Below are 72,089 nucleotides of genomic sequence, written 5' to 3'. Positions count from 1 at the left end.
GGATGCGGAAGCAGGAGAGTTTTGAACGAAAGGAAAGGTCAAATAAAAGGAAAGGTCGAACGAAAGGGGGAAAGAAGCAACGACCTAGTCTGAGAGAGGGAGAAAGAAGCAGCGGGAACCATGGACCAAGCAGTAGAACAAGCGAAACACAAACCATAAACATATTTCTTGTGTGGTCATCATTTGTTCTTTGTTTGTTGTTCAAATATTCAGCGTCACTGACTTTACTCATCAATCACAATCAGAACTAGTCTTATATTACACCGGTTACTTGAGTCAGCCGGTGTAATATATGACACAACTTCCTGCGAACCTATTGTCACAACCAAAATGGTTACGCCTATGTGTAAGTGGTCACATGTGTTATGTTTATGGCCACCAACTCTTAACAACATCAACTTTCTCAAATGAGCAAGTAATTACTTCTGCATCACCCGCACAATATTAAAAACTCACCTTTATTCCTCAATCACTTCCAATTTCGTCATTACAACACTTTGGGCTAACCACGTGGTTACCCATGGAAGAATTAGACACCCACCCTACCAGAACTAGTTACCCAACCACAGCTTCCTCCACATGTACTGGCACACGAAGAACTGGTTACTGGTGAGCATATATTTATTCACACTCAATAGCTTTAATCATGGATTATTGAACTATAATAATAAATAAATATATTGTTTTAATTCAAATTCATATAATTAGGTTTATTTGGGCCTTAACTATTATTTTTGTTAATTTTGTGTTTGGTAGTTTCTTCCTGCACCCCTACGTGTTTCTTCCTACACCCCACACTCTTATGCAAAGACTAAATCACCCTTATTAGTTTTTAAAATTCCAAACATATCCCTAACCTTAAAAACCCTAAATAAGACAGTGAGTGGTGTTCTTGCGCAGCGTGAATCCCTACCACCAGCGTGTTTCTTCATCTTCCACCAGCGACACCTCCAAATCATTCTCCTTTCAATCTCACACATTTCTTCTTGAAGATTTAGTGTGTAAGTAAATTATTTTGTTTTCGGATCTAGACATCTGTTTTTTGTATGAATTTTTGTTTTTGTAAGTGCTTTTTTACATTCCAGATTATAGAATCCGATAGAATTTCGCATCACAGAATACGGTAAAATCTTGGATATATGCTTTCACTAAAATTCCGGATCCAACAATCCATAATTAAAAAGACCATTCCGGATTCAGGAATCCATAACACAAAAAAAAAAAAAAATTCTGGATTCAGAAATCCATAATGCAATTTAGGCTTTTGGATCCACCAATGCGTATACAATTTAAGCTTTCGGATTCAGCAATCCGGAAAACAACAATTTATGATATTTTAACTTTCGGAACACCCCTTTATCCAGAAAACACAATTTAATCAATTTCGGATTCATGAATCTGGAATACATTACCGGATCCCGATATCTGGTAACCCGGAAATCTCCATAACCACCATGCTCCTAAAAAGACTTAACTCTTACCTCTACAACCCAAATAACATTTCGGCAACGTTGCATACTCCTCCACCTTGCTCCGAACAATTACCAAGACCCTCCACAGTAGTTGATTATTCAATGATGAAGATAAACAGTGACAATGAAAGTCCAACATGGTGCCCCTTTTCAAATTTTAGGTCATGGTTAATTTTGGGATATTTAAAATTATGAGGGTGCAGGAAGAAAAACATGGGGGTGTAGAAAGAATAAGCCTTTGTGTTTTTAGAGTAAATTATCCAGAGGAAGCATCTACATTTGTGAATGGGCCAAATATGCAGAAGTCCAAGTTGCTTATTGAACCAAAACAGAAAACAAATTCTAAGGAAAAGAAAGAGAAAATAAAATCTACAATATCTCAAAAACAGAATTGGAAGCAAATCTTCTGCAAAATACAAGAATTCTGGAAACTTGAAAACTGTTAACAAAATATAAAATAAAATAATTTTTTTTCAGGATCCTTGGAGCAGAAAAGCCTATAAAAGGACACAAGCATCAAGGAAAAGAGGGGGAACTTCATAGGATTTTCTTAGTTTCTTTTTTTTTCTTTATAATTCTTTTGTTTTGCCTCCGCATGGAAGACTAAACCTTTTGGGTTGATTTCTTTGTAATTTCCCATTGAGCTCTGAGGTTTCGGTCAATAAAAGTTTCTATTTTTAATTCTCTATAGTAGTTGTTTTAATAATCTAATCTCTTGGAAAACTGGTTTTTGTGAGAGGTTGTACTTGAACGCATGATTGAGAGTCTTCCTTATCTTAAACTTTGGTTTCTTAGTTAGTTCACATTGTTCTAATTAATTTTTTGGGCGCATGATTCAAGAGAGAGGAGATAAGCATTCCCATAGAATATACGCATGGAACAAAGTGGGTATTGATTAAACCAGTAGATGCATGCTTTACTGGTGAGTTTCAGTTGAATAAGATCGGCGCATGTTCAATCTGGTTTAGCTTTGTTGGAGGATTGATAAAGGATTAATCTTTAGAGAACCTATGAAGAATTCAATGGTGGAAGAACTTGGGGATCAACCGTTTTTTATTTTTACTTCAAATCTCTTTTATATTTCCTACATAACTATCTTAACCCCCTTTTTATCATTATTGTTATTACTAACTTTTCATTGCTTGCAGATAGGTTTTGAATTCGGTTAACTAATTTCACTATTGAATTCGTTGGAAGACGACTTGGGGTGATCTGACCACAATTATATTATCATCTCTCTAGCGTTAGACAGGTCTACGCTGGAATCATATTTAATTTGACTGCTAAACGATATTAAAAACTCACTCTTACTCCTCAATCACTTCCAATTTTGTCATTACAACACTCTGGGCTAACCACGTGGTTGCCCATGGCAGAACTGGACACCCAGCCACAAGTTCCTCCACATGTACTGCCACACAAAGAACTGGTTATTCGTGTGCCTGTAAGTGGTCACTTCTATGACGTTTATGGCCTTCATGAAAAAAATCAATTTTTTTTAATATAGACCATATATTACACCAGTTAGATGACTTAATCGTGTAATATGGGCCATATATTCCATCCATGGCAGAACTGGATACCCCCTACCAGAACTGGTTACCCAACCACAAGTTCCTCCACATGTACTGACATAGGCAAAACTGGTTATCCATGTGTCTGCCTGTAAATGATCACTTCTGTGATGTTTATGGCCACCCACTCTTCATGAAAAAAAAATCAAAAAGTTTTCAAATATGGGTCATATATTACACCAGTTAGATGGTTTAATCGATGTAATATGGGTCATATATTACACCCATGACAGAATTGGACACTCATCCTACCAGAACTGTATACCCAGCCACAGGTTCCTCCACATGTACCGACACATGCAAAAGTGGTTACCCGTGTGCCTATAAGTGGTCACTGATGTGACATTTATGGCCACCCCACTCTTCATGAAAAAAAAAAAATCAAAAAGTTTTTTAATATGAGCCATATATTACACTGGTTAGATGGCTTAACCAGTGTAATATAGGTCATTTTAAGGAAAAGTAATAATATATTACACCAGTTGTTACTAAGAACTGGTGTAATATATTATTTTTTACCCTATTTTGAACTTTGCGCCTCACTTCTCTTTCACACTATTATCCTATTTTGAATTTATCACGTTTGACGCAATATCACTTTATCACGTCATTGCCATGTCTGCAATGTCAAATTGATTATTGTGGAGACGGTGTCAATATACTACATCTATATTATTTAAGAGAAAGGCTTTATTGAGACTATAAACAGTAAATAATATATATTTGACATTATTCATAATAATATAATAATATTTTTAATTAAAAAATAAAATAAAATATTAATTTATTAAGGTGTGAAGTGTATATTTTATTGATAAAGATGTTAATATATCACCAGAGTATTTAAATCATACTTGTACCTTCCTCTCCTAAGATAAAAACCAAGAAAAAGTTCCCATTTTAATTATATTTGATCCCGCAGATACATTAAATATCAATTAATTAATATTGATTTTTTCTTTCTATTTTTAATCAATTAAAGTCATTCAAAATTAAAATTAAATTAAATTAAGTGACATGACAGTGCTATGTTTGGATTGTTTGGATTGACAGAAATTTGTGAGAGTTAGGATTAAAGATGATCTATAAGAATATATGGATGGATTTGTAAGAATAATTTATTAAAATTTGTTAATAATATGATATTTTAGAGATAATTTAGATATTATTTTTAAAATATAAAATGTAAATTTAAAAATTTATTTTTATTATTAAAAATATTTAAATAATAAATTATGATATATATATTTTTTTATATTATACTAGATTTCAGGAGACATTAATTTTTTTTTACCATGCGAATAGAAATTGACTAATTCATCTTTTCTTTAGATATTATCTTGCTACCATCTTATACCAACTATTTTTTCTATCTACACTTTTTTACTTGGTGAACACAGCGGATAAAATTTAACAGATGTTCCAATAATAACTTCTCTCAATTGATAAAACCGAGAAACTACAAATAAAAAAAAAAACAGAAACGACATTACATTAATTAAGATCTGTCCCTTTATGACCATTTTCGAAGACAGAAACTGCATTCATGAAGTCCTTGTCTGATTCCAAAGCACTCATCGTATGTGGCAAAAGGCAAACTTCCAAATCAATGCTTCCTCCTCCTTCACGCCCTGCGTATGATGTCAGTTTCCCATCAAATTTATTTGCACACCCACTTCTTACAGCCACCGCTTTCCCCATTCCAAATTCACTCCCATACATATTGAACCTCGGCGAGCTTGCCGTCAACACGCTGCACGAGTCAGAGAAACGACCCGTTTGAATTATCAAAGGAGACTCTAACCATCTTTCCAGAAATTCTAACACCACTTCGTTAAGGTTTGTAACAGCCACATGCAGCTTCCATGCTGCCCATCCTAGACCATTCTCAAGCAATTCTCCTGTTGTCGTTTCTGCTCTCAGTACATGAATGCAGTTTCCAAAGTATTCTTCAGCCAGTGGCGGCTCCATTCTTGATCGAATGTTTGCCATTAATCTGCAACTTGTTTTCTGCTCAGACGGTGGGGAGCGCGCACGGGTTATCGATCTCCAAACAAATGCTGATAATGACTGGAAAGAAGAGATTCTTGTGGTGTTAGCTTCTGAGTTGGCCTTGGCTTTCAGTTTCGCTATGGACTCTGCTGAAAAATGGAAGACTCTCTCTCTCAGCAAGGGCGCTTCAAATCTCTTGATAAACTCGTCGTGGTGTTTGAAAGGAAGAGAGATTGGTGGACCAGAATTATTTGGAAACAAACGAAGGGGTTGATGTGAGATGGGAGCATCGTGTTCATGGCTTTCAGCCTGAGACTGTGCTTGAAAGATCTGCGACCATGTATTGAAGAAGTTCCAAAACGAAGTGCCATCTGCTATAGAGTGATTCATGGAGCAACCTATGAAAACACCATCCAGTAGTTCGGTGACTTGGATGGACAACAAGGGCATGGTGTGACCGTCGTGGTTGAGTGCTTTGTGGTGGTCGAAGAACGAGTGAAAAATGGAAGGGGTGTCAAGTGGGGAGAGTAGGTCAGATATGGTGGCATCTAAGGCTGCATGGATGAATCGAGCTCCATCACTGTTGCTGCAATCAACAGAAACAGTGTAAGAGGGAGGGTGTTGGGTTTTGTGGGTGACAAGACGACCAGAGAGTGGATAGAAATGGGAGAGGGTGAGAGAAAGAGAGTGTTTGAGCTTCTCCAACAGATTCTCCATGAAATGTTGTTGATTCTCAAGAGTTGCAGGCTTGCTGAAGAGCAAACCCTTCTGGATATAGCTCACAGACAACATGGCAATATCCCATGGTGTTAGATTGTAGATTTGGTTGGGGAAGTTGTTGCAGGGGTGAGGCTTCACAAAACATTCTGAAATGTGTTCAACTGCAGGAGTACCCATTTGGGAAAATTGTGGTATATGAAATGGAATATGAACAACATAGAAGATAAAAAAGATGTTTGATGGAGTTATAAGAATTTTCAAATCTTAAAACTTTTCGAAACATTTTGAAATTTGAAATTTGAAACTTTGAAAGTTTCGAAATTTGAAAATTTAAAAAGACATTCGATGTATTTATAAAAAAATTCAAATTCTAAAGTCTTTTTTATTTTTAAATTTTTTTAAAATTTCAAAATTTAAAATTTGAAAATTTTTGAAATTTGAAAAATTGAAAAATAATAATAACATTAATATTTTTATTATTAATATTAATAAAAATATTAATATCAATACTATCATTAATATAAATATTATTATTATTATAATTATTAAAAATATTTTGTATGTAATACTTTATATACGCATACAATTCGTATGTAATTATTCTCATTTCATGACGTCAAAATTACATACTGATTAAGTCTATATGTAATCATTTTTTATCACTTTTGACTTACGTACTGGAAAATTCGTATGTAGCGTCTATTTACATATTGAATTAAATTTGTATCTAAATATCCGTATGTAATTACTTCTAGCTTACATATGAAAAAATTCGTTTGTAATCACTTTTATTCTTATATATGAAAAAATTCGTATGTAATTATTTTTTTTTACATATGGAAAAATCCATATATAACGTCTATTTACATACTAAATTAAATTCGTATGTAAATATTCATATGTATTGTTCATTTTACATATGGATTCAAGTCCGTATGTAATAATCGGTATATAAATGAACAATTTTTTTGTAGTGAAAATAAACTTAAGATTTTTGAAACATTTTGGAATTTGAAATTTTCAAAATTTCAAAATTTAAAAACAGGTTTGATCGATTTATAAAAAATTTCAAATACTAAAGTCTTTTTTGAAACTTATAATTTTTTTTTAAATTTCAAAATTTCAAAATTTTAAATTTTTAAATTTTGAAAATTTGAAAAATATTAATAATATTATTAGTAATAATAATATTAATATTGTTATTATTAATAAAAATATTAATATCAATATTATTATTATTACAACTATTAAAAATATTTTGTATGTAATACTTTATATACGGATACAATCCGTATGTAATTATTCTCACTTCATGGTGCCAAAATTACATACTGATTAAATCCGTATGTAATCACTTTTGGCTTACCTACGGAAAAATTCGTATGTAATGTCTATTTACATACTAAATTAAATTCGTATGTAAATATCTGTATGTAATCACTTTTTAGCTTACATACAAAAAAAATTGTATGTAATCCTTATATACGAAAAAATTTGTATGCAATCACTTTTATTCTTACATACGAAAAAATTCGTATGTAATGTCTGTTTACATACTAAATTAAATTCGTATGTAAATATTCATATGTAATAATCTGTATATAAACGGACAATTTCTTGTAGTGAAAATAAACTTAAGATTTTCATAGTGTGAGGTGTCTTTGTACGTGTTAAAACTGATGCAACTTGAACATTGTTGAACGCATACGTAGATGAATGGAAAGTAGATGGTTATTCTGTAGTGCTTACATGAACTTAAGGTTGAGTAGACACTAGTATAAGGAAGAAGACAATACTTGAACTCCAAAATTAAAAGGACGAGGTAAAACAATTGAGTTAGCGGTGTAAGAGTGATATGCTTATGTGAATATATGGCCATGCATTCAATAATCCACATAAATTTATTAAACTCCACATACAACTCTAACCAATACATGTACTTCTCCCACTTTTTCCAACACGTGTATGGAGCATTGAAGGTTGTGTGTGACATTGAAGCAACACGCCTATACTAAAGGTTGTGTGGCACTGAAGGCTGAATACCAAATTCGTCAGGAATCTCTCCAAGCTTTGGAGGTTGAATAAAAAATTCTTCAGGAACCTCTCTACCAAGCTTTAATAAAGGTCAAAGCAATGCATGAATACAAAGTTGAATAGCTAGCCAACAATGCACATGTTTGTATAAGCAAATGTGAACTTGCCAATGAGATGGACGAGTTTCCTTGGAACATGATTCGCGAGCATGTGAACTCGCTAACTACATATACAAGTTTGGAAAATCACAAATTGGAACATGTATTTAGCATGCACGAGTTTGTTACACGTGTGGGCTTGAAAGATGAACTCGTCCTTGAATAATACGAGTTTTACAAATGAAAAATTGTCCTTGGGGTGTACAAGATTCACATTGACTTAGGGCACAATGAATTGTCACATGCGAACCACATTGAACCATGAATGAAAGGGCAGGTTGTCAAGTTTGTGTTCAAAACAACATTGATTAACCATCCATCATTTTAATTGTGCGTCTTTTGTTTTGTATGAGCCAAATATAAGTGCAATATATGAAAAACATATTGGGTTTGGTTTGTATTAGTCAGAAAAACAAATGTCATCTTATTCAACTTGTAAGCAATACACTTCCAATTTGGTCAAGGGAACACTACAACAAGAGTGAATGACTACACTACATGTACATGCTTCACTATATTTTTTATGTAATTTGATAAACTTAAAAGTACCTATTATCTACAATGTATGACAACTTCACTAGTGCAAAAATGCCAATTTACGACAATACATTCACAACGCTTCTCCTGTCAAACATTGTCCATCAAAACGCGGTGACATTTTCAAAATTAAAACGACTCTAAAGCAACGACTATAAGTTAAAGCATCGTTTTAGACTAGACCAAAGCGTTTGCTCTACAAATACGACTATTAGTGGTAGCCACCGTCTTAGAGCAAGCGCTTGAAGGTTCAATCATCTGCAACAACCAAAATAGTGATACCTAACGTGAAAAATGAAATTTCCTTTTCAAGACCAAATAAGAAATAAGGTGTGTACCACAACACACTTCTACGGAGAATGTAAATGAAGATATGAATGTTTTACTTGTTCCTTACTCGGTCACATAAGTTGATCTTAGTTACATTATTTGATTTTCTCATCAAATAAAATAATACATATTTTCTTTTAATTTCTATTTATTTATTTATGTGATATCTGGCTTTATAGATATGTTTTATCTATATGTTTACAATTTTTTTCTATCACAAATCCTTTCAATTAATTTCTAAAACCCAAATTACGCCAAATATTTGTCGAAAAACGAGTCACAATTTTAAAAAAATTGTTAGTTTATGGTGCATTCAACTGACTTAACAAAATCGTCAATATTTTCATCAAGATGAATTTGAAAACAATACAGATAAAAAAGTTCCATTTTTTATTTATTTTTTAAATGGAATCTGAAATTATTTATGTTATCATATTAGTCTAATAAATTATTTATCCCATCATACACAAGTAAACCTTAAACGTTAAATTTATGCATAAATCGTATATTAAATTAAAAATGAAATTTTATATTGAAACTCGTACATCCTATCTACCCTTTCCAAAAAAATTGTTATAGTTAAAATCTTTTTATATATAGGTAAAGAATGCTCCAAAGGAAGCTTTTCATAGTAATACATAGTTAAAATATGTAAATATATTATAAAAATATTTTAAATATAAGTTTTTGTTTTTGTGATTTTTAGTTGTTATCTAAAAAATGCTTCGTCGCATATGAAACTTTCACATGATACCTTTTTCCATGTCAAACACTAGTACGCACCACAGATGCAGTCATTACAACACTAACAAAAAAAACAAATGAGAAACTATGTATTTTTATTTGGGCCTATTTTGGGCTTTTTATGTTTGGGCTTCTTTTCCTTTTTGGAACCGTTTGGGCTACCTCTTTCTTTTCTGCTTTTTATACCCGCATACCCTTTTTTGTACACTTCATTTTTTCAATTCAATAATATTCTTTTCACAGTTTCTTCTTTCTCTCTTACGTCTCTCGTCTTTCTCTTTTCTCTTTGCTGCTCTGGTTTTCTTGATTAGGGATTCTTCAGTTCTTCCTCTTCAATCATAGGGTGCTTTGTTCTCTTTTGTTTCTGTTTTTGCTTCCCCAGAATCAATCAACCACCACCAAGAATAGGTCTCATCTCCGTCAATAAGAGTTCCTCCGTGCCCATAGACTGATCGGAGTTGGAAAGATCACCAACATGATAAAGGCTCTCGACCCTCAACGGAAAAAGTAGTCATCGTCACCATCATCTACCAGTCTAATATGAGAGCCAAAGATCCCTGTTGGGTTGCCAACTCCAAGTACTCCGTGAAAATTTTGCGTTATTGCAGTCGAAGCGTTCTTGCAGTGTAAGGATAAGAGAATGAGTGCTCATAAAGAGAAGATTGAAGAAGATTATTATTGAATGAAAAAGATATTTACAAAGAGGAGATAAAACCTAATATATACAAGAGAGAAAGACCCACTAAAACAAACTAACAGCTCTATTAACAAATTAACAACTCTATTGCTTAATATCCCCCTTAAACTTATGGTGGAAATAGGTTCAACCATGAGTTTATTTCTGAATTTCAGAAACATAGCACCAGATACTGGTTTTGTCAGCAAATCAGCAATCTGATATTGCGAAGGAAGATGAACAACAGAGAGGCGTTGTTGTTGAACACGATCACGCACAAAAAAGAGATCAAGCTCAAAGTGCTTCGTTTTAGAATGGAGAACTGGATTAGAGGCAAGGAGAACAGCTCCAGCATTGTCACAATATATCTGTGGTGTGGAATCTGGAAGGCGAAGCTCAGTGAATAAGGACTGAAGCCAAGTGATATCAGCAAGAGCAGCTGCAACACTTCTGTATTCTGCTTCAGTGCTACTTCTAGAGACAACCTTTTGTTTTCGAGACAACCACGAAACCAGATTGTGACCAATATAAATACAGTAACCTGATGTTGACTTCCTGTCATCGAGATCAGAGCCCCAATCAGAGTCGCTAAAGGCGATGATGGAGAAGTCAGTGATGGGACGAAGAAGAAGACCATGATGTAAGGTGCCCGCAAGATAGCGAAGAATCCTCTTGACAGCTTTCCAATGGTGGAGGCGAGGAGAGTGCATAAATTGACAGACTTTGTTAACTGAAAAAGAAAGTTCAGGACGAGTTAGAGTGATATACTGAAGAGCTCCGACAATGGAACGATACAGAGTTGGATTTTCAACCGCTACAGAGCCATCAATGGTTAACCGTGAAGTGGACACCATTGGTGTAGGTTGTGGGTTGGCGTCCAGCATTGCAGCACGTTGGAGAAGATCTCGTATGTATTTTGTTTGAGACAAATGGAGAGATCCATCAGCAAGCCAAGCTACCTCAATACCCAGAAAATAGTGAAGTTTGCCTAGATCTTTCAAAGCAAAGTTGTCACTTAACTGTGCAATGAAACAGTCAATTAAATTAGATGAGGTGCCAGTAACTATGATATCATCAACATAAATAAGAATAATGAGAGTTCCATTAGGTGTAAAACGAAGAAAAAGAGAAGAATCACTTTTAGAGGAATGAAAACCCAAACTAATAAGAGTGTGTGAGAGTTTAAGAAACCAAGACCGTGGGGCTTGTTTTAAGCCATAAATCGCCTTATGAAGCTTGCAAACAAGAGTGGAGTCAGGGGAGGAGAAACCGGGAGGTTGTTGCATGTAGACATCTTCAACAAGATCTCCATTCAAGAAAGCATTATTTATATCAAGTTGGTGTATAGGCCAGCGTGCAGACAAAGCCATAGTGAGAACAACTCTTATAGTAGTTGGCTTGACAACAGGACTGAATGTTTCAGTGAAATCAAACCCTTCAGTTTGATGAAAACCCTTGGCAACCAGTCTTGCTTTATGCCTTTGTAGGGTACCATCAGCATTAAACTTACGTTTAAAAACCCACTTACAACCAATAAGATTTGCTCCAGCAGGTAAGGGAGTAAGCGTCCAGGTTTTGTTGTCAAGAAGGGCTGCATACTCTACTTTCATGGCATGTAACCATGGAGGTTGTTGCATTGCTTGTTTGTATGTGGTTGGTTCTAGATCCGATTGAGTAGTTGAGGTGGAAAGAACTTTGGGTTTGTAGATGCCAGCCTTAGCACGAGTTGTCATCGGATGCATATTAGTACTAGTAGGAGGTGGTGCAGATGAAGAAGGGACAATGCCTGCAGAAAAAGGTGAAGAACTAGCAGAAACAGGTGAAGTACTAGCAGAAACAGGTGAAGTACTAGCAGAAAGATTATCAAGAGTAGTACTAGTAACATTATCATGAGCAACAGATGAAATGTCAGTTACAGAAGGAGAAAGGGAAACAACAGTTAAAGGATTAGTGAAGGAAACATGAGGAGAAGAAGCAGGAGGAGAAATAGGAGGAAGAAACGGATTATCAGATAAAGAATAAGGAAACAAGTACTCATTAAAAAGCACATGACGAGATAAAATAAGTTTTCCAGAAGGTTGTAAACAAATATAGCCTTTGTTACGAGTACTATAACCTAAGAACAAACACAAAGAAGAGCGAAAATCAAACTTATGCTGATTATATGGTCTTAAAAGCGGATAGCAAGCACAACCAAAAACCTTTAAAAAAGTGTAATCTGGTTTCTGTAAAAATAGCGTTTCATAAGGGCTTTTATTGAGTAAAACAGGTGTAGGTAAATTGTTAATAATGTGAACAGCAGAAGAGAAAGATTCTCCCCAAAATTTGAGTGGCAAAGATGAACCAGCAAGTAAAGAAAGACCCATGTCAACAACATGTCTGTGTTTGCGCTCAATTGAGCCATTCTGTTCATGTGTGTGTGGACAAATGAGACGATGATGAATACCATGAGATGCAAGGTAAGTTTTAAGAGATAAGAATTCTTTTGCATTATCAGTCTGAATTGATTTTAAAATGTGACCAGTTTGAGTTTCAACATACAACTTAAATTGAATAAAGACATTCATAACTTGGGATTTTGAGTGCAAAAGATAAAGCCATGTATAACGTGAAAAAGCATCAAGAAAGGCAATATAATATTTGGAACCATTAGAAGAGGAAACAGGAGAAGGTCCCCAAATGTCAATAAAAACCAATTGAAGCGGTATAGTGTAAACAGTAAGAGAATCAGTAAAAGGAAGCTGATGAGATTTAGCTATAGCACATGTTTGACAAAAGAAATCACGTTTGTGGCCAGTAACATTACATAGTTTCATCACATTATGAACAATTCTAGAGGAAGCATGTCCTAGCCTAGAGTGCCACAACTGAAAAGTAGAAGATGCAGGATTGAAAGTGGTACTGGAAACAGAGGGTTTGAGAGAACATTGCATTGTGGGAAACACATATAAGCCATCTTTAACTTTTCCTTGGAGGATTATTTCCTTGGTGTCCTGATTTTTAACAAAACAGTGGTTAGGATAAAACTCAAAATAGACATTATTATCTTTTGCAAATTGAGAGACACTCATGATATTCTTATTTATAGAAGGTACATGCAGCAAATTATGTAAGCGTAATGTGGTCATAGTGGTAGGATTAGTAAATTTTGCAGAGCCAATGTGATTTATATGCATACCTGTGTCATTACCCAGTTGAACCATTTCAGATCCAGTGTAAGGAGTTTTGGAAGAGAAAATATTACTGTCATGGGTTATATGATGTGTAGCACCACTGTCCGGGTACCAAAGAGGGTCACTAAGGGTAGAGGGAGTACCCAACAAAGATGGCTCACCAGAGTCATTATCTGAAGAATAAAATTGAGAAGAATTAGCACTAATATGGGAAGAAAGATTAGTGTCAAACCGATGCCAACACTCCAGAGCCGTATGGCCAAACTTCTGACATAGTTGGCACTGAACGCGAGCAGAGGAAGACGAATTGGGCATGGAAGTAGCAGTCCAAGAATTCTTGAGAGGAGGACGAGGACCATTAAAACGTTTATTGTTGTTGTGTCTGAACGGTGGACGTGAACCACGATTCTGAGAAAAATGGAACCCATTCATGGGTCTAGAAATAGGGTTGGATGAAGACCGAGTAGTCGCAAGATGAGCTTGAGGCAAAATGTGATCTTGAGTTTTATACCGTTCAAGGCGTTCTTCATGAGCCATCAACAAAGCTTCAATATCTTCCACCGTGTAGGGATCAAGACGAGAAGTGACCGCGGTGATGAAGGAGTCATACTCCTCGGATAAACCGTAAAAAATGGCTTCAAGATGTTCTTCATTAGTGAAAGAGGAGCCAGTAGCAGCAAGGGTATCTACAATCTTCTTGATGTCAAGAAGATATGTAGAGATGGATCGGTCACGCTTGGGAGCCTTCAATTGCGTCTTTAATTTGACAATTTTAGCACGGGTCTGAGATGCATAATAAACCTGTAATTTCCCCCAAATTTCTGATGCGGAGCATAACCCTACCATTTTGGTCAGGATCGGTGTGGTCATGGAGCCAAGAAGCCACGCAACCAGAAGATGGTCTTGTTGTTGATGAACCAGAAACGCGGGATTAACCTTTTTGGCGGTAGCATCGTCGGTGGTGAGAAAACGCGGTGGAGGAGGAGCAGATTCGTCAAGAAAATGAAAAAGCTGAAGACCACTTACATGAGCAAGAATTTGTTGTTTCCATATGAGATAGTTATCATCGTCGAGTTTTAAGAAGAGAGGAACCGGAAAGGTATGCAATTGTGTGGAGGAAGAAGAAGAAGGAGACATGGTGGTTTGAGAAGAGGCAGCGGAAGGAGATGTTACGGACATGATGATGAGGACAAAAACAGAGGAAGAAAAAGAGAGGTAAAGGAAAAAAAAAATAAAAATCAATGCTCTTGATACCATGTAAGGATAAGAGAATGAGTGCTCATAAAGAGAAGATTGAAGAAGATTATTATTGAATGAAAAAGATATTTACAAAGAGGAGATAAAACCTAATATATACAAGAGAGAAAGACCCACTAAAACAAACTAACAGCTCTATTAACAAACTAACAACTCTATTGCTTAATATGCAGTTCTCCACCCACTGTCGAGCCGTTCTCAAATCACCCACAATATACAATTTCACGCACGAGTTGATAGTCTTGCCATGAGGAGAGTGTGTTCGATATCCCATATCGATTAGAGATAAAAATATTTCATAGTGTATAAGTGGGTGCAAACCTCACCTTATAAAACAATTTTATAAGGTTGAGTTAGGCTTAAAAGTCCATTTCTTAATAATAATCCAGATAAATGCATTGAACTTCACCAAAAATTCTAACCAATGCATATACTTCTCCCATTTTTTTCAACACGTGTATGGAGCATTGAAGGTTGTGTGTGACATTAAAGCAAGATGTCTGTACTAAAGGTTGTGTGACATTGAAGCAACATGCCTATACTAAAGGTTGGCAAGCTTTAATCAAGGTGAAGCAGTGCACACATTTGCATGAGTGAATGTGACCTCAGTAATGAGATGAACGAGTTTCCCTAACACATGATTCCTTAGCATGTGAACTCATTAACTACATGTACAAGTTTGGAAAATGACAAATTGGAACTCGTATTTGGCATGCCACTACAAGAAAAAAACCATTTTGCGTGGGCCAAAAACAGACGCAAAAGCTAAAAAACGATTCGCGTCCGTTACACATCCCACGAAAAAAGCCTGGAAGCAAATGAAAACTAGCGTGGGCCAGAAAGTTGGACGCATCTTGCAAAAGATAGGTAGACGCAAAATGGACGCATATGCGGTGGCTTTTGCGTGGGCAGATCCGACGCAGAATTTTTATTTCGCTTATGCGTCGGTCTGGCTGACAAAAATGATAAAAATATATATTTAAAAAATATCAGATTTTGCGTAGGCTTGGCCCACGCAAAAGCGAACGCATGTTTAAAAAAAACTTGCGTGGGCCTGTGGCCGACGCATGTGATGAAGAAAAAAAATACATTTTATTTTGCTTTCTAACCAGATTACCTGTAAAAATTAAATACCAACCAAATCACATTCAAACAAATTACTATCATTCACAATACATCTATAAACACCCAAATCCACAAACACATCCAAAGTATGAAATCAAAATCCACAAACACAGCCAAAATAGAAAAGCAATAGAAATAGTTAAACAAAAGATACGAATACTTGAAAAAATATTACAACTAAAATTGTACATTACAAATTTAACTAGAAGTAGCAAAATGAATCTCATAGTGATGTGATAAACCTGTAAAAAAATATAAACAATATAAATAAATAAATCAAATAATTAAAATATTTAGTATATAATAAAAATATCAAATAGTTAAACTTACATTATAGGATGCACTTTAAGGAACAGGTTGATCATCCTGTTCTGGATCATACTCATGATCGAATTGTGTTGTGCTATTGGAAGTAGTTTTGTCACGTTCCATGGAGATAAGTTTATCTTTTATAACCTTCAGCTCATCCTCCAGGTGTGCATACTTCTGACTCCACATACTAAGTTCAGCACGAAGCATTTGATTTTCAGTCACTTGTCCAGATTGTGAAGTGCCGGACGCAGAGGCTTGGGTGAGAGAAGAGACTCCTTGGCAGATGTTAGCAGCCAAGTCTGCCGTACCATATACCCGACCTCTACTCTTTCCTTCGGCAGCTTCCTTCCATGTTTTGAAGCTTAGTTGCAGGATCAAGTTGGTGGACATCAGTGTTAGAGTCCTGAGAACTATTTGCTTGAAGGGCCTTCAAGTGCTCATGATACTTTTCCTACACAGATCATTACAAAATGAAAATGTTAGAAAATTAAAATATAAATATAAAACAATTTAAAAGAATAACTTGCATAAGTTTCTCGAGCACGAGAATCAACCCATTCACCCTTCTTATTTGTGTGGGTGACCATAAATAGTTCATCAGGTTCTGGAGGACGGCCATATTGACGTTCCTAATAATGTTGTACAATTAAAAACATTATAGGTTGCAAATGTAAAATGATTTTCATGTAAGGCAGTGACAAGTACTTACCAAGGTAACTGCAATATCTGAATGTGATTTTCTACCTGTGGAGTGCAATGCTCCACCACGAGCTGAACTCCTATTGGCTTTATTTTGAGTTGATTTATCTTTGAATTTTTGTGAATCCCAATAGTTTAGAAGTTCAACCCATGCTTGCTGACCTATCCAAATAGGGCGAACAACCTTTCTCCTAGACTTAGTCAACATGTCACAAAGTCTTTTTTTGACTTTAGACTCGTAGACCTTTTTAATTTGGCATTCATCATGGGGTGCCCAAGTGACTCTAGTCTGTTAAAAAGAAGAAAATAGTTACTTTGAGTCCACAAGAAAACAAGTGACTGTAGTTTGTCAAAAATTAAAATTACCTGAAAGTCAGTCCACCATTTTAGTTTGTCCTCCTCAGGCATGACATCATAATGATGATATGGACCTCTAAATTGAGACCGAATGCAATGTCCAATGGCCTCACTAGCAAAATGATTTGGTGTCCAACTACAAATACAAACAAATAAAATTACAAACATAGTAATATAAAGATAAAATTAAATGTACATTTAGAATGACTTACCCTCTACCAAGAAGTCGGATGATGACCCTACCAATAGGGTCACGCTGGACCTCCTCAGGGGGGAGGTTATGCTGTGAAGCAGCAGTGGCACCATGGTCAACATGGTCAGAGAGGCCTTGCACAGAGCCAGTAGTAGTCGGGACAGATGAAGAAGATGTGGTGTGGACAATGGGATAAGGAGTAGTCTGCACAAATGTACCAGGGGTGGGCTGCACAAATGTACCAGAGGTAAGGTGGAGTGGAAAACTCTGAGTCTGGTGGAGTGGTTCAGGGACACTCTGATGGTAAGTCGGAGCAGAGGATGATGGTCCTGGTGGTACTGGAATACTAAGAGGACGAGGTGATATAGTGGGGTGTGGATAAGCATGCCGAAATTCTCCATGCCCAGAGGACGAGGGGATGGAGGAAGACGGGCTAGAAGATGGTGTCGAGGAATGGGATGAAATATATGGAGTACCAGGATCAGACGATGGTAAAATACCAGAATAAGGGAGGTTTCCCAAGTCTATAGCTAGCTCACCGTGCATCGATGTAGAAACTCCACGTCTCGGCTGCCCACGTCTAACAATCCTACCATCCCTCCCTCTAGTCCTAACCATTTTTCCTGAAAAATTATCCGTTCATAATATTAGTATAAATATGTAATGATCACATGTTTATAATTGATTACAAGTAGTATACATTAGTCTTCATTGTTATCAAAATCTGAATCGTCAATGTGTATGTGATGTTCTGAATAATCTTCATTTAAGAGGTCAACATCTTCATCATCGTCATCAAGTAGTTCGACATTAGATGTGTCAGCTAAACATTGTAAATGTTAAATTCTTGTAACTGGTAACACATTAGACGTCTCCTCAGCTTGATACGGCAATTCATCATTGATGTTGTCAACTTGCACATATCCTCGAGGTTTTGTTTTAATTGGAACACACCACTCACGAAGGTTTTTACATATGTTTGGATAAGTGAGATAATAAACTTGTTTGACCTTTTGCGGAAGAATGAATGGATCATAGGGTCCATATCTGCCACTTAACTTGATTTCAACTAAATTATATTGTGAATGAAATCTAGTCCCAACATTAATTGTAGGATCAAACCATTCACAATAGAAAAGTGGGACCTTCTTATTGAGAGCAACATACTCCAATTCATATATATGATGAATTGTACCATAAAAGTCATCTTCTCCTCCGCCAGTGGCACCTTTAACATACAACCCACTATTTGTTGTTTTCTTACCATCAGCCCATGCCTTTGTATGAAATTTATATCCATTAACGAAGTAGATGTTCCATGATGTTGTCTTTGAATTAGGTCCCCAAGAAAGTCCCTTCAAGTTTGGGTTTATTACATTCCTTTCATCGTGAACCTATGTTTTAGTCATAAGAAAACATGACATTTATTTATGAAAGTGTGATTTAATAAGAAACACATATGGGTTTAGGTTACACTTACGTAGCTCTTGAACCATTCGGGAAAATTAGCATGTATAACTGTCGAAGCATCTTCGTCATTGATTGAGTACACTTGTAAGAACAATCTTTAAATATTGATTACAATTAGTTAGCGAATTACACAACCTACAATAATTTAATTCAAATCATGTACAATTAAACTTACTCAAGAAATGGTTTGACCTCATCGCAATTGATGAGGACATGAACATGGGCAGAACGATGTTCTTTATCACTTAACCAATAGTTCTTGGTAGAACCACTAGGGCGTCCACATTTATTCAAAATCAACAATGTGTGCGGGTCTTCCTCATTTATAAATGTTCGAGGATCATTTCTCAAACTTCTATTTGACAAGCTGACACGTTTGAAATAATGAGAGCAAAAATATGTTATCTCACGATGTAGGTAGAATGCACATATTGATCCTTCTACTCGTGCCAAATTACCCACTGATTTCTTTGCATCTCCCATCATCCTAAAGCAAAGTAGTAATTATTATAAGTTGCACATGTTCTTAAACATTAAAATAATTAACATAATCTTTACCTTTCAAAGGGATACATCCAACGATACTGAACAGGACCACCAAGTATTGCTTCCATAGGAAGATGAACGACAAGGTGTTCCATTGAATCAAAGAAAGCTGGTGGAAATATTCGTTCTAACTTACATAAGATGATTGGTATGTTTTCTTTCATTCTGACAAGATCATTCATCCTCAATGTATTAGAACATAGATCTTTAAAGAATCGACTTAATTCAGCAAGGGCACTCCACACAAACTCTGGCAATGACCGAAAACATATTGGGAGTAAACACTCCATGAAAACGTGACAGTCATGACTTTTCATGCCATGCATACTTCCCTTCTCTTCGTTTGCACACCTTCCAATGTTGGAGGCATAACCATCTGGCATCTTCAACTCTGTGATCCATTTGTAAATTGACTTAGCATCTTTCTTTGAGAATGTGTAGTTGGCCTTTGGCTTTGCTAACTTTCCATTTTGTAATTGAACCAACTCCAAGTCTCCACGAACACACAATTCAGCAACATCCATTCTTGCCTTGTGATTATCTTTTGTTTTGTTCTTAACGTCCAATACAGTGTTGAAGACATTATCAAAAAAGTTTTTTTCTATGTGCATAACATCAAGGTTGTGCCTTAACAAATTGTCCTTCCAATATGGCAGATCCCAAAATATTGCCCTTTTGTTCCAATTATGATATTGTCCATTCCCAAACAAAGATTCAAATGGACTATCTGTCACTTTTGGAAACTCACGAAGAATCTCCCATAATTCATTTCCATTTAAGGCATAAGGTGGGCCATCTATTTCAACTCGATTTTTAAGAAATCTCCTTTGACTTCTCCTGAAAGGATGATTGGTTGGCAAAAACCGTCGATGACAATCAAACCAAGAACTTTTACCACCATGCTTAAGGGTGAAGGCTTTTGTGTCCTCCATACAATAAGGACATGCTAATTTCCCTTTAGTCCCCCACCCAGACAACATCGCATATGCTGGAAAATCATTAATTGTCCACATCAAACAAGCTCGCATGACAAAATTTTCTTTTGATGATATGTCATAAGTGAAAACACCCTCACTCCACAATTTTTGGAGGTCATCAATTAATGGTTGCAAGTATACATCTATTTTTTTTGTTGGGTTGGTAGGACCAGGTACAAGACAACTTAGAAACATGTACGGCTTCATCATACACATTTCAGGGGGTAGGTTATAAGGAGTCACAAATACCGGCCAACAAGAATATGGTGATGCTGAAGCTTGGATATAAGGAGTGAATCCCTCCGAACACAATCCCAACCTTACATTACGGGGTTCAGCTGCAAATTCAGGATATACACTATCAAAGTGTTTCCAACTTTTCCCATCAGATGGATGTCGCAAAACATCATCATTAGTTCTGTTTTCATAATGTCATCGCATTTTCCGTGCTGACTCCATTGACGTATATAGTCTTTGTAATCGTGGTATGATAGGCAAATAAAACATTCTTTTTATCGGCACTCTTTTGTATGTTTTGTTCTGACCCTTTGGAGGAAGGTACCTGGGAAGACCACAAAATTTGCACTCATTTAATTCGATGTCGTCCTTGTAATACAACATGCATCCAGCCTCACAACAATCAATCTTGATAACCTTCAAGCCAAGAGTAGAGACAACTTTTTTTGCTTCATAATAAGTCTTGGGTATGCAATTCTCTGTTGGAGCTACATCAAGTAACATTTCAATGAAATAATCTAAACATTTTTCACTTGTGTGCCAATTGCTTCTAGCACCCAAAAGCCTTATGGCTATTGACAATTTAGACTCAGTTGCTCCATCATAAATGGGTTGATGAGCAGATGCTAACATATCATAAGGCTGAAAATCAAATTTCTACTATTCTAATAATTCATGTATAAGTAAAATGATTTGGGTAACAACCCGTAGATTGAAGAAAAATAGTTTTCGAAACTCAATTTTACAAAACAGTTTGATTTAAATTATAAATAAAGTTCTCAACTTAGATGAAACATTCACTAATTTTGATAAGAAATTACTTCAAATAGGCGTATGCAAAAGTGTATGAATGATCAAGTTTTGTTGTAAAGAAACACAAAATAAAAGACCCTAAACAAGCAATCATGTATCTGTACACAAATATCCAATTGTGAAGACAAAAACGAGATGGTATTTGTCTATTTTATTAAACACTGCACTATCAATTATTATAAGGAAAAAGAGAAGTGAAGACAAAAACTATTTGGTAGAATAATTAAGTTTCATTGACGGGATTCGTTTAATAATTTTATCCAGTGGCTTAAGAATAGAATTATTTACAACCATTTTTCAATACAACAAAAGTGGATGAATCCAAATTCAAAATCGGAAAGACGAAATTTAACATCTTTAAGAAACTGCGAAGGCTCTTATAAACGCGCGACATCATAATAATCCGTGACCCACGAGGCTCTTATAAACGCGCGACATCACAATAATCCAAACCAGCAATAATCAGACCAGAAACCAACAATAATCCAAACCAGCAATAATCCAAACCAGCAACCAAAACTCAATATCCAAATAAAAAATTAGTAAAATGTGAACCTGAGGAGGAGGCAGAGCTTGACCGGAGGTAGAGAAGGAAACGGAAGGAGAGTTGCACGCACGGAGGAAGCTCGACGCGGAGGGAGAACTTGACGCAGAGGAAGCTCAATGCGGTGGAAGCTCGTGCAGAGGAAGCTGGACGCGAAGGGGAAGCTCGAAGAGGAAGCTGAACGTGAAGGAAGCTCGCGCCGGAAATTGGGAAATTAGGTTTTCAAAGATTTGGGGGTTTTGAAAAACCGGGAACCCCAAAAAATTTCTATATACCCCAAATCAATTAAAACATTTTTTATATAAAAATATTTAAATTTAATATAAAAAAAATTAATTTCATTATATAACAAAAACTTTTATTAATTTATAAAAAACAATTTAATTTAATTTATACAATACAAAAATTAATTAAATTTACACAAAAATATTTAATTTAATTTATACAATAAATATTTACTTTAATTTATATAAAATAATTTAATTTAATTTCTACAACATAAAATTAATTTAAATTGTAAAAAAATATTATTTAATTTATATTAAATTTATAAAAAATATTTAATTTAATTTATACAATAATAAATGACTTTAACATCTACTACCACAAATATCAATGAATCCTATTATTGAAATTGCTCATGAGACTCTCATCATCCCTTCTAACTTATAATCCAAAATCTAATAATCAACTATATTCCATAATTTTAAGTTACTTTTATAACTATCACGAAATGACTCATATTTCTCAAATTGCTTATGATACTCTCTTTCAGCCTTTACAATGCACTTCTTAGTTCAACTCTTACCTTGACAATGGACTACGGTTATTAACTTCTTCCTGCTAGGGAGATGAGACCTAAACAACTATTGAAGTCTTCGTCTTCTTCCCTCGGTCGGGCAGATTGTTGGGTGCTTGACTGGGGTCTTTCTCATCTTCGTGCTTCTTTCCTCGGCTCTCGGTCTATGGCGAACACCGATGGGGGGTACCTGCGAAGGCACTCTGAAACTAAGTCAGTGAAGCGGGTGATCATTATTCTGGTAGGTGAACAGTAATAAATGACATACCTTTCTTCTTTGAATGTGTGCTGTGTATATTATTTTAATGGGCTGACCTTATTGGGTCTGATTAGTGGAGTGGATCTCCCTTAGGGTTGTATTACCTTATCCTTAATGACAGATTAACTTCACTGATCTTAGTTTCAGCGTTAACAGTAGTATGGGTTGGCCGACCGTGATGATTCCACTCGTCTCGGCCAACCTTCCATGGCACATAACTTATAATCCAAAATGTAATCATGAACTCTATTCCATGATTTTAAGTTCATTCTATATCACACCCAATCGAAACTTACTTATTTATGTTACGTTTATTAAAAACTAAGTCTACTAAATTTACTATGTCAAAGACCTATTATTTAGTATATTGGGAAAGTATATTAACACACTTATAAGGAATATTGCATATCTATCATCTCGTTACTTACTACATTATTATGTGCTTCAGTTGGAAAACATTAATTTCTTTTCGAAATCATACTAAGTAACTATAACAATGACATTTATAGAGCATGTAGTCAACTTTGGAACACTTTGAATATTGTATCAATCTAACAATTAAGAATAAGTTACTTACTCACGCACTTAATCTTAATATGTTTGTATCATATACATTTTCGCTAATTCATTAAGATGATCTTATGATTCATTTATGAGAAACATTTTTAGATCAAATTTATTCTCTATTTTTAAATACATCCATTACCATTTGCATTAATTAATTACTTCATCTTGAATTTATGTATATTTTATATAATATTTACAAAATTTAGCGCATTTTATTTTTTATTTTTTTTACTATTTTTTAATTAATTATTATTTTTCTATATGTTTTCAAATCTTTATAAACTTTTTAAGATAACTTCTTTTAAATAATTTTAAAATTAAACACTTCATCAATTTAATAAATGTAATTTAACTAACTTATATCATAATTTCAAAAATAAAATAGTTATAACAATATATAAATAAAATAAATTTAAAATAAATAACTTTTAAAATAATAAAATATTTTATATAACATTTAAATAATTTAAATATATATTTTCTTTTACTCAATTAATTTAATTTAATAAATTTAATTTAACTAATTTATATAAAAAATTGATAAATTTTATAATTTATTATAATATTAAAGAAATAATTTTAAAATAAATATAATAAAGAATTAAATATTAAAATATTTATTATAAATTAAATAAATTTAAATTTTAAAATCCTAAAAATGCGTGGGCCATTGCGGACACATATGCGTGGGCTTTGTGGCCGACGCAAAGCCCACGCATATGCGTGGGCCGCGGCCGACGCAAATTGATTTTCTCTTAAAAAAAATAATTAAATCCATTTGTGCGTCACTTTTGCGTCCAAGCTCATTCTTGCGTCGGCTTTTAGCCATTTTGGCCGACGAGACTAGTGTCTGCAAGTGGCCCATGCAAAAATTTGGAAGCTAATTTTTCATTTTTGCGTGGGCTTTTACCCATTTTGGCCGACGAGAGTAGAGTCCGCTACTGGCCGACGCAAGATTTTGGAAGCTATTTCTTAGTTTTCTTGTAGTGTGCACGAGTTTGTGAGATAAACTTCTTCTTAAATAATACGAGTTCTACAAATGAAAAATCGTCCTTGGGTGTACGAGATTCACATTGACTCAAGGCACAATGAATTGTCATATGCAAATCACATTGAACCGTGAATGAAAGTGCAAGTTGTAATCTTTAAATTCAAAGCAACATTAATTAATCATCCATCATTTCAATTGGGCATCTTGTGTATCGTATGATCCAAATATAAGTGTGACATGAAAGACATATTGTGTTTGATTTGTATTGGTTAGAAAAGCAAATGTCATCTTATTCAACTTGTAAACAATACACTTCCAAAGCGCAATGTTTTGGTCAAAGGAACACTACTTTGCAAGAGTGAATGACTACATTACATGTACATGTTTCACTATATTGTTATTTAATTTGATAAACTTACAAGTACCTATCATCTATAATGTATGACAACTTGTAGCACGTATGTTATTGTTGATATTTCTCGACAAGTGTACCGAATCAACTGTAATATAGTACTCTTTAAAGTACGAATGTCGAACCCACAGAGAACAATTCTAATTAAGATGTTCTGTTATAAAACTCATTGAGTATAGAAAATAATTTTGAGACTTTGTTCATAACCAAATTAAAGATTTCACAAATAACTCGGAGAGTTAGGGTTTGATTCAGGACGTAACAAAACCAACTTATCAAATATAGAGAAAGATACTTGGGATTGAATTGCGTTTATCTCAATCATTTGTATTTTGGAATAAAATAATACATAATACTCAAAACTACTTATTCTTGATGCTTAATTTAAAGTCATTCATCTTGATTCCTCACAGATGAAATTCATAAGATAATTTCTCAAACACTGATTCCTCAGATATTTAACAAATCATCCAACTTTAGGAACAAAATTATAATGCAATCAATAACCTGGAATCTATTCCTAGCATTACAAGTTATCAAGTATTTTCGTCTATTTCAGATCCTTAAAGGTACTTTCTAGTTAAATTTAAGGATCAAAATCAAGACTCTATTGATCAGACAGAATCAAGCAATAAGCATAAAACGAAAATACCAAGAACAAGTAGAAAAGAGAATTTTATATATGTATATATATATATATATCACCAAGAATACATATGATCAAGGTAAATTACATTCAATCCCAAGTTAGAAAGAACTTAGCCACTCATGACAGCTCCTCCAATCTTCATTCTTGATCTGGATTGCATAAGAAGGGCTGATCTGAGCAAGTTCTTCTCCTAAGAAGAGAGGTTTCTTCCCTTTCTCTCACTAGTCTCTCTCTATAAAAACCCAATCTTTTTCCACCGCTGGTTTTGAGTTATGATTCAGAATTTATATAATTAACTTTAGCTCAAGCTAGCCCGTTTTAGCTTAAGCTAGATCTTTCGGTGCATTTTTAGCTTGAGCTAGCGATTCTAGCCTGAGCTAGATCAGTCTGCACCTTTAATCAACTCTGGACAGTTTTAGCTTGAGCTAAATCCTCTAACTTGAGCTAAATCTTCTTGTGATCCAATTAAGTTTTTACTTTTTTTTTCTTTCAATGCCAACTTGAATACATTCTTTCAATGCTTCATATTCATCTTCAATTTACACAAAAATTGAGATTAAATTTCTTCATTTGTTTCTTGGTTCAAAAAATATATAATCAGATTCAATAATTCTCATATTAGGGTAATTTTCTTACATTAAGCAACAATTAAGTTCCAAAGTGTTCAATTTTCTCAATCATAAAAACTACACATTGGCACTTATCAGCTATGCGTTGTAATATGTATCATTAGAGAAGTTCAATGTCTTGAGAAAGTTGTTGGAATGCTTTTAATAATTTAAAACTTAAAGTAACTATGTTATATATATTTGTTTCAACCAACCAATGAAACACAACAATTTTTGAAATCATCAAAGTTACTTTTAGATTCATCAAACAAGTATTTGTGGGAAGTTTTGATTGGAGCACAACTTGTCTTATACATTGATATTCATAAGGTAATACTTTAAAGTTTGTACTAATTTTTTTTCTCTAAGAACTAGTATTCACACTCCTTCCATGCACTTTATAATAACAATACTAATTTGAATCTCTTTTACATCGGAGGTAGTTCTAAGGGCATCCAGAAGGCCGAGTTGAAGAGAAAATTGATAAAAAAAAGGGTATCTATTTTAATTTAATTGGTTTCTATTGATCAGTCTTGTTGTAACACAATGACTTTAAATCATTTCACTTTTACATTCTCACAGATTACAAAATGAAACAACCAACTCTTCGGGCAAAGTTGTCAATTTCTAATATCACAATTTCAGCAAGTTTTTGCTTGGATAAAACAAATACCTTTTGAAAAATGGACACAAGCATACGATGGAGGCAAGTGGTATGGCCACAAGACAACAAATTTAGTTGAGTGCATGAACTCTGTATTAAAGGGAACATGATCATTATCCATCTGTGTTTTTGCGAAGACAACTTTTGAAAGAACCAAATATTGGTTTATTGAACGAGGAACAAAGACACAGAGCATGTTACGAGCTTCCCATCAATATTCGAAAGATATTACTTCCTTTTTACCAAAAAATGAACAACAGTCTGCTATGTGTCATGTCCAAAGGTACAATAGAGAAAATTTAGAGTTTGTGGTGTGTGATTGTGGGGAGTTTCAAACTCTCTGCCTTCCATGTGCTCATGTTATCATTTTTTGTTCAACATGTAATTTACAACTAACAACATTCGTTGATCCTATATACAATCTGCAATATATTTTCAAGGCTTATGAAGTTCAATTTCATCTAGTTCGAAATCAAGATTATTGGTCTACTTATATGGGATCGAATTTCATCCTAGACTTTCACATGCGCGGTAAGAAATTAGTTCGACCAACAACTAATCGTATGCATAATGAAATTGATAAACTTAACAAATACTCTTATTGTAGAAATAAAAATCACAATAGAGCAAATTGTCCATGTTGTAGAATTTAAACTCTTACTATTTTATTTTTTTTGCTTTCTATAAGACAATTTCTTGAATTAAAATCACAATCTTTTCTTATGTGTTAATTGAAACTAATTTGAGTAAATTATATGCATATAATTATAATAAATTAATCTAAATAAATAAAAATAATATTTTTTACATATTAAACAATTTTTCATAACATTTTCAATATATTTCAAAAAATTTAGAGTATTATTCCATTCATTAGTCAAATAATTATAGATTTTAGTTGTAAGCATTATAGTTTTAGAGTTTCTCGGTTCATTATTTTGGATATATAATTTTCAATTTAAAATTTTCGGTTAAGGTTTCTAGTTAAAGTTTTTATTAAAATTACTGATAATTAAAGTTTTACATTAACATTCTCACTTTTAACTTTTCGATTAAAGTTTTAAATATTTTTTTAACGTCTCGGATTTAGAGTTTTACCAATTTAATTTGTTATCCTATACATTAAATTTAGTTTGATATTTTTATTAAAATACTTTAGTTATATTCTTTTATAGTATAAAACTATTACATAATTAATTTAACAATTTAAAATCATTCCATAAATCATTTAAATGTATTAACAACTAACAAAAAAAACAAAAATTATATTTAAAATATTTTTATAATATGCAGATTATATATATATATATATATATAAAAGCTTTAATATAGGATCTATACATTAATTTATTTTTAAAAAAATGTATTTAAAATGTACAAGTTTCTAATTAAAATTGTATTTTTCATATAAAAAAATTTATAAGTTATTTTAATCTTACTTTTAATTATAGTACGTCTTAAATATAATGTTTGTTTTACAAAATGGGTATAGGTGATTGACAAATTCTTTAAAGTTAAATCATATTTTAGGTATGCAATTTACACAATTATAAAATTATAAAAACATCAGCCAATTTCCAGAAATTCAAATTAAAATTACACTAGTTTGAGAAAGAAAACTGTGAACTTCTAAAACTATTACGATTGCCTAAAAAACTAAAATTTCAGTTTTAATCACAATAAAAAAAAATCAAATAAAAAAATAAAGAAGAAGAAAAATAATACTAAAGTACATATTTCATATTTATTACTATTTAAAAAACAAAAAATTAATTTATAATCATTCAAAAAAAGTCTAATTTTATAATATATAATTGTTCTCGCCGGTTAACCTGGGTGGAGCTCCGCTTCTAACATGTCTCTTTTGGAAATCTGTCATTCGTCTCCTGAATTGCACTGTTGATCACATTATGACCGATAAGAGCATAAAACAAAAGTAGTATGTAACTTTAGTCTAGCACTCAAAAATACTCTTGTAACAACTTTCTCTCATGAGAATCTTATATCAATTGAAAGCATAAAATAACAACAGAAAAACTACCTACTACGGGGCACCACTTATCTCTAGGCGTTAAGGAAAACATTTTGTTCACGTGGGCGCTCTTACTTATGGTGCAACGTTGTCTATTCACAATGCATGCAACTTGTTCTATCTCGTGCCCTAAAATGCACACTTAGGTCAAACGTGTTTATGTGACCTAGTCGTCACGTGCAACAATACCACTTTATGTTAAAAAATATAATTCACTAATAACCCTAAACTAACATAAAATATTACTTTAATTATTTTCCAACGATCTCAGGTAACTAGACCAAACTTATGACCCTCTTCATAAGTCCAATAGCCGAACTGACATACTCACACCCTAAACTCCAATTACTGAACGTTGAACACTCTGTCTACAAATCATTAACATTATCAATATTTATATAATTAATTTTTTATTTCTTTTATTTTTATCAATAAAAATAAATAAATTAAAGAAAACACTTCTATAATATCCAAATCTTTATACAATAATCAAAACTCAAGTACCTACTAACAAACCGAAAGTCACAAACAGAATTGAAAAGATGAATTAATGGTTGTTCACGTTCACTGATATTTAAAGCTGCACTATGCATCATATATTTGTGTAGATATGAGACCAACTGTAGACGGCCCTTACAAGCTGTCTTCAAATCAATTTTATTCCTACCAACTCTGCTGTCACATAAGAGAAAAATCATATAATTAATATGAAGCTAAGAACAAAATTACAATCATTCTCTAAAAAATTCATATATTAATTATTTCATCATTATTTTAATTAATTATTTATTTATTTATTCATTATTATAACTTTTTACTTATTCTTTTAAAAATACAGAGTAACCTAATATATTTTAATGATAATTAGCTGATGACTTAATTTATAAATATTTAATTTTATCATTTTTTAATTTTAAAATATCTAAAATTTTCTAATATTGTATTAACAGAGATTAATTTCAAATTTTGAATGTTTACACATATTTAAAACATAATTTTTTATATGGTAACCTCTTCCAAACTAAAAAGCATTATTTTATTTATTAAACATAAGAAAAAAAGATTTAAAGAATTTAAACTTTAAATCTCTCAACTTTAAAATAAAATTTTATTTTATCACATATGAATAATACTAGAAATGTTTAAAAAAAAACTAAAAAATTCCGTACTTAATTTGAATCAGAAATCAAGTAGGTTATTTCAACGGAGATTAATTTAAAACATTTTTTTACACGTATATTTAAAACAAAATTATTTATATAGTAATAATTATTAGCCTTTTCAAACTAAAAAAAATCATTATTTTATTTATTAAACATATATAATTCAAATTTCAATCTTTCCAATTTTTTTCTATTAAAATTTATTTTATATAAAAAAAATGCTGGCAGCTTTAGTTGGCCAAAATCCTCCAATATCCAATTGGAAATATCCAATAGATGACTCAACACATTATTGATGTTGGTTTAATTTCCATTTAGGATAAAATTGTAAATAATACACATGTTAAGATAATATGTTTTTTTTTAAAATTAATACATACTCTTTTCCGATTTCTATAAAAAATATCAATTATAAAAAAAAATATCATATATATATATAATGAGAGGTGCTTAGCAACTACTAAATCTTTACAAATATAATTTATAACACATGAATAATACTAGAAGTATTAAAATCAGAAACTGAATCGTACTTGTTTTCCTATAAATATAGTTATGGAAGAAGAAGCAACCAGATAAGAAAAGTGGGCACGAAAACAGAAAAAAAAAAAAAAAAATGATGTCTCTGAAGATCTTTCTGGTTTACTTGACATTCTTCACTGTTTACTGTTATGCTGATGAAACATCAACCTTGCATATAGATGCTTCCAAAGGAAGAAAAATTCCAGATACCTTCTTCGGAGCATTTTTTGAGGTGATTGAGTTTTGTTTAGATTCATTCGTAAACAATGTGAATTGTTAGAGTGTATGAAGAAGGTTTGATTGAATTGTGTTGGAATGTTTGGCAGGAAATCAACCATGCAGGTGCTGGGGGACTGTGGGGTGAGCTTGTGAGCAACAGAGGTTTCGAAGCTGGAGGGCAAAGTGTTCCCTCAACTATATTTCCATGGACAGTAGTTGGAGATGATTCAAGCATAGAGGTTTCAACCGATCGTAGCTCTTGCTTTGATCGAAACAAAGTTGCAGTGCGTATCAATGTTCTCTGTGATGGACCCAAATTTTGTCCACCTGGGGCTGTTGGTATCTCCAACCCTGGTTTTTGGGGCATGGTCAGTGCTTTTTCTTTCTTTTTTTAAGGCTTTTTGATAAAACTATTTGTGAAGTTGTGAGAACGTGAAGAAGTCGTGCCAACTTTCACCTCAACAACCCTTTTTTTTTAATGTTTGTTTAATGTTTTTCATCAGAATATTGAGAAAGCACACAAGTATAAAGTAGTGTTCTTTGTCAAAGCAAGTGGTTGGATTGATCTTGACGTCTCATTTATTGGATCTGATAACGAAACGTTGGCATCAAACAACATTAGGTATGCATTTATGATATGCACGATTATCCTTATAAACTACAATTATTTATTTTACACTGTGCTGTGCTGAGTTGTGTATTGGTGAAATGGTGGTAGGTCTTCTGATCAGAATGTTACAGAGTGGAGAAGAATGGAGAGTGTGCTTGAAGCAAAGGCCACAGACCACAATGCAAGTCTTCAAATAACAACCACCAAGAAAGGAGTGTTATGGTTAGACCAAGTTTCAGCCATGCCCTTAGACACATACAAGGTAAGTATGCATGGTGCATGCATCACGTGTTAGATTATGAAGAGAAGATGACATGGTCATGCATGCAATGCAATCTTTTGTTGTGACTGTGTTAGTATTGTGTTTCCACAGGGTCATGGTTTACGAAAGGACCTTGCTCAGATGGTGGCCGATCTTAAACCTAGATTTTTCAGATTCCCAGGTGGGTGTTTTGTGGAAGGAGGTTACATGAGAAACGCATTCAGATGGAAAGACAGTGTTGGAGCATGGGAGGAGAGACCAGGACACTATGGAGACGTTTGGGATTATTGGACTGATGATGGTTTTGGTTATTTCGAGGGCCTCCAAGTACACCTTCTTTCTTCTCTTTTTCTTCTTTCTTCTTCTTATTATCAATCCAAAGACTTATCATCTTTCTCCTTCCTTTCAGTTTTCTGAGGATATCGGTGCATTGCCAATCTGGGTGTTTAACAATGGTACATTTCGTTAACTAAAATTATCATTTAGTTTTTCACTCTGATTTCTTACTTCATCAAATATTTGGTTTATAGGTCTGAGCCTGAACGATGAAGTGGATACACCTCTTATAGCACCTTTTATTCAAGTGAGAGTTGCTTCACTTTATCTTTAGCAAAATTTGAGATTTGTAGTTGTAAATAGGAAGTTACTGGTTTTTGAAACAGGAAGCACTAGATGGACTTGAGTTTGCAAAAGGTTCAGCAAGATCAAAATGGGGATCTCTCAGGGCTTCCATGGGACATCCCGAGCCATTCGATTTGAGAATTGTTGCCATTGGAAACGAAGAGTGCGCCATGTCTAAGTATCGTGGTATTTACATGAGCTTTTCTTTTCTTTTCTTTTCTTTCCCTCTTTGATGTCTCTTTTTACCAAACATGAACACGAAACTGTTGGTTTTATTACTACACAGGAAACTACCTTAAATTTTATGATGCCATCAAGCACGCTTATCCAGATATCCAGATCATCTCAAACTGCGATGCCTCTCAAAAACCCTTGGACCATCCAGCAGATTTCTACGATTTTCATGTAACTTTTCTTCAACTTCTATTTTGTAACAATAATTATCCACAACAACCCTTTGTTAATGTTTTTGCATACCTTTTTTAGATTTATTCACACGCCAACGAGATGTTTTCTAAGCATACCATATTCGATGACGCACCACGATATGGTCCAAAGGTTTGAATATATATTTGAGTATTTATATTTATAATGATGTGATTATTAAATGGTTATGGTGAGAGAAGATGAAGTTTGATTATGCTGGCAGGCTTTTGTGAGTGAGTATGCTGTTTGGCAATCAGACGCTGGGAATGGAACTCTTCTGGCTGCCATAGCCGAAGCTGCATTCCTCATTGGATTGGAAAAGAATAGGTTGATCACATCTCATTTTCTTCATTCATGAATTATCTCATTTTCTTCTTCGCCATAACTGAATTGTTTTCTTCTTCTTCTTCAAAACAGTGATGTCGTCCACATGGTTTGCTATGCACCCCTCTTTGTAAACACCAACGACAAAAAGTGATTTTCTTATTCTTTTTCATTTCAACATTATTGTTGTATTGTTTCTATGGATTCATAGTGTTTAATTTTGAGTTACTGTGTAGGTGGACACCGGATGCAATTGTGTTTAACTCTCATGAAAGCTATGGAACTCCTAGCTATTGGCTTCAACATCTTTTCACCACTTCAAGCGGAGCCACTTTGCTTGATTCAACTCTTCAAACCTCTTCCAACTACATTGTTGCATCAGCAATTGAGTACACAAATGCTACAGACAAGAACAAGTACATGAGAGTGAAGGTGGTGAACTTTGGCAGTGATCCACAAAACTTCAGATTTTCTGTAACTGGACTGGATTCAAAGGTGCAATCATCTGGGGCAACCAAAACAGTGATCACAGGACCTAACGTGAAAGAAGAAAATTCCTTTTCAGAACCAAATAAGGTGAGTATTATACATATATTATATATGCACATACAACAAATGTGTATCTTCAATGGTTTGTTTGTAATGCAGATTGTGCCACAACACACTTCTCTGGAGAATGCTAGTGAAGACATGAATGTTTTACTTGCTCCTTATTCGATCACATCATTTGATCTTAGTTATATTATTTGATTTTCTCATCAAATAAATAATATATATATTTTCTTTTAATTTTTATTTATTCTAGTTTATTTCTTTTTATTATATTTGGCTTTATACATATGTTTTACCAATATGTTTACAATTTTTTCCTACCGTGAATCCTTTAAAAAATAATTTCTAAAACCCAAATTATGCCAAATATTTGTCAAAAAATGAGTTAGAATTTAAAAAATAAAAAGTGAGTTGATGATGCATTGATCTAAATTTAGTTAACAAAATCGACGACATTTTAATCAAGATGAGATTGAAAAAAATACAGATAAAAAAAAGTTCCAATTTTTAAAAAAATTTAAATGGAATTTGAAATTATTAATATGTTATAAAATTACTATAATAAGTTATTTATCCCATTATACACAAACCTTAAACGAATATGTTTTTAGAGGTAAATAAATGGTTTGATCTCTTTAAATTTGAACAATTTTTTAGGTTATTTGGAATGATTATTAATGAATGGACGGAAACAAAAAAGTTAAAAGATGGGAATGATAGTGTCATATAAAACTTCTTTAATATATTGGAGATGGTATTAATATTCTAGTATCTATGATCAAGTGTCATTTTTAAGTAATTAGAAATTCTAACAAAACTTATAAAGTGCAACTTAATGCTTTTTAATTCATATGTATTTTGTTTTTTTATAAGATTACTAAGACTTTGATTTTTATAGTTGCGTCCATGATATAAATTGTTATAAGTTTTATTGAATTTGTTTACAAATTTTACTATATATATACACTAATATAAAATATTAAATAAAAACTAATTTTAAATACTAAAATAATTAGTTACTATATCAATTAAATTAAAAACAGTTTTATAAACTAAAAAATTATTATATCTAAAATAGTTTTTATTATTAATAAAAATTTATAAAATAGTTTTTAAATGGTATATAATAATTAGTTACCAAGGATTTAGCCACTAACTACTTTATATTCTAAATAGTTTCTACTATACAATCATTTCGTAAACTCATTTGGTCTTCATATATATTCTTTGAAAAAAAAAATTATGGATGACTACCTACAGATCAGCACATTCACCGTATAGGTATTTGTGAAGAGCAGGAGGAATCTATTCACCATTTATTTTTTTAAATGTCTTAATGTTATGTATATTTGGAGTTGGGTTCGGCAAATTTTCCTTATTTCTCATTTCTCTAATGTGGATGATCTCCTTTCTTTTATTACCAGTGATGGTAGTCATTTGGTTAATTTGAATAAACTTGTGATAACTTTTTCTATTTGGATGATATGGCATATAAGAAATTATGTTATATTTCAGGTTAAAATTGATTTTCTAGGGCCATTTCGGTTATTAAGATTTCACTTGTCTAATGGATAATTCGTCTAAAAGTTCTATGTGAAATTATATGTTTGATTTCAATGTGCTTAAGCTTTTTGGTATATTACTCATAGTATTAGAGTTTTATCTCCTCTTCCTGTTCAATGAGAGTTTCCTTCTCCAAGTTGGGTTAAAATAAACATTGATGTTGCTATTAGGGGTTCTCCTGGTCTTACTGCTTGTGGTGGTATTTTTTGTAGGAGTATGGGGGGATTTATTGGTGGTTTCTCTATTTTCCTTCATGTTCAAATTGCTTTGCTTGCTGATTTTATGGAGTTATATATGCTATTGAACAAACTCAAAAGATGGGTCTTATTAGTTTATGGCTTAAATGCGATTTTGCCTTGGTTTGTGCTGCATTTACTACTAGGACTAATGTTCCTTGGATGCTTTGTAATAGGTGGAACACATGTCTTAATTATTGCGAGAAAATTAGGTTTAGGGTTTCTCACAATTTTCGTGAAGGAAATACTTGTGCTAATAAGCTTGCTAACTTAGGCTTTATTATTCATAGATAGTATTTTCATTGGTATCATATATTATATGAGTTTTGGTCCAATCCCCCCATATTACCTTTTACCAGTTATCTATTACCTTTTACCCATTACCTTTAATCTATTACCTTTTACCCATTATCTGCTACCTGCTACCTTTTATCTTTTACCTTTTACCTGTTATGTTATGTCTTACCTGTTACCTGTTTACCTGTTTACCTGCCTACCTGTTTACCTGCCTACCTGTTTACTTACCTACCTGTTTACCTGTTTACCTGTTTACCTGTTTACCTGCCTACCTGTTTACCTGCCTACCTGTTTACCTGCCTACCTGTTTACCTACCTACCTCTGTTACCTGTTACCTGTTACCTGTTACTTGTTACCTGTTACTTAGTACATGTTACCTGTTACCTGTTACCTGCTACTTAGTACATGTTACCTGTTACTTAGTACATGTTACCTGTTACTTAGTACATGTTACTTGTTACTTAGTACATGTTACTTGTTACCTGTTACCTGCTACCTGTTACCTGCTCTGCTACCTGCTCCTCATTACCTGTTATCTCCTACCTACTACATGTTACCTACTACCTGTTACCTACTGCCTGTTACCTTCTACCTGTTACCTGTTACCTGTTACTTGTTACTTGTTACCTGTTTGCTACTTAGTACCTGTTACCTGCTACTTAGTACATGTTACCTTTTACCTGCTACCTGCTACCTGCTACCTGCTACCTGTTACCTGCTACCTGCTACCTGTTACATGTTACCTGCTACCTGCTACCTGCTACCTGCTACCTGCTACCTGCTACCTGCTACCTGCTACCTGCTACCTGCTACCTGCTACCTGCTACCTGCTACCTGCTACCTGCTACCTGCTACCTGCTACCTGCTACCTGCTCTGCTCCCTGCTCCCTGCTACCTGCTCTGCTACTTGCTACTTGTTTCTCATTACCTGTTATCTCCTACCTACTACTTGTTACCTATTACCTGCTACCTGTTACATGTTACTTGTTACATGCCTGCTCCATACTACCTACTACCTGTTGTCTGCTACATACTACTTGCTAACTGCTACCTATTACATGTTATCTGTTACCTGGTACCTCTCTTATCAACTACCTGTTACTTGCAAACTGTTACCTGATAATTGCTACCTGTTACTTCCCACCTACTACCTACTACCTGCAAATTGCTACCTGCTACTTGTTACCTTCCTACCTGTTATCTGCTACTTGTTACCTTCCTACCTGTTATCTGCTACATGTTACCTGTTACTTGTTACTTGTTACCTTCCTACCTGTTACATGTTCCTTGTACTTGTTACATGTTACCTTCCTACATGTTACCTGTTACCCTGTTACCTTCCTATATGTTACCTGTTACCTGTTACATTTTACATGTTCTACTACCTGCTACCTGCTACCTGCTACCTGTTACATGTTCCGCTACCTACTACCTGTTACATGTTCCGCTACCTGCTACCTGTTACATGTTCTGCTACCTGCTACCTGTTACATGTTCTGCTACCTGTTACTTACTACTTGATACTTTTTACCTGCTACCTGATATTTGTTACATGTTTTGCTACCTGCTACCTTTTACTTACTACCTACTACCTGCTACCTACTACCTACTACCTACTACCTACTACCTACTACCTACTACGTCCTACGTCCTACGTCCTACGTCCTACGTCCTACCTGCTACGTCCTACATGTTACCTGCTACATGTTACCTGTTATTTGTTACCTTTTACCTATTCTGCTACCTGCTACCTGTTATATGTTACTTTTTACCTGCTACCTACTACGTGCTACGTGCTACCTGTTACCTACTACTTGATACCTTTTACCTGCTACTTGTTACGTGTTACTTGTTACCTGCTACATGCTACCTATTACCTCTACTAGTTACATGCCACATGTTACTTGCTACTTGCTACATTCTACCTGTTACCTACTACATGTTACCTGCCACCTGCCAACTGCTACATGCTACCTACTACATGTTACTTGCTACGTGTTCCTTATTACATGTTACCTCATACCTATTACTTGTTACCTATTACCTGCTACTTGCTACCTGTTACATGTTACATGTCTGCTCCATACTACCTACTACCTGTTGCCTGCTACCTACTACCTGTTACCTGCTACCTATTACATGTTATCTGTTACCTGGTACCTCTCTTATCAACTACCTGTTACTTGCAAACTGTTACCTGATAATTGCTACCTGTTACTTCCCACCTACTACCTACTACCTGCAAATTGCTACCTGCTACTTGTTACCTTCCTACCTGTTATCTGCTACTTGTTACCTTCCTACCTGTTATCTGCTACATGTTACCTGTTACTTGTTACTTGTTACCTTCCTACCTGTTACATGTTCCTTGTACTTGTTACATGTTACCTTCCTACATGTTACCTGTTACCCTGTTACCTTCCTATATGTTACCTGTTACCTTCCTATATGTTACCTGTTACCTGTTACATTTTACCTGTTACATTTTACATGTTCTACTACCTGCTACCTGCTACCTGCTACCTGTTACATGTTCCGCTACCTACTACCTGTTACATGTTCCGCTACCTGCTACCTGTTACATGTTCTGCTACCTGCTACCTGTTACATGTTCTGCTACCTGTTACTTACTACTTGATACTTTTTACCTGCTACCTGATATTTGTTACATGTTTTGCTACCTGCTACCTTTTACTTACTACCTACTACCTGCTACCTACTACCTACTACCTACTACCTACTACCTACTACCTACTACGTCCTACGTCCTACGTCCTACGTCTTACGTCCTACGTCCTACGTCCTACGTCCTACCTGCTACGTCCTACATGTTACCTGCTACATGTTACCTGTTATTTGTTACCTTTTACCTATTATGCTACCTGCTACCTGTTATATGTTACTTTTTACCTGCTACCTACTACGTGCTACGTGCTACCTGTTACCTACTACTTGATACCTTTTACCTGCTACTTGTTACGTGTTACTTGTTACCTGCTACATGCTACCTATTACCTCTACTAGTTACATGCCACATGTTACTTGTTACTTGCTACATTCTACCTGTTACCTACTACATGTTACCTGTCACCTGCCAACTGCTACATGCTACCTACTACATGTTACTTGCTACGTGTTCCTTATTACATGTTACCTCATACCTATTACTTGTTACCTATTACCTGCTACTTGCTACCTGTTACATGTTACATGTCTGCTCCATACTACCTACTACCTGTTGCCTGCTACCTACTACCTGTTACCTGCTACCTATTACATGCTATCGGTTACCTGGTACCTCTCCTATCTACTACTTGCTACCTGCAAATTGTTACCTGATAATTGCTACCTGTTACTTCCTACCTACTATCCCGAGGCACTATCTTTTATTCATTTTTATTATTACTTATTCACAATCTTCAAACACAGAGAAACTTCAATTAGAATAACATTGAAAGAGGAAGACATTGAACCCTGAGACACTATTTCACGTGCACGTATCACTAACATGCTTACCTTATTTTAATTTATAATAATTCAATTTTTTTCCCTTATTATTATTTTGTATATTTTTTAGTATTTTGCCTAATATATTTTTGTTATAGGGTGGATTTCTAGTTTTCTTTGTGGAGTAATGCATAAGGTTTGTCCTATTCAAAAAAAAATTATATGAATATTTTCTATAATCTCTACCTACATACGATTCCTCTTTATAACTGGAGGTTTTATTTTATTTTATTTGTTTCATTTTATTCTTATAACAACATTCCTTTCATTCTATTAATTATCATGTATATTTCGTAATTGTATAGAGAAAAATAATTTAAGAAGCACTTTTTAATTCTTTTTACTTGATCCTTATTGAATAAAATTTCAATTTTTGAAAAGTATTTTGGTCATCCAATAATAAGGATTTCCTTTTTCTCAAATAAAAGATTTGAAGACCTATTGACTCTAATAACAGATTAGATAATGAATCATTCAAACCTTTCAATTCATAGATGTGAATCTCGAACCTATGAATGGAGATACCTTTTATTATTCTATTTTGCTCTATTTTCTTTTGTGTGCTTATTGTTATCACAAGTATCCATTTTGTATCTCCACGTGGGAATTAGTTTTAATTTTCCCAACAAAAAGTAAGAATCTAAGGCCATTGAATGAGACACCAACAATTAAGATTGTGATTAAAGATATCTTAATTGTTGATTTTCTAACCGACAGGTATAGCATCTCATTGTACTCTCTTAAGTGAATTTCTCACTTTAGAAGAGCCAATTTCACATGTAAGATAGTTTACTTGTACCATTATAAGTTGAAACTAATGTGCACATTAACCTTACATAAAACTCAACTTCTAGCCTTTATCTGTTTCCATTTTAACTTATTTTATAAAATAAATCTATATATATATATATATATATATATATATTAATTGTGATATGTTTGTATCTACTCACTTAAGGCAGTTTTCTGTTCACTTGCACGTTTTGTTTTGGATATTAATAACATAGATAGTTGTCCCACGACCATGAACATCTTGGTTGCCTCATCTTTTATCACCATTTTCCCCGCAAAGTCCAAGGTCCTTGAGCCTCCTTTCTTGATAATATTCTAACTCGGCCAATTCCAATTCTTTCTCCTTAAAGATCTCGTCAATTTGCTGCAGGAGCTGCTTCTCCCCTTCTCTAATTCCCACTGCTATAGCAAGTCTTGAATCTAGCTTTGCTGCTTTCAACTTTTGATCCTGCCATTCACGTGCTTTGTTAGTTATTTGTAGAGCTCAATCAGCATCAAAATTGTCACAATTTAGGTTCCTTTCGATTGGGAGGAAAGAAAGTGGTTTGAGAAAAATAAATGAATATGAATTGGAGAGAATATGGAAGTAAAGAAAATTTTAAAATTTTCTTTCTAAAAGACGGTTTTTTTTGTTCCTTTGCTTTCCACATTCTTTCCCATCAAACAAATGAAAATGCTTTATAGTCCATATTTTTTCTCCTCTCTTCCACACACACTGTGAATGTGCATTGTAAGATGTCATGTGGTTCCTCGAGAAGTGTCCGTGATAAGGATATAATGATACCTTATCCAGTATAAGGTGTCCTATAAATGGGATATAGAGATACTTTATACCTATAAACAAGAGGGCAATGTTTTAATGTGCATGGTTTTCCTCCCCTAAAGTAATATATACAAATCATACCTCTTCAATGGTTGTATGATAAGCAGCAAGGGCAGTTTTGCAGGTCTCTCTAATCACTCTGCATATTAGCTCTTCATTGTCACGGCTCACAGGCAATTCAAGATGACCCCAAATGGAATTTCTAAATATTGACACCTAAAGGAAAGCATCAGTGCCACCTAGAGCTACTAGTCTCAGATATGGAAGCAGCCCTGGTGGAAGTGGAAGGTTGTAGAAGATGTCAAAGTATGCTGTCTCACCAAAACCATTGGACTCAGCAATGTCCAGTTTGTCACCAAAAAAGGGGTCTGATTCAGATATCTGCAGTGTCAAGGTATATGCATTCCGGTCTGAATTTGGTTCAATGAAACCGTAGTCCAGAGCCAGCTTGACATTGCTTTTATTCAAATCATATTGGATAAACACCTACAGTAAAAAGTTCCTTCCATTGTTATGTGTAAGTATATTCCATTGCATTTTATGTCACCAATTGCACGGATCCTTCTTCCAAATACATCATTGACAGAGTTCTCCTCAAGGACTTGTACAGAATAAAAAGAAAAAATGACATGAAATTCTTCGACAGATTATTAGCTTAAGCAACAAGTAAAACATTAAAGATGTAGAGAAACTGATGAGAGAAGTTTTACAATTTGTTCATGCATAAGCAAATTTTAAGTTATGGAGAAGTACATTTCATTTTCTTCTTATTTCTTTTTCTCTTTGAAAATTCTTACGGAAAAGTTTGCTCAAACATGTCCTGGTTCGAAACACACTTCTTTTTCCTTTTTACTAATAAGAGCTGGCTTGATAGTTCATATATAAGCTTCTTAGATACTATCTTGCCCCTATCGGCTAAAACTCCTTACATGGACATTGATACATTTATTATGAAAGTATATAATAGGTTTTTTTAACGAAAATGATGCAATTTTACAAAGAAATTACCAAAATTGGCTATTTTTAGAAAATTTATTCATATGGGTAAATCATGCCACGAAACCTCATTGTGAAGAAGTTGTGCAAGTAGGATATGACCTTAGATTTGTGTCACTAGGAGGAAAAGTTGTGTTACACGAGTTTGATTCATTTGTTTTCTTTTTATTTTAGATGAAGTTTACACAAAAGACATGACTCCGATTGTTTATATATAAGTCATGCACCCTTTACACATTATGTATAAATAAGTTTGTTTGCTTTTATTAAAACAATTATTGAAATAGTAGATGTTGATATCACTTCACATTGTGTTTAGATAAAAAAAATTCAAACTACCATATTAAAATTTGGAACATTTTATTTGAAATAATTGATAACAATTCTATTTTTTTATTCATGTTTTAAGTTAACATTATAACAATTTACATTAACCTCCATAATAATTTATTTATAACTATTATAATCAAATTACAATAAAACAATTGTTGTGCATCAAACTATATATTAGAGATCGTGTCAGTGTTATACCACTTCATTTAAATTAAAAAAAAAACTTAGATTAAGATTAATCAAAATAGTGAGTCAAACACAGATTCTCCACACGAATTCTCTGAATTGTTCACAATAAAATCGTGTTATTTTGGAACGATTATAAGGTAAATTTCTTAAAAACTATCAATTTCGATAAATTCTTGGTAAAATTGCATCATGGTTAAAAGATGAGAAAAGAAAAAAAATTAGACGCAAGGGTACTTTACCTGGTCCTCAGCCTTGAGGGAAAGGGGGCTCCTTAGGGAAAATAGGTAATCCCAGGAGAAAAGGCCTGCTGCTCCTTTAATTTCATAAGCATGATCTTCTGTAGTCACACTGGCACTATGGTTTATCTGATCCACAAATTCAATTTGGAATATACAATATCAGACACAAAACGAGTAAAAGTTGGTATTCCTGTAATATCTACTCATTTCACAGTTAATCCTCTTAAAATGACAGATTTTTCTTCATTTGATCTCCAAACAATTAAATTGATATGCTCATGTTTATCTCTCTGCTCATGACAGAAAGAGAGAAAATGAAAAGGACCTTACCAAGTCAGCAAATGGAATCACAACTAGATTTTCATTGCAAAGGCGAGAAATTGCCCTTGATCTTAGAATTCCAAATGCCCAGAAAAAATCATCAATTGTAATAGGAGAAGGGAAAAGCTTCCTATTAGGGAGTATAATTTCTTCTTCCAGTCTCCTAAATTCGCTCTTTACATACTCTTTCACACTCAGTGTTGTGCTCAGAAGTTGAGTCCCTATACGAATCAGTTGAATCAGTAGTACTGAAAACCTCAGCACAAAACAAGCATTTCCAATGGTAACTACTCCAAAGCACAATCTTTTCACCATTTATTTACATTATTTTGCATTAAAACATTGACACAACCAAGTAACTAACTAACCTTGTAGCTCTGAGAGCTCCTCCTCTGACCTGCACTGGAATAACCAATTTACTAACTAAATCAACCAACCACATGGAAACAACCAAAATCCCCATTAAGCATGTTTAACAAGCAAACCAAAAGAACCCCACCAATATATAGTAGAGCCAGTTTCCTTGGGCAGAATACTGAAGTAGTGCTTCCAAAGAGAATCATCATTTGACCTCTCTCTTATCAGAAACAACGCAACAGCCAACCAAGGCTTCAATCCACTACACACTTTCCCAATCTCTGAAGCTGCCACAGCATCAGGGTTAATCCATAGCCTCTTGGGCACCTGTAACACAACCTCATTCCTAGAAATGTCTTTTGAGTGCAACCAATCCTAGGCCTTCTGGCCCCATACCAGGCTTCACTGGTGTTTAGCGAGAGACAACACCCTCTTCCTTGAGCCACAGCCAGAAAGTGTCAACTGCTGGAGGCACTGATATCTCAGTTCCCAGAGAAGCTACACATTTGGCAGAGAGTGGGGTTTTTAGGTGTAGAGGAGACCCCTTGGCTGCAAAGGGGAAGAAGTTTGTGCCTTGAAAAAAGAGAAGCAGAACCTGAACATGCAGGAAAGACACTAGCCATTTTTCTCTGGTTACTGCTTTTGTATATTGTGCTGTGTTGTGTTTCTAAGACCAGACTTCGATCCTCTCCTACGTTGCGGATGTGGATAAGATTCTTTCCATCTTGCTGCTGCTATTTATTGGGACCTGGCCTGGATATTCTCAATATCTACAGCCATTTTCTCCACATATTGGGACCTTGGCATAGATTCCAAGAACCGATGGCTCAGAGACAAACTCCTACTCCCTCATAAAAGTGTCTATTTCGCAGCTATGGTATGAACTTAACAACGGGAACAAAAACTTATTCGACTTGGATATTTTCCAAGATGTTTATGTTGAATTTCTGCTTTTCTTTCTAAAAAATAATCTACACACTCAGATTGTAGTTTGAATTGTCGCTGCTTGTATAAACTATGTTAAACAAAAATTTAATTGTTACTTAAACATAGGTCTATGCTAATAATATGATGTTTCTGTGAAGAATCCAAATTTGTGTTTGAGTTCGACATTAAGTAGAAATGAGAAATGCTAATAATACAATGTTACTGTGAAGAATCTAAGTATGTGTTTGAGTTATGATAAAGTTGAGCAAAACAAAAAACTCTTTATCTTAAACACATTATAATATCTTACATGGGTTACTTATAGCTGAACTTTTATATGAACAAATTTAAAAAGTGAATTTGGAGAAACTAATATGAGAGAGTTTCTTAAATTACTTATTTTCTTCTATTGAAAAAATTCACTTAAACATACTCTCATAGTATATATACCATTCTCATTAGACAATATGGATTGCTTTTTTAGTGAGTTTTATTTGTGGAAGTTGATGATTTGTTGAAACCATACACAGGTGCTGAATGTCTTGTTAAGGTTTGCATGGTTACAGACAATATTGAATTTCAAATTATCCTTGCATAGACAAGCCATGATCAGCATTGTTGGCAGCTTAGAGATCATTCGTCGTGGCATGTAAAACTTCTTTAGGTAACCAAAGCCAAACTATTTATTTATTTCAAAATGGAAATGGAAATACAACAGAACTACAAGAGTTAAAGCAGAAATCCTGCTTTAGGTTTAAGAATCAGGCTAAAAAAACTAATAAGAGAAAAAAAATGGTAAAATGAATCAAACCTCTTTCATAAGCTAAAATCAACTTTTTCATTTTTACCTGTATTAAAGTTAAATGAGTTGTAACTTACTTTTGGTCTTGCTGGGAATTTACGTTTTCCTTTTCCAATTCAACAATGGCCTGTTCTTCGGCGAGCTTCTCAGCGCGGAGGAGGGGCTCGTAGTAGTCGGAGTGGGCGTCCATACACTGCTTCAAGGCGGCGGTGACATGGGCGCACTTCTCGAGGAGGTCATCGTCGTTGGTCTCGGCTTCTTGGACGCACTTCTCCCATCCGATGAAGGCGTCGCGGCAGCCGCCCCCTTTCATGAAGAGGCAGAACCCGCACTCTCCTTCTTCTTCCTCTTCCTCTTCCTCTGCTTGGGGGGGCTCCGAACCTGCCGGATCGGCGAGGAGATCCTGCGCTTTCGCACCGGATTGTTCCTTCGGAGCTTCCTTCGGAACTTCCTTCGGAGGTGTGGACATGGTGTCGCAAGATAAAACAAACACCGACAATAAGAAGAAGGAAAGAGAGAACAGATGCTATGCTCTCCTTAAAACTTCCTTAAACCCTCTAAATTTTAAAACCTAAAACCCTTGTCTCTGCTTCTATAACAACCATTCACTATTTATATATTTATATTTACTATAATCTCAGTCACTGTTTAAACAAAATTAATATTGAAATTGAATTCAAAGATTAGACAACAAAATATTAAAAGAAATAATCTATATGGTATTCCTCTTTTGCTTCTCGTATATATATTTTATTTTATTTTTTATCTTTATATATTAATATTTTATTTTATTTCTATTATATTCTTATAAAAATAATTTATTTTATTATTTTACAGATTTATATCTTTTTTCTTTTATCTATACCATGGGTTTTCATTTTATTTTATTCTAATTTTATCTTTGTACTTATATTTTATTTTATTATTTTAAAAATATATGAAACGGAATATTTGTCATTTTGACTTTTTATTTTTTCTATATCAATAAAGGGATTTTTTTTAATAGATTCATATATATATATATATATATATATTTCTTATTTTATTTTATTTCTATTTTATTCTTATAAAAATATTTTATTTTATTATTTTACAAATCTATATCTTTTTTCTTTTATCTATATATTCTATATATACCTGATTCCCCTTTTTTAATTGTTTTCGGTATATATTTTTTTTTTCTTATTTTTTTATATATTAATTTTTATTTTTATTTTATATTTTATTCTTATAGAAATATTTTATTATATTATTTTACAGATTTATTTTTTTTTTCTTTTATCTATACCTATATATAAAAGGAATTTTTCTATTAACTTTTATTTTATTTTATTTTATTTTAATTTTATCTTTATATTTATATTTTATTTTATTATTTTAAAAGTATATGAGAGGAGGATATTTATTATTTTGTGACTTCTTTTTTAAAAATAAAATTTTAAATTTTAAATTTTGAATTTTGAATTTTAATATAAGTGTACAAATAATAACATGGTTTAATATATAAATGAAAATATAAGAAATGTGAAATGCATAAAAAAGAAATTATATATTGTTTTGAGTTCGATTCGTTGATGATTTCAAATCAAACCTTCAAAATGCATAAAAAAGAAATTAAAAATTGTTTTGTTTTGTTCCCTTTGTCCATTATGTTTTCTTCACAAATTTATATAAAGGTGCATATATATTTTTATGATTTATTAACAAGTTTTTAAAATGGAAAAAAAACTACAAACTAAAAAAATAATTATATATTTAAAATTTTAAAAACATTAAAGACTAAAATATATCTCAAACTGGACTTAAGTTTCTCGTTTCATGATTTTCCTTCTCCTTTGTAATGAATTTAATTTAAATATGTTAATAATATAAAACAGTTATATTATCATTCCATTATAAATGTATGATAAAATTATTATTTTAAAATAATTAATTTAAAGTCATACTACACAGTAGTACATTGAAAACCAAAATTTCTTCAAATTAATATTTATATCATAATTTAATTATAAAAGTTTACATACTCATTGAATATATTTTTTTAAGTTATTAATTTGGTGAGATTTTTTATTTTTGAGTTGAGTTTTGGATATTAATAAGTAATCAATTATGCATTATAGTCTTATCTTTAAAGAGTTTTATCATGCACTTGTAATCCGTAACACCCAAACAAATACATCTAATTATTATAATACAAGTTTTACATATCTCTTAAAAAAAAATTCAAAACATTCCTAATACATTATTAAAGCTTATATAAATACAAATATTTACAATATAAGTTTCAAAACAATATCATAAAGTCTCTCAAACTTTCTGACACCTATATGATCATCTGCTCGTATACATAGTACAATCATCATAATTCACAACACAACCAAAAAAGTAAAAAGTAAGGGTAAGCTAGTAAAAATAAAATTTTATAATATACACAATTAAATCAAAAGAGAAAACCAAATTACATGGATCAATTTCTCAATTATTTAATCATCTTCAAATCCCAACATAAAACAATCACATAAACCCACATGGATCTACACTTCCAGGATATTCAACAAACATAATAATAATTGACGCGCCTTCCAGAAGACTCGTATTAAGTAAGTAGTAAGTCCTACTAGAGACTAACACCTGATCCAAAGATTACCAACGAATCCAAGAGAAATGATCAATGTAAGTTCAATACAATCCAAGTCGTGCATCTCATATGTCACGGTGTGCATGAACTCCCCATCAGCTTCTCACCACATGATATCTTAGTCTATGTGACTTAGATCATCAATGAAGCTCTCAGAGATCTTTGTTACTAAATAGGCTTCAATACTTAATACACAAACAAACATCAGTTCATACATTATTTCATATCATTCTCATAATACAATATCATTCAAAACGCGATCCACAATATTCAAAAGTCTATTTAACAATAAAAAAAATAACACTTAAATACTAAACCATCAAAATATAATATTTCTACAATTTTTAAATAATATATGAACAACAACACAATATATAAACACACAACATCCCTGTAAAAGAAATTGAATATTGGGACCACGTCCCCTCCACAACCTCTAGAATTTTGTTCTCTTAGTCTGGATAAACTTCAAAATTTAAGGGCCTAATGCAAGTTATCCAAACAGAACATAATTTCAGTATATAGTAAAATAAGTTGAGATTATTACTCTTTTCAAGTGACCCCATCAATATTGATAACTAAATTCCAAGGAAAAACAGAGAATAAAAAATCTTTAGAGCAAAAATGAACTTACTTTATTTGATAATCTGATCGAGTAGAAATGTTTCTTAACTCCTCAACTACGTGGTCTGACCAAATTCTAAAATAGTTAATGTATGCAGAGAGAAGGGTGAGGATTGAAGAGAGAAAGAAAAAAAAGTTATATGGGTGTTTCTATCTTTTTTCTTTTTTTTTTTTTACATTGCTACAAAATCAATATCAAATAGTATTAAAAAAATATCCTTCAAGATATGAATTTTCAAATATATATTATAGATGATGTAACTAGGTTGCAAGTAGAAATTGAAAAAACAATTAAAAGTTATGTTTCCAAAACACGATTTTTTTATTTTAAAATCGATTTTACAAGAATAACTTATCCAATTGTCTCAATTTTAAAATTATCAAATAGTTGTAAATTCGATAAAATTCATCTTTATACATCAATTATAAAAAAAAGTTGCCGTACTAAATGACATTTGTTGTTGTTGATAAAAAAAAACTAATGACATTTTTTTATATAGATTATATTTATAACCAGTTTAAAAGTTGGCTTCCAATGAATTATGCTAACACAAAATATTGTACATAAAAATAGTAAAAATTAAATTAAACTTTTTGCTATGTATTATAAATACACTGTGCATGTATTATAAATACAATTTACATTGTTACTACGTTATTTGTGTTTGTATCATTGATTTTGTGTTTGAGTTTTGTTACATAGGTAAAATTCAGGGATGCTAATCTGAATCAGGGATCTAACTTTGTGAAATGAGAACATTGATCTTGAATAGCAGATATTCTGTAAGTTACAACATTAAAAGTAAAATTCCACAAAATGAATAAAATTCATACTGAACTCTTTGCTATGCATCACAACATGCTATCTGTTCTAGCTGGAAGCCTCTTGAAGAAGTTGATGGGTACAGAAGGAAGTTTGCTGCGAAACTTTGGATGCCTTAGATAATACACACCTGTTACCATAGCTACCACTTTTGGTGGTGTTGCATACAGAACCACAGCTGAACACAAACTGAAGACTACGAAGAGGCTGGTGGCTCTGGTGTCTCTCCAACTCAGTAGAGAATGAAGCCTCTCTCCCTGCGTTGCTATGTCTGCAACAACTGTTTGGATCCTTCCTGCAACACTTCTAAGTTTGTCATACCTCATTCTCACCACATCATGTGGTCTAGAAGTTGGGAATGTGTCAAACTCTTCATCAAGTTCATCAGGGTGAACTGCTTCTGCCCATGACAGTTTTGTGTCCATGTGGGGTGGGTTTCTTGGCCTAAACCTATAGTTCCACAGGCCAATCAAGAACATGTAGAGAAACAAAGTTGGAAGTATCAGTTCAGGGTAGCAAATTAGTATTAGGAAGAGAATGTGAACTAGGACGGATGTGATGGGGCTCTTCCAATTGCAAACTTGGCTAAACCACTGCCCCATTGTGATGATGCCAGAGAAAAGTGACATGATGCGGAAGAAGTTGGCTTTGCTTCTTCTCATGCTCCACATATTGGAATCAACATCCAACATGTACTCCACCACCTCCTTTCTGAGGGGAGGTTCAGCTCTTCCAAGCCTCCCGGCCACAATGTTCATGGCTTGGTACCTCAAACTCTCTATTTGGTTAACTGTGAAAGGGCGCAAGTAATGCATCTTTGGAAGCAAGGGTTGGCCATAAATGTAAATCATGTTAGCCAGTGAGAGGCTAGTGAACCTCACGGCTAGCTGAAGCTCACCCATTTTCTTAACACCATGTGTGTGCAAAACAAGAAGTGGGTAACTATGAGTGTATATCCTTTGAGCTTCAAGTGTTGAGAGTCTAATTCTTACCTTTCCAATTCTTGAATCCCTGGCCGCAGTGCCTGCAGGGGCTTTTTCGCCCCCACCTAAATGGCAGTTGTCAAAAACACCAAGTGTTATTACAGAGCAAGGATCATAAACCTCCCATGTGTATTGCTCATTCCATTTTGGACTATGAGTGTCAACAATTGTTCTGGTTCTGACCCATTTTTGACCGTACTTGGCAACACAGTATGCATCTGTGCTGCCATGGCCATCCCTCATCTTCATTGGGAGGAGTCCTTGTGCTCCTAAGATGCCTACTTCAAGTACCCCAATAGGCTGCTTCCATAGCTGTCTAGCTGTTGGTCTTTGGTCACTTGAGTACAAAGTGGACTCATCAAGGACGTGGTATCCACCTTCAAGGCTAATTCTTAGGTGAATCCTGCTTGAAAATTTAAGCTCATTTCTCCTATCAGCTTCCATCATTCCAAAACCAAACTTCTCAAGATTGAACCAGCGCGAATGAACTGGCCTGTGGTCGAGCCGCTTCTCAAAGAGGGTCAGTGGCAAGATCATCTTCCCAAGTACTTCATCTTTTGAAGGGTGCACGCGATCCTCCACAGTGATTGTCAACTTCTCCTCAAATGGTTCAGCCGCCACAAAGACCAAATCTTCATTCCAAAGTGGTGTGGTTGTCCTAGTTGGACATATCTTGGTCTTCAACACCTGGCTCCCCATCTGCGCCTTGACAAAAACCTCTGGCAGCCGGTTTCTGTCACTTGGTATCACATCTTGTGCTTCAATGACATTCACCCTGAGATACCACAGTTTTGGTGACAAATAAACCTTTGATCTGGCATTGAAAACACCCTCTCCGTACACAGTGGCAGCATCAGAATGCCAAGCCTCTGAGAAGGCCTCATCAGCTTGAGTTCCCATCCACACTGCAAGCATGATGTCACCTCCTCGCCGGTCCTCGAGTCTGTACCACTGAGGAGCCAGTGGACTATCCGGGGGAACTCTGGTTGGAACCTCGTTGAGATCAAATGCCACCCTTCCAATACAATCATCTCTTCCCAACATTTCTTTGTCTTTCACTAGGACTTCCAAAACAGAAGATTGAATTCTGTCTTTGGAGAAAGCGTAGACTTGGTTCCATTCTGGGTTTGTTTTATTCTCTATGTGCTTTGTTCTCCCTTTGTAGTTCCCCAGCTTCACTTCCACGTAAGGATCACAGCTTGAGGAAAGAGTGCTGCGGTGAAGATCCTTGGCTTTCACTACCCGAACATACAGATAGAACATCTGCTCAACAAGGTCATGTGTGCTTGTGAATCTTTCACCACCAGTCATCCACCCTCTTCTGGCATTTGGCCACCGCTCCCCCCCGAGCTGTGGATCGGTCTCCCTCAGATTGTAGTCTTCATCTTGCCCACTAGGATGAACTTGAGGACCAACTGAGTGCATTGTGGCTGGAGCACCTCTTTGTCTTCTCTTTATTGGAATCATTGGCGAATGCAGCTTGTTGTTTGTGTAGTTGCAGTGTTATCTGTAGGACAGGCTCTATGCTTTCTTTTAGATCTTGACCAGTATCAATGCCACTACACTGCAGCTGAGTTTACTTTCTCAGCTCCTTTTGTGATTGATTTTGGGGTGTGCTCTTTGTGATCAGCTTTTGATGTTATGTCAGTAAGAATATTTTCTGTGATTGGGAATGGACAATCAGGAAGATCGGTAGTGTTGGATTTGCATTCTTGTACTTTTGGTGAAGTTGGAGATGACAGGTTTTCTAATTCTGAAGTAGGAAAGCTAAAAGAAGCTTTGGGATTGGACTTCAATAGTTTGGTGAAGGTAAGGTTTTGTTGCATCCAAATGGAATAACAGTTTCTGATTCCAAGTGGGGTTCAGGTTCTTTAGGACAATTCTGGTTCTTTTAATTGGTTTTCAAACTCTACTTCAACAAATGCACTTGTGAGCATCAATGATCTCCACTGCCTCCTTCATATCCTATTCTTCCTTGTATCTATGCCACAGCAAGCTAAAGCTTATATGGCTATCCACAAGTAACCCAATATTCGATTCTGAAGCAACCAAATTCTACTTAAGAAGGCAAAAGATGGAAGAAAACACAGTGGTGGCGGTTGTCTCACTTTCCTACACAATAGAACTCCTCACACTACCTTGGTTTAAGAAAGGAATAATTTGATGAAGAAGCTGCATGAGCTTTAGTAGTAGTAATCTAAATATGAAAAAGAACCAGAAAATAATGGACAAAAGGCCTCTTGTTAACTCACATTTCTGCAATTATTAGTTTTATCTTAGTGATTATAAAACATGACAATTGTTATCTGGTATGAAACATGAAATGCTAAATAGTAAATAGTTGAATTTGTTTTTACTAGGTTTGTGTGAAGGTGATGTAATAACTTAATGAATGGGGTTATTTGCTTAAAGGAACTGGTTGAAAGGATCAGTTCTTTCTTCAATGTGCAGCAATGTAAAAGTAGAGAAAAAGTGAGTAAAACAGGACGTGAAAGGCAGATTTGAAGCAGCAAGAAAGCAAAGGTGGCTTAGCTCAAGTGCTTGTGCTGTGACATTGCTCAAAGATGCTTTCCTTGTGTGGTATTTCCCTTCTCCTTTTAAGAATGTATATTATAATTTCTCTCTTCCATCTTCACATGCTTATGTTTTTAAATTTTCATATTTTACCTTGCCAACTCAATCCCTGCCAAAAGTTGTTCACAGGTGCTTTGGTGTTAACTTTTTAGGATGGACAAAGACTAAGGGTGATGCAACAGTCAACAAAAGATGAATATGAAACTTCAAACATAGAAGAAACCAAAAACACATTCTAGAGTTTTACCACTGTTTGAATCTTGATATATATTTAGTCCTAAAGAATTTCTTATTCAATTCATGTAAACTTTTTTATAAGAGAACAAAGTTGATGATGCAGTGGCAATGGAATATGATGTTTATCTAAAGTTGGTTCTGGCTAAGATACATAAGACACTTTATGAAGTTGTTCGTTACTTGCTGGAATGAATATTTGCCTTGAGATTAGAAAGTTTTCCTAGTTACGAAATTTATCACGAGTGCAAATGTGATTAGATTGAACTCTGTTCTTGGAAATCACTATTTAATTGGGAAACACTAGTAAAGGTTTTAGTATTATCATATAATAATAAATTGTTGTGTATTTCAAAATTAAAAGGGATTCCAAAAAGGGTTTACAAGGAGGTTAATACAATTTTCCTTTTAATTTTTTGTTTGGATTAATATTATTAAAAAAAATAGATAAGAAACTAAAACAAATAGATTGAAAAATGTGTATCTTTATATGATAAAAGAAAAAGAAAGAAGTACAAAACTTTATCTTCACTTTTTAAGATGACTAGAAAAAAGAATGAAATAAATAAATTATATAGAAAGTATTATATCAATTAAAAATAGTTATTACTCTATTTTTTAACAAAAATAATAATATATATATATAGTTAGAAAAATATATTATAAAAAAGAATTATGCAACACCTCGTGCACATTTCCATCCAAATTCATTGTTAAAAATAAGAAACTTATAATTTTTTTAAATTTCTCTCCCAACAAATAAAAGAAATATTCAATGTCTTTCCTAAAATCTTTCTTCTTAAAGAAATAGTATTTTGCCCTATTGCTTATAATTTTTGGTCCAATGGTAAATTCTTTATCCTTCATCTTCAATTCAACCCTCCATACATTATGGTTAAACAAAAAAGAACATATAGTTAGCAATTCAAACAATTTTACAAAATCATCTAAGCATTATGCATGATATACTAATAAATCATTTTCACACATTATAATTAGAGTTGTAACATGTTAATATATATAAAAAAAAAAATGTCATGGATGAAAGCTATACACCCATTGAGGATGTTATGGGAGTTAGGGTTGTGTTGTGAGATGCCGATAATAAGTCCATGATAGGTGCTTTGGGTCTCAAACCTTGTTAATAATACAAGATTAACTCATTTTCATAATAGACACTTGGAGTTGTAAAAGACTTTATTTGAATGGTATATGCTTAGAATGCAATTAATAAAAAAATGTTATTTATGATTAATAACAACAAGCATATGCATGTATACTTGTATTTAAAAATAATAATGAATTTTATTAGTTATTAAAATAGCTAAGGTAAATTTATTTAATTTTAAATTAATGATAATTTATGTCAATTATTTAGAAAATAAAATATGATATATTATATATTTTTTAGTTTATGAATTTATTGAAATTCATTATTATTAAACATGTATGTATCATAATTAAATTTTGTTATTGTAAACAATTTTATGTACACCATTAATTTTACTTATATACCCAAAATAGTTAGTATATGTTTTAATATTGTTATTGTTACAGTTATATTAATATCATTATTTTTATATTGAGTTGATGTATTATCTAAAGGAACATTGATATACTTTTTGTTTGAATATTATAAGTATAACATGAGTTTTATGATTCAACTTATGTGAAATTTTGTGAAGCATTAGGTTTTAATATAATGAATTCTCACATATATGTGCCAAATTTTTATAGGCTTAACTTTATTGATTGAAATAAGGAAGTTTAATTTCACCTTCATGCCATATTTCTTGATCTTGCAATTATGTGACATGTGTAAAGTCACAATTGAACTTCTTTTATAACATGATAATTATCGAGAAGGAGGTTGTTGCAATGTGCATTAATTGTTCTATGATAGAGGTTATGTGACATGGTATGAGAGCACGATCTTGGTGCTCTTTATTATCAAATTTTTCATACTTTCTAAAAACATACATATTGTCATGGCAGACAATTCGAGTGGTTCTGCATCAGATATCAAAACCACTAATCCCTCACACTCGTTCTATATTCATCATTAGATCAATCAGGCTATGTCTTGGTTCTTATCAAATTAAATGGCATCAACGATCAATCCATGACAAACATGACAAAATTTCAGGAAGTATCTTATTCAACTTCTTCTAGTGCAGTACAAAGATTCATAGCGGAGCATATTCAAAAATGGGCTCAATCAATCAATGCATTAAATCAAAATAATTTTTGGAATGTTGACGCATACGTAAATGCCGCAGGTTTGATTCCATCAACTCTTGTGTCTGTTAATTATAGTAGCGTAAGTTCTTGGATTTTGGATATCGGCGCCATAAATCACATTGTTTCCCACATGTCTCTTTTAACTAAACCCACATCTTCCAATATTACAAGTATCAATTTACCGAATGGTGCTACGACACAAGTCACACGCACTGACACCGTTACTTTTAATCACAAACTCACACTTAAAAATGTTCTATGTGTCCCATCTTTTAACTTGAAATCGGTTTCAGCCAACAAACTCACAATGGACCTAAATTGTTGCATTCTATTCTTTCATGAATTTTGTATTTTGCAGGACTTGGTTTCAGGGAAGATGATTGGCTTGGGTAGATAATGTGGTGGTCTATACTACATGCATCCATCAAAGGGTAAATCAGTTATTTTCCATGCCTCACAGTCGTCCGACTTATGGCATTTACGTCTGGGTCATCTATCTTTTTTTCGTTTTAAATTAATGTCACATTTACTCTTTGATCATCCTAAAGAACTAGGAAATAATTATACAATTTGTCCAAAGGCTAAGCAGACACACCTGTCTTTTTCCAAAAGCTCAATAACCACAAAATTTCCTTTTTCACTTTTACATTGTGATGTCTGGGATCCTCATAAAATTCCTCTACACACTGATTTTCGTTACTTTCTTACAATTGTTGACAATTTTTCTCGTTGCACGTGGACTTTTCTCATGCAACATAAATCAGAGACACAAATTTTATGAACTAATTTCATACAATTCGTCAAAACTCAATTTCAAACAAATGTTCAAACGATAAGAGTGGATAATGACACAAAATTTATTCCTCTTCACAGTTTTCTTCAAAATAAAGGAATCGAGCTCCAAAATTCTTGCATTCACACTCTACAACAAAATGTAGTTGTTGAACAAAAACATCGGCACATTTTGAATGTTACTCATTCTCTCATGTTTCAATCAAATGTTCCACTTGAATTATAGGAGGAATGTGTCTTAATTGCAGTTTACCTCATAAACTGAATTCCAACACTTTTGTTATCTAACAAATCTCCATTTGAGGTCTTATATAACCGTCCTCCTTCTCTTGCACATTTACAGGTATTTTGATTGTGAATGTTACGCGACCAATGTCCACCCTAAACAAAAATTTGACACTAGTGTATCTATTTGTGTCTTCATGGGGTATCCACATGGCCAAAAGGGGTATAAATTTTTTTATTTACAAACAAAAAAAATATCCATAAGCCATGACGTATATTTTCAAGAAATATTTTCCCTTTTCATTCCAAAACATTCCAGTTTCCTCAAAATTCATCACCATATTTTTCTCTACCTCACAACATTTCTTTTGATACACTAATTCATTGATATCCTCTCCTAATTTTTCTCCCAATTCCACGCTTCCCTTACTTCACAATCCCGAATCACCTACACCTTCATATGATGTCGCTATTCTAGAATCCTCATCCCCAGAAACAGCCATACCATCCTCATCTCATTCTCCATTGCCTACTCCGTCTTCTTCCTCACTTTTCGCGACGTCAGAACCCTCAAATCTGTCACCAATTTTGACCCTCAATGAACCTCCTCTACGTCGTTCCACCTGTCATATTTAACCTACTGCATGGCAAAAAGACTACGACATGTCTTCCCACATTAATCATTATTCAACGCAATCAAGTTCCTGCAAAGGTACAAGGTATCTCCTTTCTTCTCATTTGTATGTTTTTCATTTTTCTCCTCATCACTGTGCCTCTTTAGCCCTCTTAACAACACAAAAAGAACCATCTTCCTTCGAGCAAGCTGACCGTGATCCACTTTGATGCCAAGTCATGTCTGTTGAACTTCAAACACTAGAACTCAACAAAACATGGCATATGATTTCTCTTCCATTGGGGCACAAACCAATCGGTTGTCGTTGGGTATATAAAATGAAGTATAATTTTGATGGGACTATTGAACGATATAAAGCTCGTTTGCTCGCCAAGAGCTTCACCCAAGTTAAAGGTATAAACTATAAGTAAACTTGTTCTCCTATTACCAAACTCACCACTCTTCGTTGTTTACTAATTGTTGCTGCTTCCCGCAACTGTTATACCCATCAACTTGATGTGCACAATGCATTTCTTCATGGGACATTAGAAGAAGAGGTGTATATGACTCCACCTCTTGATCTGCACCGACAGGGGGAGAATCTGTTCTGTCGGCTTCAAAAATCTATTTATGGTTTAAAACAAGCATCACAAAATTGGTTCTCCACTTTTGCAACTACTGTTAAATCTTATGGTTACGAGTTCTTAGATATATTAAAGGGACCTCAGGTCAAGATTTTTTTCTACCATATGAAAATAATTTAACTCTTAATGCATATTGTCATTCTGATTGGGGAGGATGTCGTACTACAAGGTGTTTTGTTTTTGGTTAGTGTGGTTTTCTCGGATCATCACTCATCTCTTGGAAATCGAAGAAACTAACAAATGTATCACGTTTATCGGCAGAAGCATAATACAAAGCAATGAAAAATACTTGTATGTAATTGACTTGGTTGAGATATATACTTCGGGATTTAAAGGTTGAATTGCACAAACCGACTTTGTTATTTTGTGATAATCAAGCAACTTTACATATTGCAGCTAATCCAATTTTTACGAACGTACAAAACACATTGAGATTGATTATCACATAATTCGAGAAAAACTTCAAGCATGTGAGATTCATCCATGTTATGTTTCTATAAAGACGCAGTTGGTAGACATTTTTACAAAAGCACTTGGTAGAGAGCAATTTGAATTTTTATGCAACAAGTTAGGAGTTCTTGATTTGCACTCTCCAACTTGACGGGAGTATTAAAGAATATACCAGTTATCATATGATATTATTAGTTATTAAGAAAATTATATATCAATTATCATATGATATAATTAGTTATTATGTGACATAATTAGGTTTTATATTCCTTTTCAGTAATTTTAATTTTGTTTGTATATATATACCATACTCCTTCAATGAGAATTTATCAAATTTGAAACCAATCTCTCTATTGTCGACAAATTCTTACATAATATTTTAATATACTGTAATTTCTATTTAAACCAATTCTAATATCTTTTATTCTCTATTTACAAATGACTAAAAGAAATTTAATATGATAAATATAGATGCTAGAGATTTAAAGGGGTGATTTTTAAATATAAAAAATAAAAGAGTAAAGTTTATTATAAAAAATGAGTAATCAAATATTATTATTACTTAAAAATATTTGTAATGGTTGATGAAGCCATAGCTCTAAGTAGTTCCATTTAATGAGTAATATAATTTATTTAAATTTTATTTTATTTTTAAGCATAATTCATAAGAATGTTGTAAAAAACCATGGTTACAAATATACTAATTTGTTTTTATAAATTCATGAAACTTTTTACGATGACGTAATAATAATCATATAATAAAACTAATAATAACAACTACAATATAATAATAACTCCCATAATTATAGTAAAAAATTCTCTAATTAGTTGTATAAATAATGTTTCTACTTAATTTTAATTAAATTTTAAAATCACAATTTCAATTAATACAATTAAGCATTATGGTAATAAAAAATTATATTTAGGGTTTTGTATGTGAGTGGCCATGACTTTTGATAAAAGAGTGCCCCTTGAGTGTGTAAATATGATTGGAAGAGACCATGTTAATAAAATACTTAATTTATTATTGATGTTTAAGAATTATATATTATTAAATTTAAACAAATTTAAGACTTATACATGGGAATATTATAATTTATTTATGTATTTTTGTTTATCAAAATGGAATTATGGAAAACTTTTTAAAATTTTAACATCTTTTAGATACTGTAATTTAAGATGTATAAGTGATTTGATGTAACATCCAATTCAATAAGTTGGTGTAGGTCTTTCTATTTATACATCTTAAATTATACATTTTACTATGTTTTTATGATTACTATAAAATATATTTTTTTAAGAATGGTTTTGAAATGTACAATACAAAATCTTTTTAATATATTTAAAAGAATATTTTTGAAAATTATGAGTTATAATTTATAAGAAGTTATTTTCCTTATTATATTGAGAGGTGTGTTAAGAAAACATGCACTTGGAGAACAAATTTGTGTTTTTTTTTTCTCTTTATTCTATAAAATTAATGCAAAGTACATTTTTTTTTTAAAAAGTTAAACATTTCTTTGCCTCTCTTCTCTTCCTAACAACTAGAACATTCCAATTGCTAAACACATTAGGGTTTTTGGAAGGGGTTTTAGGGCTATTGCTTGCAACCAGAAACCCCCAATTCTCCTTCCAAAGATTCAACTTTTCTTATTGAGGTGCTCCCAAATGCTTCGTTCCAATGGCGTTAGGCTCCTCCGATCTCTGCCCGCTAAATTCCTCCGTCATGCTGACGAACCTGTACTGGACAACCCTTCCTCTCTCTCTCGCCCTTGATTTGTCATTCATTATTCTACTTCAAATTTTGAGACGTTTTATCTGTCTACTTTGATGGAATTTTGTTTTGCTTGGTTGATTTGTTTTGGATAAATCTCAGATATGTGAAGGAGTGTGCCAAAGGGGTTATAGGACATTGAGTTCGGGACTTGGTAATCCATACAGAGTTATCGGGAACTTAACTCCAAAAGGTATGTGTTGAAGACAATAATGCAAGTTTCAATTTCTTGTTTTTGTTTTTTTAATTTTGTTGTGCAATTATACGAAGGAATGAGAATATGTGGAATAAGTCAGTTTTGTTTTGGATTAGTTTGACAGTTGTTGCTCCTATTATTATTTTTCCCGATGTTATATTGAACATCTTATTACAAAAGGAACGGTATGATTTTCTGGTTTTTTTGCTGAACTTTTTCTGCTCTGTCTAATTGCAGTTGGAGATGGTATTGCTTTGAAGAACTGGTTGCTGTATGGAGCGGCTAATACATATTGGGGGACATCTAGGTCCATTCATGGGTCAGGTATAAGATGCTTTGTGTGCTTGCCTTACTTTCCATTCCTGCTGATGTCACATCGAAATGCATTTCAAAATCTTCTTTGGTTATTCATGGCTTGTTTTTGTCTTTTCCTTTGGTGGTGAAGTATAAGTGGCCTGAAGTTAATGCTACTTTTATTGAAGTAGCCCTGCATTATCTGTTTTTGTCATTCCCCTGGATGGATATATTTGTTTATTGACCCTTGCATTTGAATGATTTCTTTTATATCCTCAATGACTTTTCAGCATCATTGGCTAGAGACTATTACGAAGTGCTTGGTGTGAGTAAGAATGCAAGTACTTCTGAAGTTAAGAAGGCATACTATGGGGTAGGTTTTACTTTACTAGTATTAATATACATGTGTTTTTGTATCAGCAAACATTTTTTAAGTTTTAGGTGAACATTTGGCTTATTTAAATAAAGTATTTATTTTATTTACTGTTTGTTTTCTCCATGTTATGCAGCTTGCAAAGAAGCTCCATCCAGACACAAACAAAGATGATCCTGAAGCTGAAAAGAAGTTTCAAGAAGTTTCAGTGGCATATGAGGTGTACTCTTGTGCTTGTTATTTACCTAGAGCTCTACTGTAAATTGTTATGTGATGAGTGAACTTGCTTATGTTTTCTTGGCTCTTCCCCTTTGAATAACTGCATTGTAGGTTTTGAAGGATGAGGAAAAGCGTCAACAGTATGATCAGGTCTTATGTCTTTCCTGATATATTTTTGTTACCTTTTTCTGTTACACTATTGGGGTAAATTTATAGGACAGGTTACTGATTTTATGCACAAGACACCTACATTGTAGATCATAATATAACAAGGAAATAATAGCTGGACTTGAGCAGAAGACCTCTGTTTTATGGAGTTGGAGGATAGAGATATTTGAGGGGGAAAATGTTGAATGAAGTGAAAATTAGCACCTTTTGTTTTAGATGTGTTTGCGAGAGCTGTAAAAATCATGTTATTGCAATAATTGATTATATGATATGTATAGTCAATTATTATAGATTATATAATCAAAATTAGTTTTTCTTACAGTAAGTTTGTTCAAAATTAGTTTTAAGATAATAAATTTTGTTTGAATTCAATAGAAAAAAATCAGCTTTTACATAAGAAAAAAAGTATAAAGCTGAAAGGGAAAAAAGGCTATTGGAAAATAGTTATAAGCTGCAAATTTCTAGATTCATAGTCAGCTTAATTTTCAGAAAAAAATGCTTTTTACAAATCTTAAAGATTAACACAGCTGATATTGGAAACAACTGTAATCCCCAAAAATGTCTGAAATCTCGAAATTAATCTTTTCCAAACATGCTCTTATTTTATCTTATTTATTAATTATCTCTATGATTTGATTTGATTTAATATGGATTTGTAGATTGGCCATAATGCGTTTGTAAACCAACAAAGCTCTGGTTTTGAAGGTGATAGCGGCTTTAATCCATTCGAGCAGATATTCCGAGATCATGTAATGACTTGCTGCTTTCGATATTCTTGCTATTGGTCATGTCTAATTGTATATTGGTTGATCCTCTATAATTTTTTAGTAGTTTAGTCTGCATTGCTGTAGAGTTTTTATTAGGATTTTTTCTTAGTAGAAATGAATATGTATGCAGTTCTACTGTTAAACATGTGATGTTCTAATGGAAGGATCTGTTGTTGTTGCGTGCTGTTCAGACACTAATCACACAACTGCATCAGTTAGTGGTTCAGATTAATGGCAGAATAATCTATTTAGTTTTTAAATAGTTTACAAATGCGCTTGCTTCAATAATCATACAAGCAATCAAGCATCCTAATTTGTAATTGTTATGTTTGGTTGTGCCTCTCCTGCTTTTAAATTTAATTGTAGTAGAAAAGAGTATTAGAAAATAGTGATTCAATAAATTATTGCACTAAAATAGAACAAAAATGTCTAAGAAATTTGCTTGAATTACTTGTCCCACATTTGAAGACTAGTGTGATTTTTAATCCTCTAACCATTTCCCTCAAATGGTGATCAGGATTTTGTCAAGAACTTTTTTCATCAGAATATTGGTGGAGAAGATGTCAAGGTTCTTTCTATCTTCATATCTTCTGGACATCTTTAACTATTCCAGGACTTGTTTGAGAAAATGCAGCTTGTTCTATTATTGTTCACAGACTTTTATTGAACTATCTTTTATGGAAGCTGTCCGAGGATGCACCAAAAATGTTACATTTCAAACAGAAGTGCTCTGTAACACTTGTGGTATGCTCATGACTTAAACATAATTTACATGCTTAATTCTTAGCGGTCTCTACTACATGTAGTTTAGTTTGCAAGGCCTATGGTCCTGGAAGGTGACAAATTCTTTATCTTTGTTGACTATTTCAGGTGGGAGTGGTGTTCCTCCTGGTACAAGACCTGAAACTTGTAAGCGCTGTAAAGGGGCAGGAGTGGTCAGTATTGTCTTAAATATAACTTCCTTTAATAATGCTTATTATTGTTATGATAAATGTTAACTTGATGGCTTTTGTTATATGTCCAGACATTTGTACAAACTGGCATATTTAGGATGGAGAGTACTTGTGGTACATGTAAGGGAACTGGCAAAATTGTATCGGTATGATGCAAATGTTTAATTTTTTTCATATTAATTCTCTTATTCTGTAAATTTGGATATGATGGATTTGCCTTTGATTCATGTAACTTTCTGTGTTGCTTAATATTGTTGCTTTTTTTCATTCTTATTTCATTAATTTTTAAAGAAATTATACAATCAATATTGTAGGTTCATCATATGCATGTGTTTGTACTGATTTTTCATACCAATTGCTAGTAATTTTGTTCTTTTCTTTCTTGGTGTCAGAATTTCTGCAAGTCATGCAAAGGGGCAAAGGTTACCAAAGGAACAAAATCAGTCAAATTGGATATTATGGCTGGTAAGCATTATTTTTAAAATTTTACAATGCATTGTTATTGTGTGAATCATATTCATATTACAATTTTCAAAGAAAAAAGTCAAATGAATGAGTAGTTTCCCTATGGATTTTCCTTATACTGCTTTTCGGAATAAAATTTGTTTGGTAGAAGCTAGAAAGAAATCCATTACTAAATCTGAGTTTTGCCATTATACATTAGTATTAATCTGGCAACAAACACAAACAGAAAGAAGCTACAGTTTTTTACAATAGTAAAGTTGATGCTTTTGATCACTTACCTTTTAATAATTTAGAGCGATATTGGGTGTTGACTATCTTTCTATTGATTAATTTGATTTTATTAACTGAGGGAGCTAAAAGGAAAAAATGGGTTGACTGATTGGCATGCTTGTACATTTGCAGGGATTGACAACAATGAAACTATAAAGGTTTATCGAAGTGGCGGTTCAGATCCCGATGGAGATAATCCTGGTGATCTTTTTGTTACTATTAAGGTGACTGTTCAATATATTCATTGCTTGGTCATGATTTTCATTTTTCTCCTACATCTTCTAACAAGCCAAATCATTTATTTATCATTTTCCTTTGTGCAGGTCAGGGACGATCCTGTCTTCCGTAGAGAAGGATCTGATATTCATGTAGATGCTGTCTTAAGTATCACTCAGGTAATGTTTGTCTATTAAAAGTTTTAAGCCTAATTCTAGTTGATTTTTTTTCCAGCTTTCTTTTAACTTATGCCTGTATTTTGTTTGTAGTATTAGTTTATAATTCTGGGGAAGCTAATTGGTAGGCCTAGATAGAGAAAGTGTTTTGCCAAGTTGGGCATAATATATTTTTTGTATATTTGTTGTCAATTTGGGATCATGTGAAATGGTCCACCTAATCTTAACACTATATGGAGTTGTGACATCTTCATTGGGGTTGGGAGGGGAGAGGGGTAAACTTTTTTTTTTTACCAAAGTAAGCCTTTTGTGTAAATCGCCTTCCCCTAGCATTACTAGGGGCGTGTTTGACACATATGTCAGTTGCCTCTAGACACCGATCAGCCTGAAGCAACTAAAAGTTACTTTTGTGTTGTTTACTTATTTGTTATGCAGATTTGAAGAATAATGTGAATTTGAAACGTAGATGCAAACATGCTATACAGTAATTAAATTATGTATATATCTGTATTTTTTATAATATCAATTGCTTTTATTGGGGATGTTTACATTTTTGTTTACACTTCTAGTATATTCCATGGTGAAAGAAGGTATGATCTGGCAAATATATGAATTATATAGTCATGATGTGTTGGGAAAAAACACAGCAATGGAATCACCCACATGGTAATTGATTTGATTCAAACACCTCTTGGTTAAATTCATAGAATTGTCTCACATGGTAGTAGAATCGAGATACAAGTAGTGTATCGGAGAATTGATATTATGAATCATAAATTGTTTCGTATCGTGAATCGTAAGATTCATAAACATTAAAAAATTTAATATATACTTAAATATATAAGATATGTATACATACAAGATACAATAAATTATATATATATATGTATATATATACCACACAATTTCACCAAAACAACCTCTATGGTGCATACATGTTATTAAACAAATTATGTCTATCTTTTTTTATTTACTCATTTTTTAAAATCTACACTGATTCACACAATACGGAATCGTTTCGTTTCGGGATTCAGCGATTCTTTGTGCGAATCGCATGATACAGCTAAGATTCAGGGACGAAAAAGATTCTTCACACGATTCGTATTGTGGGAGGGTGAAACCGTATCGTTTCGTACAATACGTATCGTGAATCATAAGATACTAACTACTAATAGTTTCTCCATCTCAAATATGATTACTAGAATTTCCACCCATTACATATTGTCACTACACATGCCTTAATAATACCCCCCACTCAAGGGTTCTAAGAAAGGATATCATTCATTACAGCAGACACTCAAAAGTGATCACACGCTTGCATCTGCTCTCTTTTCTTGCTTTGGTTGGGATGTTTCATCTTCTTTTCATGATCTCTTCATTATAAAGGAAAAAAATATGACTCCATTCATGAACGAGACTCAATAGGCATTGGTTATCTTATCCCACAACCACCCAACAACTGTGACCACTATCTCCAGCAACCACCCAATGATCTCTCTGATTGTTTAATATATTTTTTTTTTTCTACTTCCACCTTGGATTATTCCAACCAACCACCGTGCCTGTCTTGAACATGCTATTTTGTTATCATTTTTTTATTATTTGAAGTAAAAAACTTGATGTTATTGTTAGTTTTGGACTTCTTATTTCATCATTTTTTTAATATTTATCAATCTGTATGTATTTTGTTTTTAAAATTGGTTGTCGTACATTGGCCATTTGCCAGAATGCATTCTTTGGCTGACTGCCATAGTCTGCCATCCACTATCAATAACCCTGGTTAACCCATTTCTTCACATACCCTCTCATTATGGCGTTGGAGTCCAAGAATTGAAAATACCTTCCACTTACCACGATTATTTGGAAATTTATTTTTCTTTCCAACACTTTTTCCTTCAATTAAAGTTTCAGAATACCACCTCTTTGGAAAATTTTACCTTCTCAACCTTGGTATCGCTATTGCCTTCCCTTTCAAAGTTCCTCATTTTTTTTCCTCGCAAAACCAAGTGCCTCCCTTGTACACCTGCATTCCCACTTTGTACCAACATACCCTTGCGGTGCCATCTTTTCCAATGAAGTGATATTGGCAACAAAAAAATATACAAACCATTTTCTCACTCATAATGTCTTTCATTTTCTCCCCATTTCCTGATGTGAAATGGTCAAACTCTTAGCTAGTTTTCAAGTCTTTCATTTTCTCCCCATTTCCTGATGTGAAATTGTCAAACTCTTAGCTAGTTTTCAAGTTGTTAAACATCACATGGTCTCTACAAATGTGCTTTGATGTAGTAAAATCCATCACTTTTTATTTTGATATAGCAACCTCCTTGCAGTTGTCAATTACAATCTTCATCAAAGTTTTTGACCATGTTAGCCTTAGAGTTGTCATTATCTCTATTGATAACTTAGTTTATTTCAGATGCTCCCTCATTTATTGCACTCTTCTTGCAAATCTTTCTCCTCTCCCTAAAGTAGTCATGTTGCTCGTTTCTTGTTACTGATGTTACAATTTTGTTCTTCCTCTCAATTCATCATGTCTTCTTGATTGACTCCTTCTTGCTTAGGCTCCTCCGTGGTTAATGCTCAACCTTCAGTATCAATAATTTCGTTTCTCGTCATTCTCTCATTCTTTTGGAGCGAAAGTCACCTCATCCAACTTCTACATTGTGCTCCCTACTAGCGATGTTTGAATCAAAGGTTTGTGTGGCCTTGGTAAGTTAGGCCAACAACAACAATCTCTACTCATTAGAGATTATTGTCTGCATTTAACAGATGGCACAAGGGGTTGAATTTATTAGTGTAATGGGGATTACCTATGATGTCCGTTTTGTGTTGATACAAGAATATCTTCAAACAAACTATTGGTTAGTTGCTTGGATGCATAGTTGTTCTTGAGTTTCTCCCATACAAGGCCTTTGATGTTGTGTCCTTCATCACATACTTTATCTCAAGAGCTAACCAAATCATGCTTACAATGTTATTTTGGATCTTTTTCCATACCCTCTTCATTCATGTAAGTCAACTTTTTCATCTTCTAAAGCCAAATTAAGACCTTGCTACTTTATAAGCTCTTGAATGGTATTACCAAATCTAAAGTTCACTTTTCCATCATATCAACATCTCAAACTTTTGTGTCACCCACCATGACTTTGATATAATGTTGGGGAAAACCAATGGAATCATGCACATGCTTAATAGATAAGATGGAACAAAGCACAATTGATGTGAATTGGCAATAATTACAACTTTTACAATTTTTAACCACCCCAATTGTGTATCACTCCACAAACTTTGTATATCCCCATTGAAGGGTACTAAGAAATTATAACACACATTACAAGAGGCTCATTCACAGACTTGTCTTCTCTTGATTTTGTTGGGATGCTTCATCTTCTAATCATGACCTTGTTTTTATGTAGGAAAAGATTTAACTTATTTCATGAATGAGACTCTTAAGAAGTGACTTTAAGCCTAACTCAATCCTACAAAGCCTATATAGTATAATTTGACCTTATTTTCAATCAATGTGGACTCTTCAACACATCCCCTTACACATCAATGACTGAACATTTCAAGCGTGGGACTAGGGGAAACCCAATAGTGGGTGACACGAGGCCCAACACCTTACTAGGATAGATTCTGAATGACTCTGATGCCATCTTAAGAAAGTGCAATTTAAGCCTAAATCAATCTTACCAAACTGGTTTGGTAAGGTACTCAACTTATACACTCATTTTTCCTCTAAGAATGCATTTATTTGGAAAAAAAATAGTGGAAATTCCTCTAAGAATGTTTCTCTTGACTGGCCTGCTTCTGCATTTATTTTAAGAATTGGATTGTTCTTCCAATACGATGCTAGCATCCAAATGACTTTCCATTCTAATCCATGCACCTGCATTCCCTCTTTCAATTTTGAAAGTTACCATTTGGAAACTAAATGTGCTCGTTAGGAGTTCTGTTTTTAAATCTTTAGGCAAAAGAACTAGTTAAATGAAGTAGCTCTGCCAATTATAAATCTTCATGGATGTAAAAAAAAACAGTGGGTTTTGGAGAATGTTAGTTTGTTCCTGATTGACTTGAAGGCTTCGAACATGTAAATGGATTTGTGGTTGACCTAGCAATCATAAACGTGGTTGATTCTGGTAGATTTATGTTTTTTTTTTCTATTTTGTAAATGGTCAGGATCTGAAACATCGTACTATTGGTTTGTGTTGCAATATGGGGAGTACTAAATATTACTCAAAATAATTTAAATGCTATATTATTTTTCAGGCAATTTTGGGTGGAACTATTCAGGTCCCAACTCTTACTGGAGATGTTGTTCTTAAGGTTTGTGTTGCTATTGCGCATAATTTCTCATGGCATTTTGGTTTTAGTAACCGATGATGTTTGATGATGGGTCATGTTTGGCAGGTTCGTCCTGGCACCCAACCTGGTCAAAAGGTGGTTCTGAAAAAAAAGGGTGAGTTATTTGATACTGTATGCTGATGATAATTTGAGAGTATTTTACTAGGCAGCATGGTGTAAAATTATATTTGAAGTTCCATCATGAACCTATTCAATGGATTTCTAAAGTGTTCAGTTTAAGGTGATTTTTTCATCTTTATTAACTTGTTTGCTCTCTTAACAGGGATCAAGACAAAAAATTCTTACACACTTGGGGATCAATACGTTCATTTTAACGTCAGCATTCCAAAGTGAGTGTTACATTTGATGTTTGAATGTGGTTTATGAACTACTACGTACATGCTGGAATTTCCATTTGGAAAGAGCTCCAAACCCTGATTTGTGTTAAAGTTAGTCTCTTCACTTTTGTCCAAATCATGTTTTGGAGGCTTCAAATGGGAGTCAACTCCTCTTGCTCACCATACAAATAAAAATAGTGTAGGATCAGGCTGTTTAGGGAAAGATTTTTCTTTGTGATGGTCTGATAGATGTTTATAATATAACTGATCTCTTTGTGTGTTGTTCTGCAGCAACCTGTCAGAGAGGCAGCGTGAATTGATTGAAGAGTTTGCCAAGGAAGAGCAAGGGGATTTTGATAAACAGAGAGCTGCATCTGCTTCTGGTTGAAAGCATTGCAAGAGTTGCCAAATCATGCTCAACTAGGCGGGTGATGAAGTTTTGTAGGATTAAGAACTGGTAATTCTATTCGTCCCTTCCACTTTTTTTTATATGTAATATTTCTCAACCAAGTGATGATAAAATTCAAAATTTTAATTTTAGAAGGCTGCTGTTCCTATAGGCTAGTATTCTAGTCACTGCTGTATATAGTTTCCTTATGACATAAACAAGGGCGCAAATCACTGAATGTGATTCTTTTTCCTGCTATCATCACATCACATATAGAGGAACCTTTATAATTGGGCCATGGGTAAACTAGAACATCATTTCTACACACTATTATCTTGAAACATTAAACAATACACATTCATTTGTCTCTGGATCAGTGATACTGTTTTCTTATTATGTTAGTGATGCTTAAAAAGTTGTGATTTCAGTTTTGTGGGGTCACCAAAGGCACGAATTTAACATTATCTTTAAATGCTTTGGTGAATTCAATACTTTTTCTTGGACTAGTTTACTTTGGTTTCGCAATCAACTTCACATTGAAATGCAATTAATGGACTATACATTATAAGAAAAAAAATCTGACTTAAAACCATAATTCTGTTTGGTCAAAAGCTATCAACCCGTGGTGTTTGTATTTGAAGGTGTTCCTATGTTTAATACAGATGTTTAAAGACATGTTTTATTTTTAAAATTTCTATTCATTTGGTGTTGAAAATTTGTGAAAGTCGTGTTCAGTTTTTTGAATCTTGATAGCTGGATTAAGATAAATGGATAATGTACTAAGTCAAGATTTTACGCAAATTTATCCTAAAAATTATTCTGTACTTGTTAAATACTTGAAAAAAATTAATATTCACATTTTCTAGTAACCTCTTTTATAAAAAGTAACCCTAATTAGCATTGACCTACTATTATTATTATTATTATTAAAACATTGTTCGTGTATTGGTGCATATTTTGGGTAATAACGTATTTGAACTAACTATTATTTTGTTAAGTTTATAAATATGTATTTAAATTAAAAGTGATTAAAATTACGATAATTTTAAAATTGATTTCTCCATAATAAACGTTTAAAAATTGAAGATTAGATAAAAATTGCGCATTTTTTCAAAATTTGAAATTGAATGTGTGAAAAAAAAATCTCATGGTTTTTTTGTAGAGAGAAAACTTTATAAAAGTATTTTCATGAATAAAACTTGAACTCACAAAATAATTTAATTTTGAGCATGTTATATCTTCTCGAGAACAATTAATTATTGTAACATATTAAACTAATCTATTCATTACATTTGATTAACCATTACATAAATCACTTCTCAAAATAAAAGCCTTTATTTCTAATAACATTCTCTCTTAACCTCCAACTTCATTTTATGACATGATTTCACCTGCATAAAGAGAGATAATGAAAATTAGTCTTCTTTCACCTCCCAAAACATTCATAGAGAACAACATAAACCATTATTTTCCTTTTCCTCGTCATTATTATATAATAAAAATGTTGTAAATATATTATTTAATGTATTGATTAATACAATATTGTCAAGAGCTTATATTTAAATAAATTTCTCCTTACATGTCTCTGAGATGGAAAAAGAAAAATTATGAGGTTTTTCTTTATAACAAAAACTAACTGTGAATTTGTAAGAGTTCATATAACTTCTCTAAATTATTGTTTTTAATTTGTATATAAATTTTGGGAAAACATTATTTTGTTTTTCGCTTTTGGAATGGTCTGACATGAAACAAAAAATTACTTAATTATGTATTTATATCAATCATTTTAGATGACAAAAGATAAAAAAATACCTAAATCTGGTCAACATAAACAAATATTACCTTCTCACAAAATCCAGCTGTTTTTAATGATTATAGGACAAGAAAAATATAATAATACACTCTAATTCCTCTTATTATTTATTTAAAAATAAATCTAACAAAATATCACTAGATTATTTCATTTCAAAACTGTTTTTTAATGCAAAATAAATTTTTTTCTAAATGATAACAGACATAAAATTATGAATGACATTTTGAAAGGGACTAGAGATTAAAAAATATCACCAATTACATAACACTTCGTTATATTCAAGAAACTATTACATGATTCTAAGTCAACATTGGTCTTTTATATATATATATATATATATATATATTAAATCTTCATGAAACACATAATATCATAATTTATTAAATTTAAAAAGTTCAATTAAAATTAATTGAAACCATGAATCCGATGTTGGTTGAACACCACCCAATAATTTCTTTTTTATATACAAAAATCCAGTGTTCCATGTTTATAGTAAGCACTCAAATATGTATGTATGTATGTATATATATGTGTGAGAGAGAAAAGAGAAGAGAGATTACATGGTTCAAAGTTTGTTGTGCACTTGTCTGGGAGCTGTGAGGCCATGTTACGGTCTACCCCAGAAATTGGAGGACCAGTGACAAGGACACACAAACAAGGCTGCCCTAATGTCCTAAGGGCATTGCAACATGCATCAGTTGGGGGAATGGAGCTAAAAGGAGCAACTGCTGCCCTACAAGGAATGAGTTGCACAAGAGTAGAGAAGAATGTGCTTTTGCATGAACTGCTTTCAACTTCTCTAAACCCTAAACCTACCATCATCATCATCATCAAAACCCACACCAATGACACTGCCCTCATGTAGCTGCAGAACTTCATCTTTCAATTCTTGCCAAACTTTTAACTGTCTTCACAATGTTTCTGAGGGTTTGCATTTATTTATACATATGATTCATATGTCATGCATGATACCTGTTCTAACTAAGTGGTGATAGAGAGAGATTATCAGCAATGTGATTGTGCTGAATGCTAACAGTTAGAAGATTCGAATGATGTGATTTCTTCTAAGAAAATTTGTAAAATTGCATTACTTCAAGAATTAATGTGGAGATGTGTTTAAGAAATGATGAAGTATTAGTGTGATTTTATGATTTCAATCTGTCATATATTTAAATTGTTACAGATAAAATAATTAACAGTATTTGATTATATGATACATGAATATTGATCCACTTAATATTTTTTTAAGAAAAAATCACGTTTAATCATTACAATTTAATAGCTCATGAATGATTTAAGTTTGATAAAAGTTATCATTATTACAAATTTGCTTATAACTAATAACAGTAAACAACACTGAAACCAATAACTTTTTGGTACAAGTATTATCGATCTTAATTGTTTCTTATCATAATAAAATTAGTCTTTATATATTATAATAAAATCATTAAATAAAAATTAAATTTACGTAAAAAAAATAATTAATTA

At 33.2% G+C, this 72,089-nt stretch overlaps 6 protein-coding genes and 1 pseudogene across 7 annotated transcripts; 2 read left to right on the top strand and 5 right to left on the bottom strand.

Moving 5' to 3' along the window:
* Positions 1-4,466: 4,466 nt before the first annotated feature.
* Positions 4,467-6,043, bottom strand: LOC137834888 (putative acetyltransferase At3g50280). Its single transcript, XM_068643115.2, has one exon. The coding sequence runs from the start codon at positions 5,933-5,935 to the stop codon at positions 4,541-4,543; it is 1,395 nt and encodes a 464-aa protein (XP_068499216.1). The 5' UTR covers positions 5,936-6,043; the 3' UTR covers positions 4,467-4,540.
* Positions 6,044-18,994: 12,951 nt separating this feature from the next.
* LOC150027428 (uncharacterized) lies at positions 18,995-20,556 on the bottom strand. Its single transcript, XM_090302764.1, has 2 exons — positions 19,382-20,556; positions 18,995-19,310 (listed from the first exon to the last, which is right to left on the bottom strand). The coding sequence occupies exons 1-2, from the start codon at positions 20,554-20,556 to the stop codon at positions 18,995-18,997; spliced, it is 1,491 nt and encodes a 496-aa protein (XP_090158890.1).
* A 10,107-nt stretch (positions 20,557-30,663) lies between these two features.
* On the top strand, positions 30,664-33,877 carry LOC137836217 (alpha-L-arabinofuranosidase 1). The gene is made up of 14 exons (XM_068645061.2): positions 30,664-30,838; positions 30,933-31,193; positions 31,329-31,447; positions 31,544-31,697; positions 31,809-32,024; positions 32,107-32,152; positions 32,228-32,280; positions 32,360-32,504; positions 32,605-32,723; positions 32,805-32,876; positions 32,968-33,071; positions 33,162-33,218; positions 33,305-33,644; positions 33,717-33,877. The coding sequence occupies exons 1-14, from the start codon at positions 30,701-30,703 to the stop codon at positions 33,816-33,818; spliced, it is 1,926 nt and encodes a 641-aa protein (XP_068501162.1). The 5' UTR covers positions 30,664-30,700; the 3' UTR covers positions 33,819-33,877.
* Positions 33,878-39,927: 6,050 nt separating this feature from the next.
* On the bottom strand, positions 39,928-45,579 carry LOC137834887 (ribulose-1,5 bisphosphate carboxylase/oxygenase large subunit N-methyltransferase, chloroplastic-like; annotated as a pseudogene). The gene is made up of 6 exons (XR_016521155.1): positions 43,417-45,579; positions 43,286-43,314; positions 42,927-43,138; positions 42,597-42,722; positions 40,921-41,325; positions 39,928-40,464 (listed from the first exon to the last, which is right to left on the bottom strand). The product of XR_016521155.1 is annotated as a ribulose-1,5 bisphosphate carboxylase/oxygenase large subunit N-methyltransferase, chloroplastic-like (transcript).
* Positions 45,580-48,895: 3,316 nt separating this feature from the next.
* On the bottom strand, positions 48,896-52,303 carry LOC137834885 (FT-interacting protein 1). Its single transcript, XM_068643112.2, has one exon. The coding sequence runs from the start codon at positions 51,536-51,538 to the stop codon at positions 49,118-49,120; it is 2,421 nt and encodes an 806-aa protein (XP_068499213.1). The 5' UTR covers positions 51,539-52,303; the 3' UTR covers positions 48,896-49,117.
* A 6,942-nt stretch (positions 52,304-59,245) lies between these two features.
* Positions 59,246-69,164, top strand: LOC137834884 (chaperone protein dnaJ GFA2, mitochondrial). Its single transcript, XM_068643111.1, has 18 exons — positions 59,246-59,584; positions 59,721-59,811; positions 60,052-60,138; positions 60,399-60,481; positions 60,618-60,701; positions 60,812-60,850; positions 61,528-61,617; positions 62,153-62,203; positions 62,292-62,379; positions 62,506-62,570; positions 62,660-62,734; positions 62,981-63,053; positions 63,456-63,547; positions 63,647-63,718; positions 67,988-68,044; positions 68,129-68,177; positions 68,346-68,412; positions 68,692-69,164. The coding sequence occupies exons 1-18, from the start codon at positions 59,513-59,515 to the stop codon at positions 68,786-68,788; spliced, it is 1,332 nt and encodes a 443-aa protein (XP_068499212.1). The 5' UTR covers positions 59,246-59,512; the 3' UTR covers positions 68,789-69,164.
* Positions 69,165-70,001: 837 nt separating this feature from the next.
* LOC137836216 (Bifunctional inhibitor/lipid-transfer protein/seed storage 2S albumin superfamily protein) lies at positions 70,002-71,757 on the bottom strand. The gene is made up of 2 exons (XM_068645060.2): positions 71,162-71,757; positions 70,002-70,179 (listed from the first exon to the last, which is right to left on the bottom strand). The coding sequence occupies exons 1-2, from the start codon at positions 71,478-71,480 to the stop codon at positions 70,163-70,165; spliced, it is 336 nt and encodes a 111-aa protein (XP_068501161.1). The 5' UTR covers positions 71,481-71,757; the 3' UTR covers positions 70,002-70,162.
* Between the last annotated feature and the right edge of the window lie 332 nt (positions 71,758-72,089).

This window comes from Phaseolus vulgaris, chromosome 5 (genome assembly GCF_051622355.1).
Source record: "Phaseolus vulgaris cultivar YP4 chromosome 5, ASM5162235v1, whole genome shotgun sequence".
NCBI classification, from domain to species: domain Eukaryota; kingdom Viridiplantae; phylum Streptophyta; class Magnoliopsida; order Fabales; family Fabaceae; genus Phaseolus; species Phaseolus vulgaris.
The sequence above is the reverse complement of the archived record's forward strand: the minus strand, read 5'-3'. Positions and strand labels throughout refer to the sequence as shown.

What these genes read in the sequence shown, in the direction of transcription:
- LOC150027428 (XM_090302764.1), bottom strand. Translation starts at nt 20,556, where the DNA reads ATGATGAAGCCGTACATGTTTCTAAGTTGTCTTGTACCTGGTCCTACC. An exon ending in TGGATGTATCCCTTTGAAAG is followed by an intron (nt 19,311 to 19,381) that starts GTAAAGATTATG and finishes ACTTTGCTTTAG; the next exon opens with GATGATGGGAGATGCAAAGA.
- LOC137834884 (XM_068643111.1), top strand. Translation starts at nt 59,513, where the DNA reads ATGCTTCGTTCCAATGGCGTTAGGCTCCTCCGATCTCTGCCCGCTAAA. An exon ending in AAGTTTCAGTGGCATATGAG is followed by an intron (nt 60,702 to 60,811) that starts GTGTACTCTTGT and finishes ACTGCATTGTAG; the next exon opens with GTTTTGAAGGATGAGGAAAA. An exon ending in GCTGTAAAGGGGCAGGAGTG is followed by an intron (nt 62,571 to 62,659) that starts GTCAGTATTGTC and finishes TTATATGTCCAG; the next exon opens with ACATTTGTACAAACTGGCAT.
- LOC137836217 (XM_068645061.2), top strand. Translation starts at nt 30,701, where the DNA reads ATGATGTCTCTGAAGATCTTTCTGGTTTACTTGACATTCTTCACTGTT. An exon ending in TGCCCTTAGACACATACAAG is followed by an intron (nt 31,698 to 31,808) that starts GTAAGTATGCAT and finishes GTGTTTCCACAG; the next exon opens with GGTCATGGTTTACGAAAGGA. An exon ending in GTAAACACCAACGACAAAAA is followed by an intron (nt 33,219 to 33,304) that starts GTGATTTTCTTA and finishes GTTACTGTGTAG; the next exon opens with GTGGACACCGGATGCAATTG.
- LOC137836216 (XM_068645060.2), bottom strand. Translation starts at nt 71,480, where the DNA reads ATGAAGTTCTGCAGCTACATGAGGGCAGTGTCATTGGTGTGGGTTTTG.
- LOC137834888 (XM_068643115.2), bottom strand. Translation starts at nt 5,935, where the DNA reads ATGGGTACTCCTGCAGTTGAACACATTTCAGAATGTTTTGTGAAGCCT.
- LOC137834885 (XM_068643112.2), bottom strand. Translation starts at nt 51,538, where the DNA reads ATGATTCCAATAAAGAGAAGACAAAGAGGTGCTCCAGCCACAATGCAC.